The sequence below is a fragment of the Talpa europaea genome (genome assembly GCF_964194135.1).
Source record: "Talpa europaea genome assembly, chromosome: 10".
Taxonomy (NCBI): Eukaryota; Metazoa; Chordata; class Mammalia; order Eulipotyphla; family Talpidae; genus Talpa; species Talpa europaea.
The window spans coordinates 41,998,888-42,069,403 of NC_140077.1; the positions used below are offsets into that span (position 1 = coordinate 41,998,888).

At 48.2% G+C, this 70,516-nt stretch overlaps 2 protein-coding genes across 3 annotated transcripts; one reads left to right on the forward strand and one right to left on the reverse strand.

Annotated features, from left to right (window-relative positions):
* Positions 1–6,373: 6,373 nt before the first annotated feature.
* Positions 6,374–34,922, forward strand: PSAP (prosaposin; the record flags this gene model as incomplete). Its single annotated transcript, XM_084245013.1, has 15 exons — positions 6,374–6,413; positions 22,886–23,019; positions 23,305–23,379; positions 24,204–24,329; positions 24,991–25,191; positions 25,601–25,744; positions 26,947–27,003; positions 28,949–28,957; positions 30,724–30,855; positions 32,322–32,417; positions 32,748–32,928; positions 33,008–33,174; positions 33,473–33,553; positions 33,789–33,896; positions 34,887–34,922. 15 exons carry the CDS (start codon positions 6,374–6,376, stop codon positions 34,920–34,922), a joined length of 1,587 nt encoding a protein of 528 aa, XP_084101139.1.
* Positions 34,923–37,055: 2,133 nt separating this feature from the next.
* On the reverse strand, positions 37,056–52,075 carry LOC311178371 (cadherin-23; the record flags this gene model as incomplete). 2 transcript variants are annotated; one of them, XM_084244906.1, is made up of 22 exons in its annotated part: positions 37,056–37,382; positions 38,099–38,203; positions 38,656–38,778; positions 38,948–39,077; positions 39,519–39,579; positions 39,745–39,785; positions 39,927–40,006; positions 40,089–40,209; positions 40,596–40,693; positions 41,063–41,319; positions 41,948–42,109; positions 42,188–42,439; positions 42,546–42,675; positions 43,359–43,472; positions 43,625–43,816; positions 46,350–46,561; positions 46,665–46,842; positions 48,947–49,066; positions 50,054–50,191; positions 50,408–50,577; positions 51,121–51,345; positions 51,967–52,075. In XM_084244906.1, the coding sequence occupies 22 exons, from the start codon at positions 52,073–52,075 to the stop codon at positions 37,056–37,058; spliced, it is 3,345 nt and encodes a 1,114-aa protein (XP_084101032.1). The 2 variants fall into 2 exon arrangements, with proteins under 2 accessions (XP_084101032.1, XP_084101033.1); XM_084244907.1 differs by lacking the exon at positions 38,099–38,203.
* Between the last annotated feature and the right edge of the window lie 18,441 nt (positions 52,076–70,516).

Sequence of the window (70,516 nt, forward strand, 5' to 3'; positions counted from 1 at the left end):
TTTAGGCAGTCAGAGAGGATGCGAGGCAGAGTGGCTGGAGCCAGGGGATGAAGGCAAGGTTGGGAGTTTGGGGGATCAGATTGCAGGGATGGAGCAAGGTTTTAAATTCTAGAAAGAAATGTCAAGAGGAGAAAGACAACTGAGAGCAGGGATGGAGCAGTGGTGGAGTAGACAACCAAAACTTTCAGGCCCAAAGAACTCATTTCCCTGCTACCTGGAGGGGGACCTGCTGCCACTCACAAGCAGGTACTTGTCTTCGTCAGCTCAGGCGGCCTTCACAAAACAGCAGACTAGGGACTTGGACAGTGGGCATTTCTTTTCTTCTAGTTCTGGAGGCTAGAAGTCTAAGATCAAGGTTTCTGCTGATGTTTCTGCTGAGGACTTTTCCTGGCCAGCAGATGCTGCCTTCTCTGTATATTCTCACGTAGCCTTTCTTTAATGTCTGTATGGACTCTCTGGTGTCTCTTCTTATAAGGACCCTTATAGGAACACTAATCCTACAGGATTAGGATCCCACCCTTGTGACCTTATTTAAGCCTTATTTAACCTAAATTACTTCCTTAGAGGCTCCATCTCCAAATACCACCACACTGGGGGTGAAGATTCAATATATGAATGAGACTGGGGATGCCACAGGAGCATTTGTCTATAATAGCCCCTCTTCAGGAATTTCCCTCACCCGAAGGGAGCCCCTGGTTAAGGTTACACCCTTCCCTTGGGGCAGCATCATGTAGAGGAATAAAGACCATTCCTCTAGCCTCAGTTGAGGACAGTTTTGCAGGGTCATCCCTGCAGCCTGCGGTGGGTTGAAGCCTCTGTTGTAAACTCACTGGAGTTCAGTCTCCCCCTCTGCCATATCTTGTGCCCTCACTGTCTCATAGGTATGATCGGATGCCCTGAAGGATGCCCTATTATACTTCTCCTACACATGTGGTTAGTGCATACCACCAAGGGGGTACCCAGGGACCCCACATTTAAGGGGTGTATGCTCTAAAATGGGATCTCTTAGTGTGAAGGATCTTTAATAGACTAGTGTGCATAGAGAGGGAGAGAGAATATTCCTCACAATAGTTGCCCATTAAAACTCCAAAATTGGCCATCCCCTCGTGGGCAAATGCCCAAAGAGCAAAGTAAGGCTGGTGGGGCCCCAACACTTGCCACACGTCTTAGGCTCCTTCTGGCAGGGAACCACAGAAAAGGGGTTCTGAAGGAAGTCCCAGAGAGCTGGGATAGGAGATACAAATCAAGATAATGGCTGCTGCTATCAGCCTCCCCACCTGTCTCTCAGCCACAGGTCTCTTCTGCATGCATGCGGTGTCGCCATGCATCTCCTTCCAAGTCCCCCTAAATCCCTGGATGCAAGTAAAAGCTGGGGAAACAAGGGCCCTTCTTGGAACCCTTCCATGCCTTCCATGTTATATAGCTTGACCTGGCCACTCAGCTCCACCCCTTGTTCCTAGTAGCAAGTCCAAGGTGGCTGCATGTAAGTGGGGGAGAGTAAAATGGTACCTCCCCTAACAATGTCAACTATACAATGTATTTCCCAGGGAATGCCACCTAAGACAAACAATAGATAGATGTCAATTCAAGAGCCACATTGATCAGCTGGTAAAAGCAGTGGGAGTCTGGAGCTGAGAAAGCTTTGGAAGTCAGCTTCTGTTAGTGATGCCTGCTGTGAGTAAAGAAGTGGCCAGTGGGACTGGTGATAATTAGCATTCCTGAAGAGGCACGCAGTGTCACTGATGCCAAGTGGGAAGATTGTAGGAAGGAGGAGCAGATCAACAGTGTCAAAAGCTTAAAGGGAATGAGAAAGTGCTGGTGGACTTTCCAAGTAAGAATTCATTATCAATTTTCAAAAAGACACTCAGTGAGCTGGTAGGCTGGTTAGTGTTAGTGTGGAGGGCCACGAATAGATATGCTGAGTGTAGGTGACTGTTTCAAGGAGTATGGCTGTGAAGGGCAGGTGGGAGATGGCACAGTAGCTGCAGTGAAAGGAGCAGGAAGATATCTCATTCAGGATGAGACGGCACTGGATATATTTATAACCTGAAGGAGAAGAGTGCCAAGCGGGGTGAGACTGAAGTAGTTTGTAGTCAGGGCTGCCATTTAGCTGGTATAAATCAATAGACTTGTATCAGTAATAAAGTTATTGAAATACTGACCTCCTGATGCCCATCTTCTTGCTGGCTCATCCCCTGGGATAACCTAGTCCTCCAAATCAACAACCTGGTTCGTTTGGAGCCTTCCAGGGCACTTCTCCAGCTGGTTAGTACCAGTTGTCAAATATTTGCGGTGAATGTGTCCTTTCCTTCTAAGAATAGTACATAGAAATCACAAAATGAGCACTTATTTTTTCATTTCATTGATGAAAGAGTGAAGACCTGTGGCAATGGAGACTGGAGATGTAGCCTTTATTAGGAATATATTGCTAGAGGTGTTGTTTACTAACCAGGACTAGCCAGGACTAGAGGTGTTGTTTACTATCAAGATCAAGGAAAGGTGAAGGAAAGGTGAAGGATATTAGGAAACAATAGTAGACTGCCACATGGGAGGGTTCAGCCGGTGATGAATGCACAGGATTCGGTGGGTTGGGACTGGACATTTCTCCAGCAGTCCAGAGGAGGTTGGTAGAAGAGAAATCAGAGACCAGGAATTGGATGATGAACAAAGCATGATGGGAGAGGGCTCTTTGGGAGGGGCTGAAGCTTACTGAGGGGTCCAGACTAGGCAGAAAGGCAATTGCAGGCAGAAGAGACTGAAGGTTGGGGGTCTGGATAAGGGAGATTCTGGATGGTGAGGAGTCTGAGTGTAGTTATTTGAGCCACAGCTAGGGTGGGAGTGGGGCTGGAGCTTACAGAGCTGAATAAGGTTCCTGGGCTGCTGTTTAGGGAAACTGAGTAGAGATTGGGGTGAAGCAGGTGGGCTAGGTCTTCAAGATGGATGCCTGTTACATGTTACTTCAGCAGTCTTGGTTTAAGGACACTCTCAGTTGTGGAAACAGCAATAGATGAAAGTCCTTGGGGACAAAAGGGGGAAATTATCAAAAGGATGTGGTGCGCGCGCGTGCACGCATGTGTGTGTGTATGTGTGTGTGTGTGTGTGTGTGTGTGTGTGAGAGAGAGAGAGAGAGAGAGATCTCAGGCATCAGAAGTAGGACCTTATGAAGAACTGGGACTCAGAACTGGAAATCCATCAGGAACATCACCCCCACCCTCTGCCCCCCCGCCCCCACCTCCCACCTCTGGTGTACCTCACATTTCTGAGGAAAAACATGTTTTCAGTTCCATGAAAATGAATTCATAGTAGGGAAAAAAGTAAAGGCGATTTTCTTTTCTCATAAAATTTCTTAGACTTTTTCTTTTACAAACATGAAGTAACATTGTAGACATTGTAATAAGTGAAATAATGTAGACATTGTAGTCATTGTAATAAGTGAAATAATGCAAAAATGAATTAACCAAAGTCAGCAGAACCTCTGTTCCTCTTCTCACTGAAAATTTCATTGCTTTTGAAAGAGACTAAGCAAAAAGGCCATGGCCTCCTTAGTGTATGCCTAGACTGGAGGATCTTAAATTTCCCTTGCCAGCCTGTAATGCCTTCTGGGAAGTGAATAGCACGGTAGGCACTAGAAGATGGGGCTTTTGGCCTTGAGACTCACTTCCCTCAAAGGACCCCTGCACACCAGCACTTGCTGTTTCTACCTCATGCTTCAAAGCTGCATGGTTTTGTCCAGGCCTGCGATTTCCTTAGTTATTGCATCATCACTCTGCATTTGGAATCTCTCCAATTTCCACTTTTATAAAGGGCCCTCTGTGAACACTTTGGATAAAATGTTTCTTAGCTTCTGGATTGTCTCCCTGGTGGTATATAGCTAGGAATGGTAGTAGAGGGTCAAAAGGTCCACATACCTTTGAAGTTCTTGCAGCCTATGGCATAGATGTTTAGGAAGGTATTTTAAGAGGATTTAAGCATCAGCTGACCTGGTAAAAATTATTATAATCTACTTACTGTTTTTCCTTATTAAAATTCCATCCTTACAGGGAGGAAGGTGATGAAGGAATATATTACTTTTGTGTTAACCGGTGTAGAAATGAAAGACAGCAATAGTTCATCTAAAAAAAATAAAACAACCATTGACATATGCTTCTAATTACAAGGGAGAGGATATTAAAAAAGGCTTGTTTGGTTCTGACTCTGTCATTAAGTAGCTCTGAGATCTCAGTAAGGCCACCACAATGAAAGCTGATGGTCTGAAGAGCTCTAGGTTTCCTTTTGGCTTGGAATCTTACAACCTCTGCCTGGAACACAGGGATGTTTTGTTTCCTCCGTCAGCAAGGAAGTGAGGGACAGGTTTTATCCCATCTCTCTGTGTTCATCTGACCATAGCGCAGTCTGCTTCATCCTTGTGCCTGAACTTAGGAATATGAAGCCCACAGATGAGGTAGCCATAGGCTCCATTTGGCCACTAATGCCAACTAGTGAACCGTTCATTTTTGGAAAAGCTTGTCCTAACTTCTCAGCCCTTTCACATTATCCACTGTGGTACACACTTCCCCATCTCAATCCCCAGTGGGAAGTGAGAGCCGCAGTGTGGGGTTGGTGGTGCAGGAGGAGAACCAAAGGCTCTGAGACCTCTGTCTGTGGGCTATTCCTAGGACTGTCAGAATCTAGAGGATTCAAGATTGTCAGAAGCTAGGGGAACTTTGGGTTTGCCCCTCCCGGATCAAGTGTGACCCTGGACAAATGTCTTTCCTTCTCCAGGCCTGTTTCCCATTTTGTACAGTGATGGAATGGGGCTGAATGACCTCTAATAGCTTGAGATCCCCTTTTTTCTTCCCTTAGGGGACTGGTAGTTACTTGTCCCTTGGGGGGAGGGGGTTAAGTCATCCCTCAGCTCAGAACCAGATGGGGTCAACACAGGCAGAGGGCAAGGGCTTTGTGTGGGCCACCTATGCCTTTCTGGAATAAGGGGAGGAATGGGGACTGGCTATCTTGGGGACACTTGTTTCTCTAGCAAGATTACCAGCCTATTTTTAGCCGGGTTCTCAACTTGGGCTACATTTCTTGATCCCTTATCCAATGGCTTATTCCATTTCTTATTCTCCCCCATATTACTCCTGTAGTGGAAGAAAAATAATTTTCCCTCTACCCTTCTAGGTTCTTGACTAACACTGTCCTTGTAATAGTCTATTAGGAAAAAAATTACATAGATACAGGAATTTTAAAGCTATGAAAGCTAAGGGCTTGCAAGTGAAGCCTATCTGTCAAAATGAAGCCTATCTGTCAACCCCATCTAAGGAATGAGATAGGAACCTGGGGCTCCAAGGGGAGGATAATTCAAAGGAAACAAGGCATTTCTCCTGTTACCTCCAGCAGTTGCTAAGCAATGAATGACTGTAATGTACAAAGGGATATGGCTCATTTGGGGGCTTGTTCTGAACCCCTTCACTCCCTCCAACTCCAGTGACAGACCGTGGCAGAATCTTGTGTATATAGAATAGAGAAACCTGCTGGTAGGTCAGGTGGTAAGTGACCTCTGATAAGAAATGTTAAGAGGGAAAACCAGGGTCCAGAATGAGGCAACACGCAGACCCAGCAGGTGAAGCCTATAAACATCACTTAGGAGCCTGTGGGGGAGGAGGGGTGAGTTTGAATTTTGACTGTGAGAACTTAAAGTCATTAACTTTTTAAGTAGGTGTTCTCTGTAAAATGGCACCAATAATAGAAAATGGCACCTCATAGAAAAAAAGTGATTTAAAAGATATTTTATAGATATAGGGCCTCCCTGGTGGTGCAAGGGGTTAAGATGCAACTATGAAACTCTCCGCAGTCACTACAGCACGAGTTCCATCCTCCGCCAGGGAGCAACCCACATGGCGCAGCAGACCTCTCCTGTCTCGCCTGCTGTGCCCCTCAGCAGTGTAACTTCAGTCAATCTGCCTGTTCTGCTCACCACTGTCTCTGGTGGATCCTCCCACCCCCCACGCCCCTGGCCTGTACCCCAGTTATTGTATGAATAAATAAATCTTTTAAAATAGATATTTTATAGATATAATCTCTAACGTTGACTGGTTTAATTCTTAAATCCTTAGTTTTATTATTTTTAATAAATTCCCCCCGCTCTTCCCCTACAGAGTCCTCCTCTCCACTGCTGGGGGGCCGAAGGGGGCCCCCCTCGCGGGGCGCCCGCCCCGCCGTCCCTCCGCGCAGGCGCCCTGTGCGGCGCTGAGTCAGGCTGCGCGCGGAGCTCGGGCCGGCCCGCTCGGGGCGGGGCTTGCGCTTGCGCGGTGGGTGGCTTCGGGGTGGGGCGGGTTTATATTCGCGGAGGGTCAGCTGACGCTCTGCATTGCAGACTGCGGAGTCAAGCGGCGTCATGTCCACCCTCTTCCTTCTGGCCAGCCTGCTGGCCGCGGGTAAGCCCTGCGACCCCCCAGCTGCGGGACGGGCCCTCCTCAGGCCCGGCCACCCGTCGCGGAGCCTGGAGCGGACTGTTCCGGGCCTGGTCCCCGCGTTCCCTGCTGGACTGGGCAGGGGCGCGCACTGCGCAGGCGCGCGCGCCGCCTGTACCTGCCGGGCGGCGGCCGCCGGGGACGGCCGCGGGGAGCGGGCCGCGCTGCGGGCTCTGGGTCGGGGCGAGCGGCTGGGCTGGCGCGGCAGAAGCGGGGGCGTCACCGAGGGGTCAAGTTAGTGCGGGTTGGGGCCTCCCCTCAAGCTGCCGTTCCGCGGCAAGGCGGTGGGCCTGGAGGCTGACCCCTCCGGCGACTGGCATGTTTGTGCTGAGCGCACGTGATCGCCTGGACGGGCGCCCTGTCCCGCAGGGGACATTAGTCCTTGGGCTCAGTTGCCCCAGTTTCCAAGCAGATTGGAGGTGCAGAAGCAGAGTATATGATTTGTTGATAGTTGTCTTTGCATGCACATGTGTTTTTGAGTCTACATCTTGACACTGATAGGGATTTTTTGTGGTCCCGATGACTTTGCAATGGAGCTGTCTTTACACCTGCTGTGAAATGCCTTGCCCAGCCCTTGGCCGGCTTTAGCGGTGGCTTTTATTTTGGGGAGAATGTAAGTAGGTGAGAATGGTGTTATTCTCATACCTGTTTATTTCCCGAAATAGTTCCTGTGCTCAAAATCCGTGCAGATTCTGAAGACAAGGCTTGGAAACCAGCCATACTGCCTTCCTGGAATTGATTATCCCCCCTCAACTTTTGCCTTCACATCTTTTAAAGATTTATTTATTGATGCATACGGGAACTGGGGTACAGGCCAGGGGTGTGGAGAGTGAGAGGATTCACCAGAGACAGAGTGAGGAACAGAACAGGCAGATTGAAGTACACTGCTGAGGGGAGCAGTGGGCGAGTCAGGAGAGGTCTGCTGTGCCATGTGGGTCACCTCCCTGGCCAGGGATCAAACTTGTGCTGCAGTGGCTGTGGGGAGCTTCATAGGTTGCGTCTTAATCGCTTCCACCACCAGGGAGGCCCTTACCTTCACATCTTTACCTCTTTTAAATCATCTGTTTTTTTTTTTTTTTTAAAGATTTATTTTATTTATTTATACAAGCACTGGGTATAGTCAGAAGCGCGGGAGGGTGAGAGAATTTACCAGAGCCAGAGTGGGAAGCAGAGCAGGCAGAAAGACCGAAGTACACTGCTGAGGGAAGCAGCCGGCTGCAGGAGAGGTCTGCGCGCCATGTGGGACCCTCGCTGGTGGCCAGGGATCGAACCGGTGCTGCAGAAGCTGCGGGCAGCTTCGCAACCCAGCGCTTAACCCAGCACTCAATAGCTGCGCCACTGGGAAGGCCCCTCTTTTAAATCATCTTGGGAAAGGAAAAAGCAATGACATTTAGTACTTATCCTGTGGTTAGTCAGAGACAGATTTTAATTTGTATAGCGAGGATCCCAAGTCAGGTTGTTTTCAGATAATAGTACATGAAGGGAAATAAACGTGATCTTTAGAGCCAGCCTCAATTTCTGTTTTTAGTTAACAGTATGTAATAGAGGGGTTAACTTCCACTTTAAATAATCATGCCACCCAGCAAACAATAACAAAATGGATGACAGAGTTGGTGGAAAACTGGAGATTCTTTTTTTTTTTTTTTTTTTTTTTAGATTTATTTATTTATACAAGCACTGGGTACAGTCAGAAGCACGGGAGGGTGAGAGAATTCTCCAGAGTGGAGAGCAGAACAGGCAGACTGACGAAGTACACTGCTGAAGGGAGCAGCAGGCGTAGCAGGAGAGGTCTGCATGCCATGTGGGACCCTCGTTGGAGGCCGGGGATCAAACTGGCGAGCAGAGGCTGTGGGCAGCTTTGCAGCCCAGCGCTCAACCACTGAGCTACCGGGGAGGCCCTGGAGATTCTTTTTTTTTAATATATTTTAAAAAAGATTTATTTATGCATACAAGAGCTTGGGTGCAGGCCAGAGGCGTAGGGGGCATGAGGGGAGTGTGAGCGATTCATCAGAGATAGAGTGGGGAGCAGAACAGGTAGATTGAGTAAAATACACTGCTGAGGGGAGCAGCGGGGGAGGCAGGAGAGGTCTGCTGTACCAGGTGGGTCACCTCTCTGGCCAGGGATCGAACTCTGCTGATCGAACTCTGCCCCACAGTGCTGACTGCTTAACCCCTTGTGCTACCAGGGAGGCCCTGGGAGAATGATTCTTATAGATGAAATAGATTCTCAGCAACTCCCAAGAATGTGTCTTAACTTAACTCAAACTCTTGAACTTGTAGACTGGAAGACCACCAGCTTATCAAAGACTTTTAGGTTTTATAATAACCGAAGAAAACAGTTCTCTCGGGTTGAAATTGCTTATTAGTACATGGTCTGTATTATAAACTAATGCTACTTTCTAAATTTTCTGTGTTGATCGAAAATAGGTTTTTTCTTTCGGTGTGAAACAGTTGGTGTTATTGGCAGTACATAACTCCTCACAATACCCTTAAGAATTTTGAATCACTGAGATCACCTAAAAGTTTACTTGGAAATGTGAAATCCTCCTCTGTTATATATGGGCATTTGTTTCAGCAGAATATTTAATTAAGGTACCCTTTTTCCAGAACACTTGGGTAAATGGAAGTGTGTTATAAGTGTTATAAGTGTGTTGCTACTTGGCCTTTAGGATTATACCAAGTTCATGCTGGTAACAGTGCTAGGAATGTCCACTTGCCTTGACACCATTGTGAATTTTTGAAAGTGTTATTTCTAAAATTTCTAATGATATTGACAAGTTTGTTAATGAAAAGTGCTTAGAGATTGTGTCCATCTTCTCCCCTAGAGGGGCTTAGAAAGAACTTGCCTTTCCAAAACAGCACTTCTGTAGTCCTGAGTGTCTCCCTAAATCTGGATCAGCTTCGTTTTGTGTTTTAATGATGTCCTAGTGGTAGAAACACTTGCTATTACTTTTCTACTCAATCCAATCGTCCCTCTCTTTTCCTGCCTGAGAAAGAAAAGGAAGTCATGGTATTCTGAGAAAATTGGAGAACATGTAACTTCCTTGTGAGGAATAAAGACACAGGTCCCCAGAAGTGACTCTCCTAAATCATAGGCCATTTATTGGGGAAGCCAGTGTAAGAGAGTAGGACTCCTGACAGTGCTTACTCTTTGCACATCCTTCCATCAACAAGTACCTCTTAACCTTTTACAAATTTCCTGGGCTCTAATTTACATTCAGAAAACAACTTGGACACAAGTTAAGTGTACAATTTGATAAATTACCACTGGGTGAACATGCCCACTGTAGGTAACTCTCTAGAAATCCCAGAGATGTCTTACCCCCCTCCCCTACCCCGACTCCCTACCTTGTCTCACTTGCCCCAGAGGAAACCGTTTCGTCAGTCTAGCACAGAAGAGGTAAAAACCTAACTGCTGTTTTTGAAATTTTTTTTTAAAGATTTTATTTTTATATATACAAGAACTGGGGTACAGGCCAGGGGCATGGGAGGGTGAGAGGATTCACCAGAGAGCAGGGAGCAGAACAGGCAAACACTGAAAGCACTGCTGAGGGGAGCAGTGGGCGAGACAGAAGAGGTCTGGTGCATCATGTGGTTATCTCCCTGGCTGGCTGGGAATTGAACCCGCTCTGCAGAGGTTGCGGACAGCTTCACAGAGTGGCGCTCAACCCGCTGCGCCACTGGGGAGGCCCTGTTTTTGAAATTTTTATCATTGAAATCATAGAGTAAAAACATACTGTTGGGTCATTCCTCTAGTGGAAAAAGGCAGGTCCATTGTTAATGAGGTGATATGCATAAAGCTTGAGGCTTAGTGCTGGGATGTAGGAGATGCTCACTGAAGCTTAGCTGCCTCTGCTGTTTCTGTGGGTTTTATGGTGGCTAACCAATTGAATCGTGTTTGCTCCGTTCTGAGGCAGGTAAACTCTCCAGGGACACTAGAATGTATTATGTGCATCCTATTTTTATTGTGATCTAAGACATGATTTTATGGCACAAACTGTTGAATTTCAACAGAACTCAAGTTCTCACTGGCCAGAAATTTGTCGATGAATAATCAGTTTTATTCTGTGAAAATATTACAGTAAGTCATGAAGGGTTTTTTTTTGCATTAATGAATCAAGGATTTGGTAAGTGCTTTAATTGCATTTGAGGAGTGTATCTAATACTTCCTCTGAGTGTTGAATTGTACTTGGATTGAGTGGTCTGGATTTTGCAGAATCAGAAGACGCTGTTCCTACATTTTCTTGATATTTAAGACTGAAATGGCCAGACTGGAACTTGACTGAATAGGGAAGAAGACGTGTGGACAGGCGCTGCTGGCTGGGGAAAGTACCTAATAAGCCTTGAGAAGCTCTCAAAGCCAAGACCAAGCCTTTGGGGCACATATCAGTTACATCTTCTAGCATGGACAGTCTAGATTATTTGATGCCAGGCTGTCAGGCCTTTCTCTCTGAATCCTTTTTTGGTTCTGCCACCAGGAGGGAAGGTCTGGATATTCTTTTTAAAAAAATATTTATGTCTATAAGAACTGGGGTACAGGTCAGAGGTCCGGTGGTGGGTGGAGTGAGAGAACTCACCAGAGACAGAGCGGGGAACAGAACAGATTGACTGAAATGCACGGCTGAGGGGAGGTCTGCTGCGCCATGAGGGTAGCTCCCTGGCCAGGGATTGAACTCGCTGCGGATAGCTTCATGGTGCTGCGACTTAACCCCTTGAATCACCAGGGAGGCCCAGCCTGGATATTTTTTAAAATCAAAAGAATGCTAATTATATTGCCTGTCTTTTTAAAAATCACTTGAAAGCAATAGTTAAATATAGTGATTGGGATGAAGAATTTGGCTCTTACAAAAGTACCGATTGCATTTTGTTTCTTGAAGTTCTAGAAAACCACCTGGATTACGGCCTTAGTTGCCACCTGTGTGCTGAAAAGTAATCTATCCAAATTCCATATTTTCTTGTGGAATTTGGAATTCTTTATGAATGGACTGAGATGATATTATGGAATAGAAGTTTAACTTGATCACATGCTGACAGTAGCTATGCGACCTTGGGCAAGTTGCTTAAATTGTACTTCATCTGTTATATGGGCTTAGTAATCATTCCTATCTAATCAGGTTGCTGTGAGTTTTTATTAAATTACATTATGACATGACTTAGGTCGTAAATATTCTAAGGTTTGCTGCTATACCACAAGTGAAAGTAAGTTTGACCATGCCCTTGACCCACCAGCACAGCCATCTTCTCTGTCTTTGTTTTTGTAATGTCCCATTTTTGAATTTCAAGGGATCTTTTTAAATTGAACAAACCAGAACAAAGTTAAATTGATTTATTTAGCTGGACATGATTAGTGGGTCAGGAAGACAGAGCAGGGTAACCCAGTATTCAGCAATTTGGATGGACGTGGTAGTCTGTACTCTAGGAAGCTGAACTTTGTATGGAATGGATCAGAGCAGCCCAGTAGATCAGGGCTAATTCCTGGTAACCTGTCCACTCAGATTCTAGGCCCATTGTCACTAACTGGTACCTGGGATAAGTCTTTTAAAGCTGTTCCCCCCTCACTGGTTTTCTTATCTGTAAAATCTAAGTGAACAATTTAGATTGGATAGTTGCAGCATGTAATAGGTAAGTTCAATCAGTGTAATAGTGTGTAGAGTGAAAAGTATGATCTTTCCAGAACATACTGTGTATGTAAGTGGCTATGTATGTGATTTCCTCCCCATCCCAAACCCTTTTTTTTTTTAACACAAACGGTGGCAAATTATACTGACTCTTTTGCTCCCTGTTCTTTTTTAAATTGCAGAACAATCTGCATATCCAGGAAAGTGGGAGAGTAATTGTGCTGAGCACCTACACATACAATACCCTCATTAAGAAATAGAGTGAAAGAACTTAATTCTCCCTTCATGGATAACACCTTCTTGGACTTGGTGTTTATCATTCCCTTGCAAGTCTTTATATTTGGGTACATATAAATGTAGCCTTCAAGTATGTAAAGCATTGTTTTGTTCTTTAGACATTTTACAAGCATTTATATACTATTTTGTTTTGTTTTGCTTACTTAAGGTTCATTCATGTTGATAATATATAGATTTGTTTAATTCATTCTTACTACAGTATAGTATTCTTGTATCATACTTAATTCTCTATTCTGTTGTAGACATTTAGATTATTTCCATTTGTTTTTTGTTACAGCTGCGTCTGTAAATATTCTTGTGCAGATATTTCTCTGGAGGATATATTTAGGAACAGAATTGCTGAGTTGTGTAGTATACATATTTTCACCTTAACTAGAAATTGCCAAATTACACTGTAAAATGATTTTGGCCATTAAAATTTTCATGATACACAATTTTTAGTTGCAGCATAAACATTTGATGTTGTCAAATTTTAAATATTGCCAATTTGAGAAAAGGGTAAAAGGTTTTTATTTGCATTTCTCCTTTTATTTGTACCTTAGACATCATTTCATGCTGGTACAGATATATCTTTACTACATTAAAAAACAAACAACAAAAACCCTTTAAGTTTTGGAGAAATTCTAGATTTATAGAAATGTTAACAAAGATTAAAAAAAAACCCCAAAAGATATATAGTGAGTTCTTATATATGTTCCACCCTAATTCCTCTGTTGTTACCATCTTCTATAACCAATGTACATTTGTGAAAAGTAAAAAGTTAATGACAAAAATACTGTTAACTAGACCACAAGCTTTATTATTTTTTAAAAGATTTACTTATGCATACAAGAGCTGGAGTGGGGGGTGGGGGGGGGCGGTGAGAGGATTCACCAGAGAGAGGGGAGCAGAACAGGTGGATTGACTGAAATACATTGCTGAGGGGAGCAGTAGGTGAGACAGGAGAGAGGGCTGCTGTGCCATATGTGTTAGCTCCCTGGTCAGGATCAAACTCATTCTGCAGTGGCTGTTGATGGCTTCATTGTTCTGAGACTTAATCCCTTGTGCCACCAGGGAGGCCCTATACCACAAGCTTTATTTGGATTTTACCAATTTTCCCACTAATCTTAAGTTTCTGTTCCAGGATCAAATTGAGAGTGCCGCATTGCATTTAGTTTGTCATGGCTTCTTAAGCTCCTCTTATTTCCCAGCTTTGTAGTAAATACCTGTATGGTATTTCATTGTATGCTTGTGTTATTTTGTTAACACGGTTGGTGTATAGCTGTGTTTTGGAAAAAAGTGAGATGAATTCTAATGGTTCTTCTAAGTTTTAAAATTGAATTCTGACTACATTTGGAGAGATACTGCTTTTGAAAGAGATGACTTACTTTTAGTCATTTAAAGGAAAATGTAAATTAAGATATTTAGAGGAAAATATAAATAAGATAGAGGAGCTAATACAGAATGTTCTTTTGGCCCAGCTGAACGATGTCACTTACTACAGTAAAATAGTCCTTTAGCAGCTGTGATTATTTCTAATCATTTAGAAGTAACGGGTGCTGTCTGTTCTGCATATGTAGGTAGTGCTATCAAGATCATGTACTTCTTTGCTCATGAGAATTAAAACCTAACATTTGTCTACAAGGGCACATGTCATCTGGCCCTTGGCTACTACTCAGACCTCTTCTCCCTCCTGTCTGGTTAGGCCTCTGTCCAGCACCCTGGGCGCTTGTTGTTCAGAATCTTTGCATTTTGTGTTCCATCTGTCTGGGACATCTTCCTACCCGGACTGTCCTTGGGGTTTACTCCCTCTGTTCAGATCTCTGCTCAGGTTGCCTTAGCAGAATTCCCCACTGCTGTGTTTGAAATGGCAATGTCATTTGTCCTGGTCTTGCTCCTCCCTTGACTTTGTATTATCTTCCATCATAGCACTCAGCCACTTATGGCATTATACATCATTTTATTTATTTGTTGTCTTGATCACTTGCTGTGTCTGCAGCACATATGTGTTTGGCACATAATAGGCACTCAGCATTGATGAATGGTGGTGTGAGGTGTAGCCAGGTGAACTTTGACTCAGAAAGTGCTGGTAGGTTGGTGTGCATGAAAGGCAAATGTTAATAGTTGCAAGTCTTTATCACGATTAAATAAAGCATTTTATGTGCTGAAATTAATTTTAATAAGTTGTGTTTAGGAGTTGCCAATCAAGAGTGACTGGATTCACGTGAAGTGTTGACCTTTATAATAGTCTGTGTAATGGTTAGAGGGAGCCTCAAACCTGACTTAGATAACTTGGAATCTAACTTTGATAACTTAGGTAGCTCTGATTGAGGAAATTCTGAAATAGGAACAAGGATAATTTGAGGAAGTTGCTTTTCCCACTTCTGGTTCCAGAAAATGTTTTTCTAAATGTTTAATCCAGTAGTCCTCAAAACTTTGGTCTCAGGATCCCTGTATATTCGTAAGTTACTGAAGTACCCCAAAGAGCTTTTGTTTATATGGGTTGTATTGCTATTTATCATTTTACAAATTGACCTGGCAAAATTTAAAATTAATCATTTAGAAATAAGAACAAATCCATTACATGTTGTAATTTTAATGAGAAAAATTCTTAAAGACAAATATATTTTGTAAGGAGAATGGCTTGTTTTACTTTTTTAATGTCTTTTACCACCTGGCTAGATTCTGCATTCAGTCTGTTGTATCCTATGGCATGCCTCTGGAAAAACTCTACTGCACATTTTTGAGTAAATGGATGAAAAAGGCAACTCATATCTTGCCATTGTGGTAAGAATTTTGACTTCACGGACCACCTGAGTCACTGGAACTCGTAATAGTTGGCACTTAACTGAGAGTTTGTCTACCCAGACCTGTTCTAAGCACTTTCTGCTCACTGATTTAATCTTCACAGCAACCCTCTGGGATGAGGACAATTAAATCAGAATGCTGAGGGCATTCTAATACTCTCCCCTAATTCATGCTGTGCTCTGAATTTCAGATTTTAGTATTTCAAATAAAGGCAATATATTCCTATTAAGTATTAACCAAAGTAAGTTAAAAGTGACATTTGTAATAGTATCTAAAACATTATATTAATAACAGTCATGTGGAACAAGTCCAGGCATTATGGGATTTGCATCTCATCCTTATTTTAGCATATTGTTGTCTTCTGTGAGTGTACAGAGACCACCCCCTGGATAGCAGGGAAGGATGGACCCTGTACTTACTTCTGACTGATGAATTGACTCTTGTCCATCACCCTGTGTTGGTGACTCAGCTAAACTGACTGTGGTTCTAGAACTGTACAGGTGCGCCTCTGACCCAGACTCCCCTTGTTTAACTGATGGGACTGGCAGTCTTGCCATGCCTCACTTCTTCGTGGTCCAGTTGTGGTATAGTCTTTTTAAGGTGATCGAAGTTCATCTCTGATCATCACCTAAAAGGCTGACACTTTAGATGAAGAGCTTTGCTAGCAGCAGTTTATATTGGACTGGCATGCTCTTGAGGGAACTAGTTAGGAATGTCTTTTCTCAAAATTGATTATGGCATGTTACCTCACCCTTGTACAATCTATGAAGGTGGCATCCTGGCCCTACGTGTCTCAGTCATCATTGCACAAGATAATCTACCCGAGGACTTGATCATCTCCTCCTTGTAGATCAGTATTTTGTCCTAGATTGATCTGGTTTGCGAGGAAAATTAAAAAGCAAGACAGTAGTGGGAGAGGACAGCAGGAAAGAAAGAACATTTGTTTTAAATAACAGAGATTACATTTTCTCTGGGCTAGAGGTGACTCCTGGCTTAAAAGTTTCATTGACACAGATTCCAGAGGAATATAGGGACATTTTGTCTTCCAGATCAGGGTGTATTCTATTCCAAATGATTAAATACAGTGTTTTTATTCTGCTCTGCAGAATGTTTTCCCAAAGCATCTCCTGCTCTTAGGGGATCTAAGATAGTGGAGAAATGTCTCAGTGCTGGGGACCTGAGGTAGATGCTGTCCCTCCTGGGGTTATCCTTTCTTGGTTTCCTAGCAACCTGTCCGTTGTCATGACGATGCATTATCCAGACAGCAGATGCACTGGAATGTATGCTGGCGGAGGCTGATTGCATTTCCTGTTCCTCCCTTTTCTTATTTTTTTCTATTTTTTTGGGGGGGGAGGGGTAACAATCCTCAAATAGTATTTGGTGTATGATACCTAAAATTTTTATTTTTCAAAAAGTCTTTATTTTTGGGGGCATCCCTTGTGGTGCAAGGGGTTAACATGTAACCTATGAGGCTGTCTGTAGCCACTGCAGCACCATTTCAATCCCCACCAGGGAGGTGAACCACATGGCGCAGCAGACCTCTCCTGCCTCGCCCGCTGCTCCCCTTAGGAGTATATTTCAGTGGATCTGCCTATTCTGTTCCCCACTCTGTCTCTGGTGAATCCTCTCACTCCCCACACCTCTTGCCTGTATCCCAGTTCTTATATGCATAAATAAATCTTTATAAGAACTGGGGTACAGGCCAGGGGTGTGGAGGGTAGGTCATTTTGGGGAGTATTCTGGTGAGTGAGGTAGGTGATGAAGCTGGTATTAAGATTGACTACAAACTACAGAGAATGAGAGTAATAGTAACTTCACTGCGCTAGAACTGTTCCTATCACAGGAAGTTCAGGAGCCAGGCAGTTGAGGGCAGGTGCTTGTTCTACTTCCAGAAGAACTCAGACCCAGGCTCCTAGCTCTTATGTTCTGCATCCTCGAGATTTAGCCTCTTTCTCCATGATCCTTTATAGCTGCTAAAATTCTTACCGTAATGCTTGTCTTTATAGGTGTGATGACCTCTACTCATATCCTGTCAGTCAGAATATAGTCTCATGACCAGACTTGGCTATGAGAGAGACTGGGAAATGTAGTCTTTAGTTGTGGCCACTGCTTATATAGCTAAAGAGTTGTAGTTGTGAAAGAAGGGGAGCGTGGATATTGGGAGCAACTTGTGGTCCCTTCCACTTTGGGCTACAATTGTTCCCTGAAATGGGTTGTGAGGCTTATTTTTTCTGATTTAAAGGAAACTTGAGAAAATTAAATTATACCAAGATATAAAGTTAGAATATGAATGCCTCTTTCTGATTGTCCTCCCCAAGTGCACCGCTAACAATTACATGTACAATTAACTGAGCTTTGTAGGTGCCACTTTGTGCTTTCTCTACCTTCTCTTTACCTTCACAGAATTTCCAAGAAAAGAGACACTCATTTTCTAGATTACTGTGACATACATATATTGTTAAAGTGTTGGCTGTAGTAAATATCAGAGCAGGAGTTCCTGTAGGTTTGTCTATCCCTAAAACAGTCATTGTGTTGTCGTATTCCTTGCTTGCCCTCCCAGAAAAGGAGAGGTTTTGAGGAGACTCTAGAAGGTGGGTTCCAAAATATTTTGAACAGTGACAGCTATTAGAGGAAAACCAGCCTTTAGCTCCAATTTGATGAATCACTGAAAGCATTTTACCCTGTAATATTATTAGTGCCTTAGTGGGCAACTCTGATTCTTACTCGGGCAGAACTTCTGGGTTAGCACCTAGAGACAGTGTGGATGGACCTCTGGGCTCATTACAGTATGGCCTGTGCTTCACTCTCCTTGTGACTCCTGGGTCTTGCATATAGTAACCAACAACTGGAGATGTGGTGACATAGCTTCTCAAGGTCTTTGAGTTTCCAGTTAATTACTTGATTAAATGTAGAGTAAACAAATAGTATAGACTTGCTTCAGCTCTTTGTGGCATGACTATGATCAGAGAAAGGTCCTAGTGTTGTTGCAGATGATGATGATGATCACAGCACATTCCTGTAGCGTGCTGGCACTGTGCTGTATTCTATAAATATTGGTTTATTTGTATGGACTCCTAGGAGTGAGCACTAGTCTTGGGGTCATCTTGCATACTGGAAGATTGAAGTCTCAGGGTTACATGACTGGAAGTGTTGGCTCTATGATCTGAACCCCTGTCTCATTTCAAAGCCAGCCTGTAGGGGAGATATGGGAATAAATGAAAATTCCAGAAATGGTGATAAGGGCTCAATGGCTGAGAGGTGTAGTACTCTGGTAGTTGAAAGTTGGTTTTCACAATAATTCAGTGAAACAATGACTTTCTCTTCATTTTACACATAAAAAAACAAGCTCAGGACAGTGATTTGCTTGAAGTCTTTTGGACCAGACCTAGAAATTGTTTTTTTTCTCAGTACAGTCATGTGTCTTTTAATGATGGGGCTATGTTCTAAGAAATGTGTCATTAGGTGATCTTGTTGTTTGCGAATATCATAGAGTGTAATTACACAAACCTATTAATAGATGGGCTAGCCTGATGCTCACCTAGAGGCTCTGTGCTACAGCCTCTTGGGCCTGCTGTTATATATGCTGTCCACCTTAGACTGCCTTTAGCATCTGAAAGGTTGTTAAGCAATGCATGACAATATACCATGTTTGAAAAACATTTAAGATAAATGGCAGGTAAATTGCCTTAGAAGTCTTACTCTAAGGTCTAGGTTTAGTTCTGAAGTCATCATAAGAGCATTGAAAATACACATAGAAGGCCTCCTCCCTAGTGGCGCAAGGGGTTAAGCACCACACTGTGAAGCAATCCGCAGCCTCTGCAGCCCGAGCTCAATCCCAGGCCGGCCAGAGAGCAGCCCACACGGTGAAGCCGGCCTCTCCTGTCTCACCCGCTGCTCCCCTCAGCAGTGTATTTCAGCCATTCTGCCTGTTATGCTCTGTCTCTGGTGAATCCTCTCACCTCTTGCATCTCTGGCCTGTACCCCAGCTCTTGTATGCATAGATAAATAATTCTTTTTTTTTTTTTTTAAAAGAAAATATACCTTGAGACTCCCTGCGTACCAGGATCACTGAAGTTTTTGGTCAAGAGTCTAGTGCTGCCAAAAGGCCATGTCTGGTTCTGCTCGAGGCAGCTGTTCTCAGTGCAGTAAAATCCCATTACAATTTGTTTTTGAAAAGTGATGTGTGTGTGTGGACCTTTTTGTTGCTAGGACTGGAGAGTAGAAAGGGAATATATCATCTGTCCATTTCCTAAGGAAGTACCATTGAAGTCTGTCTTAAGAGGAAAAACCTGTCTTTCCTTAAAATGAAGCTTGCCCATGGGGTTTTAGTTGATAGTACAAGTGATAGTTTCTCTGATTTCAGCCTTAGTAGCATTTTACCTTTACGGGCTCGAATGCCAGGCGCTTGAACTGAGAGGTGTAGTAGTTGAGTTGCCCTCACTAGTGTTCGTTTCTTAACATGACATATTTAATCATAGCTCTCCAGGTGGTTAGGCAAACATTCTAAGAACTTTCTTAGAGGTCAGTTTATTGCCTCAGAGAAGGAAGTTGGTATTTGGGGGCAATGTGTGGGAGGACGAGAATAGAGATGAAAGCTTTGCTGGGAACATGTTTTGAGAAATAACTCATCAGAAGAGTGGTTTAGGTAATTTTATATGTTGGTTATATATAAATACTGACAATGGTGTTTGCTGCTTCATGTTCAGAATGAAGTTGTATAAACTCCTTAAGAGGCCTTTCTAGCCCCACTTAGCTCTCAGGATCTTTCTTACACAGAATTCCTTTCAGGTTGGGCATTTTGTTTTCGCTTGGTTGCTTCTGCTATTGGAGAGGTCATTCTGTTTTTTCTATCTCTTGGATGTTAAATATATACTCCTTATTTGGGGCTGCAGTCAGCTTCCCTTCACCTCTTCCCAAAATTCTGGGTCTAGGACATGAAACCACACTGAGCAGATGTGCTCCCATGTGCCAGGTCGAGGTCTCCTTCATTTGTGAAAGGATTTGCTCTCCTAACTAAACACTCCTGTCTTCTACGGCACTCAGAAGTATAGTCCTGTGCTCACCTTTCTCACCCGCTTTGTTCTCCACTGTGCATTGTGCTGTCATGGGTAGTTACTTGCACAGTGTGTTCTGTGCTCCTGTGGCCTGTGCCCTGCAGTCCACACATGTCACACTGGCTCAGTTGGCTCTGACCATCAGGCTGGCTCTGCTGTTGCTTCTTCTTTTGTTTTCTTTTAGCCTAAAAGACTTCACCTTTATTTACTTATTTTTTTTAAAGATTTATTTATGCACACAAGAACTGGGGTGCAGGCCAGAGGTGTAGGGGGTGAGAGGATTCACCAGAGACAGAGTGGGGAACAGAACAGGCAGACTGACTGAAATACACTGCTGGGGGGAGCAGGGGGCAAGACAGGGGAGGTCTGCTACGCCATGTGGGCAGCTCCCTGGCAGGGGATTGAACTCATGCTTCAGTGGCTGCCAATAGCTTCATAGTGCTGAGACTTAACCCCTTGCACTACCAGGGAGGCCAAGATTTCACCTTCAGATATAACTTTGTGAGTTTCATTTTCCTAGCTATGTAGTTACTTGGACTCTTTCTTTTAACCCCTTTCTCATCCGGGGCTGCCGCCATTTCTTGTATGGACTTTTTTTGGAATGAACTTTCCAGTTAGGTGCCTGACGAATCTTCTGCTTCCTTTTCACTTTGGCACATCATGTTTGGGTTGTTGATATACTTAGTTATGCACACAGGCTGAACCCACAGAGCAGTGAGTGTGGCAGGTGGGGTTTCCAGTTCCCGGAGACTTGTCTTTGCAGACTATCTCTTCCCACTCCCTTTTGTGTTCTGCTGATGAAAAAACAAAGGAAGTTTTACCAAAAAACCCTTTGACAAAGAGAACTGCTCTCCTTTGAAATGTTCAGGAATTCTTCAAACCTCTGTATGTAGCCAGTCTTTTATAGCTGCCTCTTTCAAGTGCCAGTTCAAATTTCATTTTCAAGAATGCATGTCTAGCTCCACCAGGCGGTTAGTATTGTCTTTGCTCCATTTGGTCATGTGGTTTTCTCAGTTTCTGTGAACACATCCCCATTACTTTGTGTCCCTCCAGCTGTGTCTGCTTTCATGGGCGTCCTGCATGGACATCTGCTGACCTACACGTGTCACATACTGTTTTTTCTGTGTGTGTCATTATAGTCTGTATGCATTAGTTGTCTGTAGTGTTACACTGTGTGTTAGATGTCTGTAGCGTTGTATACTGTGTGTGTTACATGTCTGTAGGATTATTATTTTTTCTTTGATTTACATGTTTAAGTAATATGCAGCATGTCATTTCTTAGGTATCTATGGGGTTTTCATCTCAGACTTGGGCAAAACGTTTCCTCTTTACAGTAGAAATTGTCATATCCCCTGGAGTCATCTGTGTGTAATCTGGTATAATTTGTTGTTTCTTAATTGAATCTTGGGTTAGAGGTGAGGTGTGAAGCTGAGGGGTTTACCCTCATTTTCCAGTTCCCAAATCACGGAAACTATAGAAATGTTCAAGAAATGTAGGCACTCACAAGACAGTTTACAAAAGTACATACACACATAACATAATATTTGGTGTTAGAAAATACAATTTAGTGAACCATTGTACTTTAAAAAAAATTTATACTACCCCTGTACAATGTAGTAGTCATGAATTTTTATTTGATATACATCTTTTTAAGTAAATTTCAAAGCCACAGAATAGTTTTGTTAAAATATCATTGGTTTTTCTCTTTATTTTTTGATGGTTCAGATTATACCTACTTTTTAGTATTGAAAATTAAGTTATACATATTTCACATATCATATTTTCCCTTTTGAATTGCTGTGTTTCCATAGAATGGATTTCTAGAAGTGGATTTACTTTCTGAAGGGGGATTTTTTTATATACACCATTTGTTTTAGGTGGTATTCTCAGTCATGTTGCTATCAGCCTTGTAAGAATGTGTCTCACACTATTGATACAAACCTGTCAAGGTTCATGTTTTTGTTGTTGTTCTTGGTTAACTTAAATTTTCAAAGTAAGGCAACTCCTTGTGTTTCTTTTGTCCCAGGTGACACTCAGCCTTTCTCTAGCTTTTCCTAAACCTGTTTCTGTGCCTGTGGCATTTATTCAGATCCTTTCTTCATTCGCACAGTAGATGAAATGCCACCCAGCTGGTTCTGAGCACACACACACTGCCTTCAGAGTGAATTGTGTGATCTTGTGCTTTTGTTGGTAACCTAGTTTATGTGCAAAAACTCAATAGATTTTTTTTATAAAAGGGCTTTCCACTGGAACACTGAGAATCGTTATTCTATGTAATAAGAGGATGAATGTTGTTATGTAACTCTCAGATTAAAGAAAAAGCTGTCTTTCATTCTAAATATGTTAAAATTTCCTGTATTTAAATCTGTCAATCTTATTTCCTCTGATTTATTTCATCACTCTGTAGAAGTTTTTTCAGGTTGTAAAGATTAAAAAATGTATATACCTGCTACTGTTTAAAAATAACGAGCTGAAAAAAGGTGATCTCGATGTATTAGTCCCTTCTAGCATGAGTTAGATGTCAGTGCAGCTCTTGACGAGGTCCCGCTGTGGTTTGTGGGTGAGGGGCCAGGTAGGCTGTCCATTGAACATGCCAAGACTGGCCTTTAGCTCTGGGTACTAAGTGAGGGGGGTCCTGGTGTGCTGGGAAAGGGTCTCCTTACACTGGTTTTCTTCTTAGCTGTAGGCAGCCCTGTCCATAGCCTGAAAAAATGCACGGGAGGCTCAGCAGTGTGGTGCCAGGATGTGCAGGCAGCGGCTGACTGTGGGGCCGTGAAGCACTGCCTGCAGACTGTCTGGAGCAAGCCTGTGGTGGTGAGTGCCCTTGGTGCTGTCCTGAGCCTTTGTATTTCCACTCACTGCCAGTTACAAAGCACTTTCTCTTGACTCGTTTTGTTTGCTCCTCATGGTTGCCCTGTGAGGAGGTGGAACCTTCTGGTTCTGCACACTTACTCCTTCCCTGTGCTGCTTATATAGGTTAGGGGCCACAGTCACATCTCTGGTTAGATAAAGTAGTGAAAGGCCAGCATGGTTTTCTGTTGCGTGGTGAGTTATGCCATGCAAATACGGATCTCTCTCCCTTGTGTTCTTTCCTCTTAGAAATCTCTTCCCTGTGACATATGCAAACGAGTCATCACTGAAGCAGCAGACTTGCTGAAGAACAATGATACTGAGGTGAGCTGTCACTGTGTGTGTGTGGCCATGCCCTTCCTTAAAAGAGCTGTCACTTGGGAGGAGGAGGTCCATGGGGAATGGTCTGAACCCACATCAGGAACCCACATCAGGATTAATTTAGGCCCTCTGGTTAGCATGCTGTTCTCGCTCAGTCTTCCCCCTCCTACCTCCATCCTTTAACAATGTAAAAGCCATTCTTAGGACCTCCATGGTTGGCCTAGGGGTTGGGTCTCAGCACTACCACCAGGAAGGCCCACTGCCAAGGCCTGAGTTTGACCCCCAGCCAGGGAGCTACCCATGGCCAGCTGCTTCCCTCAGCAGTGTATTTCAGTAGATCTGCCTGCTCTGCTCCCCATTCTGTCTCTGGTGACTCTTCCCATCCCCTCTGCCTCTGGCTTGCACCCCAGTCTACACAAAAATTAACAAAATCTTTTTAAAAAATGTAAAGTCTATTCTTAGCCATAGGCTGTGGGTCCTGGCTTACAGACCTGGGGACTATGTGTTACATGCTCAGGATTGACTGGGATTTTCTTTTGTATGCTGTGAACTCTAGGCTTGTTTTGCCCATCTCAGCTTGAAATTCTCTGGTCCTGTGGCACTGCATGTGAAAGGCTCTTCATTTTGAATAAAACCTGTGCCTGCTTTTTGCCTCCTGGATCTGGCATCTGTGGCTCCCCACTAGCCCACTGGCTGTCTTCTTTCCCGAGGACTGCTGTTTTCCAGCCTTCACTTTTCTGTGCAGTGTAGGGGGGAGTCTCTTCCTTTCAGCCCTTACGGGAAGAATTTGTTCATCTTGATCTGACCCTTGCCTTTGTCCTCTCTAGCAAGAGATCCTCACGAACTTGGAGAAGACCTGTGACTGGCTTCCTAAGCCAGAGCTGTCTGCCAAGTGCAAGGAGATTGTGGATGCCTACCTCCCGGTCATCATGGACATGATTAAAGGAGAAATGGTATATGATGGAAAGCAGGCTCTTCCTTCAGGGCACTCCTGGGGCCCAGGGGAGGGAATTCAGGGGACCAGGTTTGTGGAATTTGGGAAGAAGAGGTACTTAAAAAACTGAGAGGACCACTGGGGCAGCAGTTCCAAGACCAGGACCAAATTTCTGGTGAGGAAGGCAGGGGTGGCTTCATGCAGCGCCTTTTAGGCCTCTCGGAATTGCCGATGCAGCAGGAAGTCATTGGAGGGTTTCAGACTGAGGAGTGACATGATCATAGGTGCCTTCCTATGGGCACTTGTAAGAGGGAAAGCTGCCAGAGTAGCCCGATGTGATGGGGACAGTGGGGATGGACAGATGCACATTTTGTATTCAAGGATGAATGGGCTAGACTTGCTAATACAGAGGACATACAGGAGGCAGAGGAATTAGGGCTTTCTTCTGGGTTTCTGGTCTGACCTCGTAGAAGGATAGATGGTGCTGGAGCCATCTGATGAAATGGAGATGGAGGGGAGACCAAGTTGGGTGGTTTAGTTTGAAATGTCTGAGGTGGGCATGCATCTGTGCCTTAAGGTAAGAGTCAAGGAAAGGACTACCTCAGAGGCACCTCGTGGCCTGTTTTGCTTTCCTTGGGGGAGAGGGCTTCCCGTTTCCAGCTGGATATGTTTTCCACCAGAGCCGTCCAGACGAGGTTTGCTGCGCCCTCAATCTCTGCGAGTCTCTTCAGAAGCACCTGGCAGAGCTGAATCACCAGAAACAGCTCGAGTCCAATAAGATCCAGGAAATGAACATGCCTGAAATGATACCTCCCTTCATTGCCAACATCCCCCTCCTCCTCTACCCTCAGAATGGACCCCACAGCAAGCCCCAGCACAAGGTAAGGCAGTGGGCCTGGCCACCGAGGGCCCCATTTGGATTAGAGATGATATGAAGGGGCAGTGTGTATGAGAGGTTCTGAAACAGGCTGTATACATCTTCAGCTGACTCTGCAGTCACACGAGCCAGCCAACCTTCAAGTTGTGGTCCCGTGGAGGATCTGAAGAATGTGGAATATTTAAAATCAAGATCTTACTCCCCCCACCCACCTACTTCCTATTAATTTTTACTAAAATGAATGCCCAGTTGATTTAAAATCTGTTAATATAAGTGCCCATAAAAATTCATTAGGAACTGTTCAGTAAATTATGACAGCTGTAGCTGTGAGTGTGGAAGGTAATTTTGCAAAGAATTGCTCAGTTACTCTAGGAATATGCAGTGTTTACAGCCCCATTGTTCTCTCGCTGTAGGTTGGTGCGGATGTTTGCCAGGACTGCATTCAGATGGTGACCGATGTCCAGACTGCCGTAAAGACCAACTCTACCTTTGTTGAGGCCTTTGTGGAGCATGTCAGGGAGGAGTGTGACCGCTTGGGGCCTGGCATAGCTGACATGGTAAGCCTTACCTTATATACTCGAGGATGTTCTGGGCCAGGGGACTGCACTAGGGAGACAGGAGTTGGGGAACCAAGAAAACTATACTTTCTTTGGTACCATTTTAAGTTCCAACCTAAGTGCTTTGAGGAAGGTATTATTTAACTCTTTCCCAGAAGGCAGCTGGGATTAGGTGTTGGGTACTTAAATATTTTGTTGGTTAATTGAATTCAAATATGCTACAAAACTCTTTGGGTGAGGGCCTCCCTAGTGGTGCATGGGTTAAAGTCTCAGCGCTATCAAGCTATTGCCAGCCACAGCGGCCTCAGTTTGATCCCCGGCCAGGGAGCCAACCCACATGGCGCAGCAGACCTCTCCTCTCTCTCCTGCTGTTCCTCTCAAAAGTGTATTTCAGTAGATCTGCCCGTTCTGATCCCCACTCTGTCTCTGGTGAATTCTCACATCCCTGCACCTCTGGCCTACACCCAGTTCTTGTATGCACAAATAAATAAATAAATCTTTAAAAAACCAACTCTTTGGATGAGGTAGTGAAAGGAGACTACTTTCGTGAAGATATTTTTCCCCCTCCCTGTTACCATGTTTAAAAGAAACACCTCTGGAACCACTTACCACCCTGTTTTGAAAGCCTGGCTGTTGTGTATACGTAATTTTAAGCCAGCAGTCATCCACGGGAAGCCACTCAAACTGACTTCCAGGAAATTCACCTGGAAAGTTTTTTGTACCTTGGTGAATCTTAGTCCTGCAGGTTCAAAAACTCATTTTGTTAACACCCTTAGGAGTTTGATTTCTTGGCTCTATTCACATTAGCCACATTCATGAGATTGTTGTGTAAAACCAAGTGCCAGTTTGTTATTTCACATAAGTAATGTTGGTTTTCTGAGGAGTGTGTCTTGTAAGTCACTTTAAATTGCTGATGAGTAGTTGCTGACCTTGGGGCAAGTTTGGGCCAACAAAGGAGATAGAAGGATGTCATCTTTTAGGACCTTTGGGAAATATTATAAAGTACTTTCTGCATATATGTTTTCCTGTATGGTAAAAAATAACCTAATTGCCATTTTTTTCTTATTAAAACTTGCCTCAGAGAAGACACTTAGAAGACTCGACTCTTGGAAACTTACTAGATAGTCACTGTTGGCATTTTTGGAAATGCTGGCATTTCTGCAGCAATTAGTGTCACTAACAGTCTGTTTCTCTCTCCCCAGTGCAAGAACTATATCAACCAGTATTCTCAAATTGCAGTCCAGATGATGATGCATATGGTAGGTGGCAGGGGACAGTCCTTGTTAGCATTTTTCTTTGGGTCAAACTTCGTGGGTTCCAGGAATTTTGAGAATTACATAGTTTGTGGTGCCCTCCCCCTCCTCCTTTACCTTCCAGTATTGAATTGCCTGGATTGGGCCAGAATGAGCCCTCTTGGGCTAGCAGACTCTGCTACGAACTCAGTGGCTCCTCCTGCCATCCCCAGGCAGGGGAAAGGCTGAAGCAGTTTGACCCCTGGACTGCCTTGGTGGCTTTTTGGCAGTTTGTTTGCCTGTGCATATGTGAATGGGACATTAGATTTCTAGTAACTGGCTTTCTTTCACCTGTGAAATTCACCCTGCTCTCTAGCTGGGCCAGGCCTGAGAATTGCTGTGTTGTAGCCTGTGTTCTGAGAGGGGAAGAATGTCGCCTCCCAGAATTGGGCCTGAGTTCTGCAGTGGTGTTAGCTGTAGCTGCTACTTGAGCCCTTAGTTGCTCCTGCATTTGCTTCTGATGCATTCAGATGTTAGGAACATTCCTTCATTATTAAAAGTAGAAAATAGGGAGCATGGGAAGGGAGCCAGTTCCATGTGGAAAACTGCTGGATGGAGCAGAGTGGTCTGCAGGAATCCCTACACTGGGGACACACACTGACCTTCTGAGATCTGATCTGTAGGGCTTGAGGGATGGGTTGCACCATTTTTCTCTGTCATATGACTTTCTGATTACACTGAGATTGACTTAGAGTCCTCGGGAGTTCTCTAACCCAGGGGCCAACAACTATGGCTCACCACCTGTTTAGGTCTGCAGAGTCGACTGAGACCGTATGATCTCAGAACCTAAAAGCTCTAACCACTCAAGGACCCCCTTCAGGCCCAAGAGAGCTTTCTGTTTGGGATCACAACCTACCTTGTCCTAAAAACAGTTTAAAGGCAGCTTCTAAAAACATACAGCTAGAGTAGGGAAAAACAAACCGACAAACCTTTGTTGTTACTTGATTTAGTTAAGTGCTTGCTCATCACTAACTAAATACTCCTCTCATGTTAGCAATCACATTGCATGGACATTTAAAAAATTAAGGATATTTATCAAAACTCACAAGGGTTTTAAAAATATCAGTGGGATCATATTTCATATAGTACTTTAAACTTTGTCGTTTGTACTTTTTGTCTGAAAATTTATTAGTCACCTAAATATTCTTGTACAAATGATTTTTAAGTGGTCCCTTAATATTCACTATGTGGCTAGAACATAATTAATGTAACCAGTCTCCTCTGGCTGGATGTTTAGTTTGTTTTCTATTTGGGCTTGGGATAATCATGGTGAATATCCCTACAGCCAAATAGATAGACACACACATCCCTGTATTTTTCCTAAGTACAGAGGACTAAAGCTGGGCTTGCTGAATCAGAGGGCAAGGCTTTTGACATGTTGTCAAATTGGCCTTCAGGGTGGGATTTGGCCACCTGGGGGAGATTGCCATCAGGCCTGGTTTGGGATCCCTCACCCCTCTGGGTGTATTATGAATTATAACACACATCCCAAATTTGGGTACCTGTGTCATCTGTTTTGCTGCTTATTACTAAGCTGAGGGGGAGGCCTTGCAGGCATGTTGGGGATAGGTTCTGAGGATGGGCTTCTCTTCATAGTGTGGTGGTCTCTGGGGACCTGCTGCCCAATGTTGAGCATGATTTGGTATGTCAGGGACATGGGGATGGCACACACAAAGCTTGACAGTAGTTCTGTTCTTCGAGGGCCAGAATAGCTTCCAGGGCTCCCTTATGCTTCAGTTGCAGGAACAAGGTAGGTTGTTGGTATGTGACTGAAAGGTGTTTCCTCAACTTTTTTGTGACGTCCTTATACCTGGTTAACTGCTGCATTGTTATTATTTTATTTTTTCTTAACTGTTGTGTCCTTTCCTTTCTCTTATTTTTATCTCCGATTTCCTGTTTTTTTGTTCAACAGCAGGATCAGGTATGTGATGGGGAATTTGCTTGTGGTAGTGGTCTGCTGCTTCTCATAGTTATTTTGCTCATCTGTTTTTATGGCATGGTCAGCTCTGCTAACTATGAGGGATGGCTGAGAAAGGCATGATCTCTCTGTTAATGGGCTGGCATGGGTGCTTCTGCATCTTTACCCAGTGATTCAGCAGTAGAGGGTTTGGAGGCCCCAACCCCTTCCAGGGGGCCCAGGAAATGACACCAGCAGACCTTGCACGTTGGTCAGAATCAGCACACGGCTGGCCACATGCAGGTCACCAGTGTGATGATGGGAAACCATGGTGACTCTGGTGATGCCTCAGCTTCCTTCATTGTAGGCCTTACTGCCAGTGGGAGCCCTTGTTTCTGTCATGACCCAAGAGAACATTGTTTTTCATAATCCCAGAAATGCTTTTGCTGCATGAACAAACCATTTGCAAACAGTGAGCAGACTGTTCAATCCAGAGAGTTGGAAACAATCTCTTGATTGTGGCTTTTGCCCTTCTGGGTGATGGGGATCTGCAGCCACATCGGATGGCTTGAGAGCCAAGCTAATAGAGTCATGCTAATGGCAGAAGAGGGGAATCAAACACCCAGACCATACTGGCAGAGCCAGTGCCCCTTTGGGACTGTACCTTAACCCTCCTGAGCAATGGCATCTATTTTTAGAAATAGAGTTAAGGATTTTTTCAAATGTATTTTGAAGTCTAATGGGACAGAACTGTGGCTGAGATTTGAATTTTTATCTAGGCCTCCTCCAGAAGTTATTAGAAGGAAGTTGATCTGAGACTATAAACAGCCACATACCTCTTCAATCTTTGTCTTTTTCTAAAAAGCGTGTTGTGGATCTTCAGCCCCATTCTGATATTTCCCCCTGTTCTTACATTGTGCCAAAGACAGAATTTTTGGGATAGACTTCATTTAAACTCCCCAACCTTGTTTAATTCTAGCGCCTTCTTGATCTTAAAACAAAATGAGCCCCCACCATGGTCTAGCCTCATTCTCTTCCTTTAACAGGTCTCATTTTTAGTAGTCCTGTTCCCGCTGCTTGGTGGTGGGAGGCAAGTGCCACCAGGCCAGAGCTAGTTGTATCTGGTTTACAAAGTATATGAAATAGGTATACTTTCCTGCTCCTGTTTCCAAACTCTCTAGTTCTCAGTGGTTTGGTGTCTGGATGGGAAGGGGGGGTCAGTCTGACTTGAAATGATTCATCGGGGCATTGGGTTTTCATGTGTACTGTGCTTGTGTAATTGTGAACGCAGAATGTGGTTTTTTAAAGCTCACATTTCTCCTTAGTGCATCATTTTAAGATGCCACTAAAAAATCCTGTGTCATTCTGTTTCCAGTACATTTAGCTTTCTGTTTATAATTCCTCCTTTAGAAAGAACATATGGTTTACTTCTACAGAGAGTGAACCAGTTCAATGGAAAAACAGGTTCTAGAGCAGACCAGGTGTCCTTGGAGATGTTTTGGTGCCTGTTAAGGTGCCAGGAGTGTCACTTCCCTGTGGTGCCCCCTGGTGGGAACAGAGAGCCTTCCCCTGCTTCCCCCGCCAGAGCTGTGTAATGGTGTATCTGCTCTGCTGTTGGACACAGACCCTTTAGATTTCATGTGGAGCCTTTGCCTATCTGGGGGGTAGTCAGTTTTGACACTAGGATCAAGGTGCCCCCTGCCCCAGCACCCTAGCCTGTGTGTACAGAGTGGGACCAAGCAGAGGAGGCACAGGCCTGCATCTGACTGCTTTTTCTCTGCTCTCCTCAGCAACCCAAGGAGATTTGTGCGTTGGTTGGGTTCTGTGATGAGGTGAAGAAGATGCCCATGCAGACTCTGATCCCTGCCAAAACAGCCTCGGAGAATGTCATCCCTGCCCTGGAACTGGTGGAGCCAATTAAGGTACCTGATGTCATTGTTGTGAATAGTCAGGGCTGTGTGTTGCCTCTCACTCCCTGCTGTGTCATATCTTGTGAGGCACACACTTCTCGTTCCCCACTCAGCTCCTAAAGGTATTTGAGTTTGAGACCATTATTTGATGGTGGTATCCCATTTACTAATGCAGCAGCTTTCTTCTCCCATCACCTTCTATTACCTTGGTTAGAAATTCCAGTGCTCACTGGACCAAGCTTGCACTTTTAGTGCATTCAGAATCTTTTTTTACGTGCCTGGCTCAAACCTAATCTTTTGCACTGTGATTTCTGTGGCCTTCCCTGCCATAGCATAAACTTGAAGCCTCTGTGGGGGTGCAGCCTCCATACACACTGATGTCTGTTTTGTATCCCAGCTGACTTGATTTGGCCAAGATGCTCCCTCCAGTGTATAGTTAACACTTCTTATGGGTCAAGCAGTGTTTCAGAGATTTAGGCCTAAGTCAGTTCACCTACAGTGGTGGACAAAATTGTCCTTGTGTTCATGGGGCTTGCAGGCTTGTTCTTAAGGGTGATAGGTGATGTTTTATCACATGACACATATGCATGTACTTGTTCCAGAATTTCCCATGTCCCTTGACCACTAGCCATCTCTTTGCTGACTTTACATGGCACATGCACGGTATGACCCATAGGAAGGTTTGACATTGCTCTCTGCTTCCCTTCCATCTCCAGTGGAAATGCTAGTCGGCCCACTTAACATCTGGTGCAGTCAAAGGCAGATGTTAAGTGTGATGCTACCTTGCTGACTGAATGAATGGGCAGTACAAATGAAGGAGAGTGTAGCTTGCATTCTAGCTACATAATGACCATTAAATTTAATAAAACTAAGCAAAAATTCAGTTCCTTGGTCACACTAGCCACATCTGAAGTGCTCAATAAGACACATGTGGCTATATGGTCATTATAGTAGACACCAGACATTCACTACATTTTTACAGAAAGTTCTTTTCAGTGGTATCACTTTATTAGAGGTAGGCTCTAGAAAAGCAGTCTGAGGTACTAATTAATGAGGCTTGAAACTGCAGAGCAGACATGAAATGTGTTTAAACTCTGTAGTAGACAGGTAGTGAATTTCCTGTTCATTCCTCCATCCACCTCCCTAAAATGAACACTGAATGGTGATATAAACATCATCTGGACAGTGTTCTTATTTGAGGCAGGGGGACTCTTTCACTGCTTCTATCTCCTGAAGTATGAATTTCTGATTTTTGGAGGGAGCGTGGTAGTAAAAATTTGGGGAAACGAAAGGGTCTCCCACTGTAAAAAACAAATAATGGACTCAGCGTTGGCCTTGCTTGGAGAGGAAGCCACATGTCATTTTGGATTTAGTAGGAAGTGGCCCTTTGTGTGACACTGACCTGTCTGGCCTCCGTAGAGGAGCTGGACAGGGCTCAAGGGCTCCATATTAAAATGTTCTTTCCACCTTTTTAACAGAAGGATCTTGTGCAGTCAAAGGCAGATGTTAAGTGTGAGATGTGTGTGTACTTGGTGAAGGAGGTGGTCAAGCAGATTGACAACAATAAGACTGAGGTATGTGGATTTCGGGGAATGCTTCCCCCCCCCCAAGGGAGGGGCTCTCCTGTCCCATGAACCCAAACCCAGCCCAAGTGGGCTTGGCCCTTACTGTGTTGGACACGAGCCTGGAACTTGTATAACCATGTTTTTACAAGGCTTTTCGTGCCAGTGGAACCCTCTGGTTGGGGTTTGTGGAAGTCACTGCACTTTGCTTTGTAGTCCCTGTCTCTTGTGGGAGAAACAGCATCTTGCTGTTGACCGATTCCTGGTCATGGTGATATTTTCAGAATCTCTCTTACCCCTGCCCAGCCTCCCATCTTCTCACAGGATTCTCTTGTGTTTCAGGAAGAACTCCTTAGCATTTTGGATAAAATGTGCTCCAAATTGCCCATATCGGTAGCTGAGGAGTGCCAGGAGGTGGTGGACACTTACGGCACTTCCATCCTGAAGATGCTGGAGGCAGAGGCCTCGATGGTGTGTAGCCTTCTCCATGTCTGCCCCTCCCGGGAGCTGCCTGCACTGACTGGTGAGCCAAGGGCCAGGGCTGGCTGACCCTCTTTGGATTTGGAAGGGTGCTAAGCCTGTGTGCTTGCTCTCTTGTGTAGTACGAGTGGTGCAGAAGAAGAATGGTGGCAATGGTGGCTTCTGTGAGGTGTGTAAGAAGCTGGTTGGCTATTTGGAGCATAACCTAGAAAAAAACAGCACAAAGCAGCAGATCCTGGATGCGCTGGAGAAAGGCTGCAGCTTCCTTCCTGACCCATACCAGAAGCAGGTATGCCTCTGGTTGCTCTTGGACACGTAAAGGCTGCTTTTGTTGTGCCTTCAGTTGACATTTCAAGGGAAGACCAACTATTTTTGCCTCCAGGTCTGGAGCCCAGTGAGATTTTCTTAGAATTGGTCTGTTGGCTCAAGTGGAGTCACTGAGGGAAATAACCTGAGTGGGTATGCGTGTGTTGGGGAGAGGGGTCCCCCTCTCACTGCGTGAGGAACATGTCCAGTGTCCCTCCAGTCCTTTTCGATCCCCACTTTGCTTGGACACCCCCTAGACCTAGACCCTTGTTTCTTAACAGTGTGATCAGTTTGTGACTGAGTACGAGCCTGTGCTGATAGAAGTTCTGGTGGAGGTGATGGACCCATCCTACGTGTGCCTGGTAAGCTCTTCCGGGTAGTAGATTCTCGGGTGGTGGATCCTGAAAGGGTCTGAGACTTTTGGCCATAGGGAAAGTTTCTGGGGCTGGAGTATGGGAGAGCCAAGAAGATAGCACATAAGCAATACTGTGGTTTTTTAAAATACACATTAGAGCTCTGCTTGCAGAAGCTAATAATATTTTAAACAGGATCGAGCCCATCTAACACCTCCCCCTCACCTCTGTTTTCACCATACAGAAAATTGGAGCCTGCCCCTCAACTCAAAGGCCTCTCTTGGGAACTGAGAAGTGTGTCTGGGGCCCAAGCTACTGGTGCCAGAACATGGAGTCAGCAACCCAGTGCAATGTGAGTAGCTCAAGTGAGACTCCTGCTTTAATAGAAGCCTCAGTGATTTGCTCGCTCCACTATGTCAGGGGAAGACCTGAGGTGCAGAGAGGCCATTAGCCCTGCCTGTGCTGGGTGGCCACAAGTAAACCTAATTGCCTCCTTGTCGTTGAGGAGTGAAGGCTGGGGGGGCAGATGTTTTGTAGTGTTGTTCTGCTTCCGTCCTCATTTGCCTTGTTATGGGGTCAGATTCGCATAAGGTCACCCCAGGGATTGCACAAGGCCCATTGGACTCATTATCCCAGTTCTTGCTCATGTTCTCTTCCCCTTCGGGTCACTTTTGCCCTGACTGGAGCTCAGCCAGAATCTTCACCCAAGGCCTAGCAGAGGTCTTGAGTGGCCCGCCCCCGGGGTAACATGGTACTAATCTGACTGGGTACTTACTGGTTGGGTAACCCTTACTGCTTTCCTGGGACGGGATATTTGGACTAACCTCTGTTACTTAATGTTCCTTTGTGCAACTTTTTCTTCCTCATGGGCTCTCCTTGAGGCCAGCGGGGCCTGTTGGTATTGGGGAGGTTGCGTCATCTTGGGTTGCTGAGGAGAGGAATAGTAAGGCACTGTGCCATTACCCCACTATTGGCTGCTAAAATTGGTTCCTCCCACCCATCTGGGTAAATTCTCAAGCCCAAGCTAGTGTGTACCTGACTGCTGGGTGAAGGAATTTTTTGCCTTCTGGGCGGCTTAATTGCTGAACGCTGGGGCTCTGGGCCCTACATGCATGGGTGCCTACCTGTAAACCACTAAAAAAGGTTTTGCCTCTACTGCTCTGAACTCTTGCCTAATGCCACATGCTGCCCAGTTTTAAGTCAGATAGGATTGCTAGGTCTGCAGCTTCCAGTACCATCAAGATAATGTGTTCCATTTTGGGGTGATGTCTGATATACTTAATGGGTTTGAAATGGCATTTGTCATGTGAAAGTCTAAGCCTGGTTTTCTTTCTCCTGCCAGGCTGTCGAGCATTGCAAACGCCATGTGTGGAACTAGAAGGAATGTTCCATCTTGGAGAACCTGCAGCATCTTTTCCTACTTGTGTGTCTAAGGGAACAGTCACACAGATCTATTGACTTTGTTATAAAATAGGACCCCTTTACCTTCATTTCTCATCTCCCTTATGGTAGCATTGCTGTCAGTGTGGGAGGCGCCTGGCCTGCCATTGACATAGCTGCTTCAGTGTCCCCTTTTCTCTCTGCTAGATGGATGGTGACCTATTGTGCACTGAGGTCTTTCAGCCTGCTCTAGCGTGGTGTCTACCTGGAGAGTGGGCTCTAGTTGCTGGCACCAGCCAGAGCTTCTTAACAGAAAGTGTCCATCATCTTTGCTGGGGCCTGCTCTGAGTCCTGACACGGGCGTGGGCTTCTGAGACCTCTGCTAAGGAGGGCCCCTCCCCTTCCTGGGCGTGTTGGTTGCTATACAAAGAAGCAAAACAAAGGTGGTTTTATATGAAAGACCAGAAACTTAAAATAATTAGACTTTTAAACAATATAGTTCCTACTATAATAGAAATTTTGGAAGTGGCTGCTCAGCAGACCTGGGTAGGGTTAGCGTTTGCTGTCCTAGGCCAACCCTTTCAGCTTTCCTGGGTCTTTCCTTGGTGATGCCTTGTTTGGGCTTCTGTGGGTTTGGATGGGAGGGGAAAATCTACCTGAATGTAACCTGCTCACTCTTTGTGGAGGTCCTGGCTTTTGTGTGTGAGTATGTAGACAGTGGTGACCACCTATTGCTTGCTCTAGTGGCTGCCTCTGCCCTGCCACCCAGGGCCCACCGTTGCTCCGGGCAGTCGTGACCACCTAACTCCTCCCCCTTTCGTGGATGCTCTTTTTGACTTTGCCTTTCAAATAAATGTGGATGAAAGCTCCTAAGCCTCTGGCTAACTGGTAGAGGGTCTGCTGTCTGGGGGCCATCGCCGTTGCCCTGCCTCCTCTCCTGTTGCACCTTCTGTTTCACTTCTGGTTGCTGGGGGACAGCAAGCAAAGCCAGTAAGATGTGCAGTTGCTATTAAATGGACTTAATTTTGTTTTGCACTAAAGTTTGTGATTTAACAATAAAGTTGTGTCAACGAGACCTGTGCCTTTGTGGTACCTCAGCCGGAAGGATTTGGTTTTTGACTAGCTTCAAGGCCATGGATCCTTAAGTGCCCAGTAAGTGCCGAGTAGTTCCATGGCGACAAGAAAGTGAGTAAAATAACCCACCTGGTTCTGCCTAAGGGAGCCAGGACCAGTAGTGGGTCAACAGAGTGGCTGAAAGCGGGGTCCAGATCTGCCCTGCCCTTCAGTGCCATTCCCGTCCCCCCCACCCCCAACCACACGAGTAGTTTACCAGAGCCAGAGTGCATGCCGGTTCCTTGTGAATTGCTTTTCTTTTTAAAATTCAGACCATTCCAGAAACGTTCAGTGAGTACCGGTTAAACAAAACCAAGGGGAAAACATTGCGGGAACAGCTTAATTTAAAAAAAAAGAAAAGGGGGGAAACATACACCAACACTCTACATTCCAAACCCAAGGGAATACCAGTCATTTCTCTTTAGGAGCCGGGCACATTTGGGAAGCCAGTGAAATGGAGAAAATGCTGTTTGCTGACATTGACCATGTCCATGTGGGGAGGTGGGGATCACTCACTGCCCCTACCTGGATGTCCAGCCAGGGTTGCGGCAGAAATGCAGTGGGACTTGAACTGAAGTCAGGTGTCAAGGCCAGGCAGGGGACGCCAGCTCTAGGCCTCTCTCCCCGATGTTGAGTTGGACTCCTGCGCTGTTTAAGGGAAGGGGAGGGGTAGGGAGGGGAAGAGGTCCTGCTTGGCCTCTTTCACCTCAGCCTGGGCTGAGCTGGTCCTCAGATTCTGGTCCCAGGTGACCCTTCTTACCTTGTCCTTAGACACTTAACATTTTTGTTTGCTTTTTTAAAAAAATAACAAATTTTATGAAGATAGAGATCAGATGCTGAATGAGCGTCTGGCGAAGTGGATCTGTGCAGCTGATGTGGGCCTCAGGCCAGGCTAAGGCGGTGCAACCAAAGCTGTCCTGAGGCGGGGACCATACCCCGAGGCCCTGCCCCTGCCCCTGTTCTTGCCCTGGGAGGGGGCGGGGGACAGGCTCTCACTCTTATTGAGGCTCCCAACTGGTCATAGCTCCGTGATCTCCAGCGGGCTCTCCATGATCACGTCTCGAAGCTTGTGCAGGGGCGTGGATTTGGCGGACTCTGTGCGGGCATTGCGCTCGAAGGCACTGGCCTCTGCTGCAGTCAGTGTCTCCAGGGAGCGACCCAGGCCCTTCTGGTCATCCTCGGGTAAGCTGTTGAGGTCAGTGGCTAGCAGCGTGCCCGTGCTGCCGTGCACCATGTGGATCCCGTCGGGCCCCTTGAGCTCCGTCGGCAGCTTGTGGTGGAAGTGCAGGCTGCCCTGGCCTGGGCTGCGCTCCCCTGGCTCCTCCTCCAGCTCTGTCTGGATCAGCTGCAAGAGGCCAGGACCACCCCTTGGTCAGGGACCCCCATATGCTCAGGGCCATGCCCTAGGGCTTAACAGGTAAATGGCCCCAGCTTGGTTCTTCCTTACTTACTGCACAAGAAACTCTGGGCTCCTGCTGGGGCAGGCCTGTCCAGCCTCTGACATTGTTAGCGCATGACTACTTAGCTGTGTTCTTGGGAGAATGGGCTTCCTACAAGAATCTTTCTCATTTTGTATATTCCCTGTGAATACACAGGCTCAACTCTACGTCCGACCAGGTAGAGAGTGTCCGCAGGTAGGTAAAGCAGAGCCTCACGACTGGTGCTCATTCCTGTGTGAACAGTCTCTTCCAGTTGGAAATGGGGGCCCCGCTGGAAATCTGGGTTCTTAGGTAAAGTCTGACTTTGTAAAGGGTTGACAGAATCACTAGCAAATCTGTAGACATACTTGACCCTGGCGGCCATTCCTGCAAAGGTACCTTCTTTGGGCTTCTCGAATCTGAGAAATGCTGCCCTGCAGCCCACCCTTTCTCCAGGAAAACCCACTGCAGAGCCCAGAAAGCAGCATACCTTCTGACTTCCTGGAACCCTCCACCCAATTGCTGTCTGTGACCCTGGCTGCTGAGCTTCAGAGACACTGAGGGCAGGGGTGACAGGAAAGTGAGAAAGCGAACACCCCCAGGACTGGGGCACAGCACACAGCTCCCTGGCCCACCCAGCTACCTCAGAGATGGAGGAGTGGCAGGAGGAGGCTCTTTGCACCATCCGTTGTGCAAAGAGCTTTTTGAGCCGCAGGTAATCCTCTAAGACCACTTTCAGCAGCGAGCCCTGGTGGAGGGAGAGGGTCAACCCCTCACCTAAACCCTCCCCCACCAGCCCCACCCCTCTTTCCTTCCCTAACTGGGGTGGGCAGTGATGGAAGGTGACTAGGGATGCTCAGGCCTCTCATCCTGAAGGATCGGGAGCAGAGCCTGGTGACACTGGCCAGCCAGAATCTTTGAGGAGCCCTGGCCTGGAAGTCACTATAGGCTGATGCAACTCTTTATCAGTTCCTAAGCCCAGGCCCCTCTTTCTGCTCTGGTGGTGTTGCCACAGTGGAGGGCATGTCTAGCCGTCCTGGTGGAGAAAGCTGTTTTCCAGCACCCTCCCTCCTCCCTGTATCCTTTGGAGTGGGTGCAAGATCAGCTAGGGGCTTGGGTGCAGATGTGCACGTGTGTGTGTGTGTGTGTGTGTGTGTGTGTGTGTGTGTGTTGGGGTAGGATCCTTCAGGTAGGGCTCACCTTAATGGGCCCTTCCCGAATGATCTGGCCCAGCTTGGCAATGTTGTCGTATTCCTGGATGGCTGCCCGCAAGTAACGGTCATCATCAGGCTTGACTGCTGCTGGTTCGCGCCCAAAAGTTCCCTGGGGAGAGAGGGGACGTTCATTGGAGCAGCGGTAGACAACAGGTGCACACACAGGGTTGGGATCATTTCCTGGAGAATGCAGCTTCCTGGCTAGCAGTGGTGAAGACCTGACTTTCCCTCCCCTCCATCCATCCTGCATCATTGCCCGCCCCCTGCCCCAGGCTCACATGGGTTCGGGTGGGGCTGTTCCACAGGTCAGCGATCTCACTCAGGTTCTCTGGCAGGTCATCCTCATGCTCTGCCTGGGCCGCCAGCTCCAGGTTCCGGCAGAAAGGGTCCAGCCACACGGGGTTGGCCCTGTGGGTGAGGAGTGGGGTGGAGTAAGGAAGGATAGCTTGAATGGGTGGCTACCCTTCCTGCCTCACCCCAACCTCTGCTCATTTCTCTGGTAACCATATTGCTGGGGATTCAGGGCCATGAGAATTGGGTCCCTTATCCATGGCACCTCTGGGTGCTTCCTCCTACCCTGGAATCCTGCTAGGACATGTCAATCCAGGTCAGCCTGGTGTAGAAACCTTACTCTGCATAACTCTGTACCTCATGTCCAAAGTCTGTCCCAGTCGGGTGTGGACCCTGCAGGACAGTTTCTGAGGTTGGAGGAGGGGTGACCAGACCACCAGAGGGCGCACACACCCCAGGTTTCAGGCACTCTTTCCCTTCTGCACTGGTAAGGACTTCTCTTGGCAGCAAGGAATGCTCCACCCCACCCGGGCCCTTGGCAGGCTCCACTCCACTCACCCATCAAAGGAATACTTATTGGTGTTGGGCATGTCCATGATGTCGATGAAGCCTCGATTCCCTGCAGAGGGGAGGGTTGGCATGTGGAGGGCAGGGGTTTACTTGCTGCAGTTGGGGGAGCCAGCCCACAGCCTCAGCCAGACTTGCGAAGCCTGGGCAGGTCCTCTAGGCCCCCAGGATTCCCTCCTGCCCTCTCACCTCCAGAACCATCATAGTCCTTGCTCACCTGCTGAGCCAGCCACAATGGCTTTGAGCTTCCTCTTGTGTCTGGAGAGAGGAGGAGAGGGTCTGGTGAGAGAGGCTGGGACTGGGCTGGCATCTCAGGACCTACAGGCCCTGCTTGCCACTGTGTTACAGGAACGGGGGTGGTTGGCTTATATCAGGGCAGGGTGGGTAGAGGTCACTCACACAGTCCTGTAGTACCAGTTCATGAGGATGAAGAGCATGGCAGCCAGGAAGAGGAGAATGGCCAAGACAATGATCGCCATCTGAGGGAGCAGGGTCAGGCATGAGTAGGCACGGTGCCTGGGGCAGGAAGGGGGCTGTAGGAGGGGGTGCCACCAGAGGTACCTGCAGGGCAGACATGTCATCAGGCAGCCGGACAGAGATGGCAGGCTGCACGTCCAGGACATTGTAGTTCCGGAAAAGATTCCGCAGCTGTTCCTTGTTCTCGTCGATCATCTGGATCACCCTGGGTGAGGGGCAGGGCCAGAGCTGCTGTCCTCAGTCGTTCTAAGAGCTTATCCCACTCAGGAGGGTCTGCCCAGTTCCTGCCTCAACCCCAGATTTCACCCTCGCACCAAGCCTTGCAAGATTCAAGTCCACCCAGCGAGGGTAGCACTGTGGCTTAGAGGGCTCATCATCCCTTCATATAGGAATCCTATTTGACCCTCAAGGTGTAATACTGCCACATTCTAGATGGGGAGAGTAAGCCTCAGGTTGGAGCTCTGCTCCTGCCTCCATGTGTTCTCTCTGGAGGGGAGTGCCACACTGATGCTGTCTCTGCCTCCTTTGGTGGGTCCCCTCCCAGACGCCAGGACAGGGAGGCAGACCAGTCTCAATACAGGCCTCACCCACCGGTCCACGTCCAGGATGCGGTTGGTATCGCGGTTCACCACATGGATGAGCAGTTCCGTCTGTGCGAAGTTCACCCGACCTTTCTTGTCCACGTGGAACTGGGAGAGAAGAGGCATCATGAGGAGGGGACAGGAGCAAAGGGTTGGATGAGGCGGCCAGGCCTTCCCTAGGGGCCCTTCCTGCCCTACCCTACTAGTACAATGACTACTGAATGCTCACTGAGGATCGAGCACGATGCCCATTACTTCATCAGCCCTGGGCCAGAAACTTATTAATCCACTTCAGAGCTGAGGAAACCAAGGACAGAAGACCTAGAAGGTCTTAACCAAGTCCCTGGAGCTAGGAGATGGCTAGGGGCATATGCCCCTTTTATGCTCCTGTGCTCTCTGCACTGCCCTGCCCCGCTTTGGCCCAGTCTCCCTTCTCCCGCCATCATCCCTTGCCACAGAGTGGGTCGCGTGGGGCACCTGCACGTCATCGGTGTTGACGATGGCACCAGTGATGTTGGAGAGCAGGCGGATGAACTCCTCCTCGAAGCCACGCACACGGTCGGGAATCTCATTAATGACGATCTTGACGCGCTGGTCGTCCCTCAGGATGTAGATGCCGATGATGGCTGTGTCGTTGTGGCCTGCTAGGTCCCGGGCCACAATGTCCACCACAAAGTAGCCAGGGCTGTAGGCCATGAAGAGATCAAAGGTGCGCAGGATGCCATCCACACTTCCTGCAGGAAGAGCCCCCAGGCAGGGTGCTCAGGGGCCACCCAGTGCCTCAAATGCCCCAGGAAAGGGCAAGGGTCAGGGCAAGTGGATATAACAGGCTTGCAGCAACTCGGACACAAGTGCTTGCAGGGTGGAGGGCGAAGGTGACAGAGGGGTGGGCATAGTGAGCACACATGCCCAGCTGCACATGTGGTGTGTGGGCCTCGGCTTGGCTAATAAGTATTGTCAGGAGAGTGCAGCCTGTGCTGCCAGAACTTACAATTTTTCTAGAGATTTCTGGTGAAATCTGATTTTTAGTTGTGTGACTGGAGATGGATGGTTGGAGTGGCTGATGGGCTGGATGGACAGATGGGTCGATGGATGGATGAGGAAATGAGAAAGAAGAAAGGAGTAAGTAGGTGTAGAGGTGAATAATTAGAGACGAGATGATAGGTGATGGATAAAGGATTCACAACGGATGACTGATTGGCTGGCTGATGGACGGAAGGGCAGATGCATGGAAGGCCTGACGTGGCTGGCTGGCTCCCCATACCTTGTGGTGCTCCTACAGACCCCATCTCCTTAACACTACAGTCCATACAGTGACAGAAGTGTTGGCTGGAAGCCACCCATGTGTACCCAGGTTCCTACCCATGGTGAAGACCTGACCCACATCCTCAGAGTCGTTGGCAAGGGCACGGAAGTAGTGGATGGCCAGGATGCTGTAGAAGACGAGACTGTTGTTCCCAATGTCTGCATCCAAGGCCAGCACCTGGATCAACTCCGAGCCCATCTTGGCATCGGTGGCCACTCCTGTGGGAACAGGCAGGCAGGTATGAGTGGCACGTCAGAGGCCACAGACACCCTAGGCCCAGGCTCTGGCTCCTGCACCTGCAGTGTACTCAGCCTTGGTGAAGCGTGGTGGTTGGTCATTGATGTCCTCTAGCACCACGCGCACTTCCTGCAGGGTGAGGTCAGTGGCCAGGTCGAAGACAGAGGACGGCCCACGGGGAGGTGTCCAGCTACGATTGCTTGAGGCCTTTATGATGAAGGAGAAGATAGCCTCGCGCTCTCGGTCCAGGTCCCTCAGCACCAGCAGACGCCCGTCGGGCTGCAGACGGAAGTTTTTCTCTTCGTTGCCAGCTGCGGGTGGGACCATGGCACAGAGTGAGGGGGCAGTGCTAGGGCAAGCAAGCTGGCTCACCTCCAGCCCCAGAGTAGGTAGAGCAGTAGCCCCATCAGGACCCACCTGCAATGAAGTAGTACACGATGGCATTGGGGCCCTCATCAGCATCCACAGCACCTGTCACATTACCCACAAGGGTGCCTCGCGGGGAGTGCTCAGGCACTGTCAGCAACTGGTACTGGGGGCTGCCTTTCTGTAGGGGAGAGGGGATGTCACAACAGGCAGCCGAAGGAAGGTCCCATCTTCCAGTCCCATGAGCACCCCAGGTGCTACCTTGGCTCCTGGGCTGAGGGGGTTTATTGCCCAGGCCTTATGGGGGGAGCAGAACTGCTCTAACTTCAAGGGAGCAAGGGCTACGCCTGGGACACCCCAGCTTTGCCATCAGGGAGTGTTGTTCAGTGACATCCTCCATGAGGGTAGAGCTGGGCTTGGTATGTTGTCTGAAGTATCCCTGCACCTGAATGGATGTTTGCATGCATGTGTATATGTGTGTGTGTGCACACACATGCGCACAGTCTCCAGTGAACATCATGTTCCATGTGAATGCTAGAAAATACATCAGAATCTGACAGATGAGGAGCTCAGCCCAAGCTCCAAAAGGCGGAACTCATTTTTAGTGTGTGTGTGTGTATATCCAATCTGATAATGTCAGCGCCATGAGTCAAGCATTGTTTGACTTCTGCATAGTGCCTTCGAATTGTAGCTGCTCAGGATGTAGCTATCCTGTGAGATATATGCAGAGTTTTCAGGAGCATCTGTGTGTGCATACAGCCTGGTGTGCACGGGAGTGCATGCACGGGAGTGCGTGCATGTGTGTGCTTGCAGGCGCTGAGTCCCTGTGTGGGCGTGCTGGGCCCAGGGAACGTGCAAACTCACTGGAGGCCTCACGAAGAAGGGTTCATTATCATCGATGTCCTCCAGCGCGACCTGCAGCGGCTGCATGGTCTCATATGGCACGGGCTGGCCCAGGTCGCTGGCCACCAGGATGAGCTGGGGGCAGAGGAATATAGTCAGTAGGGAGTATGGGGGTGCACCAGGTCATCACCCTCCCAGGCACTGCTTATGCAGTTGTGGCCCCAAGAAAGCCCCTCCCTCAGCCCCGCTGCTGTGTCGCCCGTCCTTGTGTCGGCCCCACCCCTTACGCTGTACACCGCTTGCGTCTCGCGATCCAGGCGCTGTACAGTCTGGATGAGGCCGCTGATAGCGTCGATGGTGAAATACTCCCAGTCTCGGTTGCCTGCCGTCCTCAGGAAGCTGTAGCGCACAGCCCCGTTGAGGCCCTCGTCCTTGTCCGTGGCGTAGACCTCGTACACGTTGGAGCGCAGTGGGATCTCCTAGAGGCGTGACGGGAGGGTGGCTCCTGGGACATCTGAGAGAATCCCCATGGAACTCTTGTTCCTTCGGCCTGCCTGCAATGCCTTGCTACCATGGCCACCTTCCAGCACTGTTAGGAACTCCTGTCGGCTTGGTTGGACTTTCCTGTAGTCAGTATCTGCCAGAACACCCCTCCCCACTCTCCCACCCCCAGCCAAAGCTGCTGCCCACTGACAGCACAGCGAGGGACCTGCCGCTCAGGGTGCCCATCCTTCAGGAGCTGCTCCCATCCATCCATCTGGTTCCACTGGGTGCTGCGATTTAGAAGACTGACTAGAATCTAAAAGATAAGGCCAGAGCCAGCCTTTGTTCTCTGGTCTGTCTTGCGCTCTGCCACCCCAATCAGAGCTCTAGTATCTCCAAACAACAGCAACCACCCAGTGGGGTGCCTGAAATTGGGAGACAAGCAGGTAAAATGACACGGTGGATGGAGACTAGATACGTGGGTTCCAGTCTGTTACTAACTTATCAGGTGGCCTGGCCATGCTACTACACCTGCACGACAGGCTCTTGAATTCTAGTTTAAGATATTTAAAAAGTGAACTGACACCTGTAAACTGAAAGCGATAACCCAAAATACCCCACTGCCTGGTCTCAACTAAGGCATGCAAATCAAAGAGCCAAGACCCAGCTGGACTGGCCTTGCCGAAAAGCTGTGTCAACAACAACAAAAAGCCAGCTCCTGGCCCAGAAGAGAAGGCTCTAAATGGAGAGGGTAGATTTGAACCACCCTCCCTGCTTTCCTCAGTGCAGAGACAGCAGCAAGCAGATACATTAACTGACACCTGCTTGAGTCCTTGAAATGTTTCCCTGGCAAACTATAACATTCTCAGCGAAGAGCTCAATCCGGGCAGCTTTCCCAGAGCTGTCTGGAGGCTGTTCCTGGGCTTGAGTCACGCACCTTAACTCTTTAATAAACTCACTTACTTTTGCTTGACTCAGTTTATTTAAGTCAACACATCACATGCTGACCCGTGATAAGCTGCCCAGGACACAAGAGAAAGAGCAAGTTTCTTGACGTTTAGTTGAGAAGTGGTTGGCTCAGCATGGTCTGCCAGTCTCTGATCATGATAATGGCAGTTACATCTAATTAATAGCAAGGGGCCAACAGGCATATGAAAAAATGTTCAACATCACTTGTCATCAGGGAAATGCAAATCAAAACTACCATGAGATACCATCTTACACCAGTGAGAATGGAACATATTAAAAAAGCTAGCAACAACAAATGTTGGCGAGGGTGTGGAGAAAAAGGAACTCTCCTGCACTGTTGGTGGGAGTGCAAACTGGTCCAACCACTGTGGAGAGCTGTGTGGAGATTTCTGGACCTACTAAACATAGAGCTTCCATATGATCCAGCAATTCCACTCCTAGGTATTTACCCAAAGGACACAGAAACATCCATTCCAAAGAGCACCTGCACCCCTATGTTTATAGCAGCACTGTTTACAATAGCTAAGCTTTGGAAACAACCCAAATGCCCAAAAATAGATGACTGGATCAAGAAGATGTGGTACATATATACCATGGAATATTACTCAGCATTCAAAAAAGATAAACATATGCAATTTGCAGCAACATGGATGGCGCTGGAAGGGATCATGCTCAGCGAAATAAGCCAGAAAGAAAAAGAAAAATACCGGATGGTCTCACTCATAGCAGGAATCTAGAAAACTTAAATAAGGGACCAGGAAAATGAATAACTATAAGAAAGTGAAAATCAAAATCAACAAAAAACTATGAACCAGAGACACTTTTAGGGGGGCGGGGGCGGGAGGGGAGGGATTGGGGTCAAAATGGGGGGGCTGCAATTGTATGGGGAATATAAAAATAAAATTTATTATTTTAAAAAAAAAGAATTAAAGGCATAGCCATAAAAAAAATAGCAAGGGGGAGCGCCAGGCTGCCTGAACCCCCCAGGCAGCATTTTGGTGCTGAGAGGAAGGGTAGGAGACCAAGGAGATGTCCCTATCTCTACATGGCAATTTAGAGCAATTGGCGACTTCAGAATATCAGTCATTTGCCCTTGGCTCTTATTTTGATGCCCATCCTCAACCCTAGGCTGTCTTCACATGGGTATCAGCAGGACAACAGACAGACGGAAGGGGCATGTGCATTTATTTTGAGACGAGTATAGGGGAAGTGGGTGGCTGGGGAAACTGTCCTTGGCAGATATTGTGGAGCAAGAGATGGGGCATCTACTATTAATAAGCCCCATTGTGCAGGTGAAAAAATGAACTCAGAGAAGTCACTCACTCAAGGTCATTTGGCTGGTGAGTGGCAGAGCTGCACATGAGTCTTCTGTGAACACAGCCCACGCTAACTATCACTGTTCAGAGTACTGAACACTGACACCCGTCGAGTCTGCTCCTTCTCTGGCCTCAGTTTCCCCACCTTCCCAATGGGAGACCTTTGGCCATTCCACACTGTGACTGCAGCCATGGACATCTGGGAGGGGATGTTGGTGAGTGGAGCCCCAGGGGACAGTGGTACCTCTCTGATGTGGAGGATGGTGCCGTTGGGTGGGCGCACAAATATGGGCCGGTTGTCATTGACGTCGATGACCTCCACCAGGATCATGGTGGTGCCCCAGAGTGCAGGCTGTCCTCCATCCGTGGCCACCACAGTCAGGTTGAATCTCTCATAGGACTGCAGAGGCCGCGTTGTGGTCACTAGGCCTGAGTCCATATCCACGTGGAAGGCATCTGGCAGGTGGGGCAGGAGAGCAAGGCATGGCTTGGGCCACAGGCATAGCAGCCTGTCCCTCCCACCCCTTAAGGTATCAGGACCGAGAAGCAGGCTACATACCGACACCAGGGCCCTCAAGTGAGTAGACCAGCTCCCCATTGGAGCCCTCATCCTGGTCAGTGGCCATCATGGTGATGACCGAGGTACCGGCTGGCTCATTCTCATACACGCTCGTGCTGAACTGGGACCTGGAGAACTGTGGTCGGCAGTCGTTGACATCCAACACCTGGATCATCACCTGCGGGGGAGGTTGAGGTCAGAGGTCAGAAGCATATGGGGGGCTGCTTTACGCAAGCTTCTCACACAGGAGGGAGGGGTAGGGAGAGGGACAGGTGTGCCCTGGCATGGCCTCCAATGGGATGGAGTCTGACCTCCAGCTTATTTAACTCTCTGAGGCTGTTTCCTTGCCTGTCTGTTGGGACACTATCTTAGAGCAGGTCCTTGACTATCAATTACTGTTATTTCCTTCAATGTCATTTTGTTATAACATCAGTAAGAAAAAACACTTCTCTCTCAGGACCCCTGTGTGTGCAGTCTGCACCTTCTCCCATGTCTGTGTGGGTTGTCTCCTGGTACTCTGTGAGTGGAGGTTCACGGCGTGTGTGTGTGTGTGTGTGTGTGTGTGTGTGTGTGTGTGTGTGGTGTGTGGGTGGACAGGGGTCAGTGGTGGGGGTGTGGGGTATGTGAGTGGGGTTGGGGGGTGGATGTCCTGCAACGGAAGGGCATCATCCTGTCCAGGGTTGGTTCCCGCCCCTGCACCCAGAGCTGCTGGGATAGACTCTGGCCACTCTGGAATAAGCAGGCTGGAAAATGAATGAATACAAATGACTCTTTGATATTAGAAATGTTTTGGGTCTTTGTTTAGAAGTTTGGTGAAGCTTTTGTGATCATGAATATACACAGGAACATAATTACCTACGCTGAAATTGGTTTCGTTTTTCACGACAAGTTGTTTCTGCTTAAAGGTGCAGTTTCCAAGAACCTATTGATGATGCTAAGTGAGGACTCACTGTGCCTCTCAAAGTGCTGGTGAGGCTCACCTGGGATGGTGGGTGCTAGATGCTCAGTGCAGTGCCCGGCCTGTACTCTTGTACTGTGGTTAACAGGTAAGCTGTGTCTGGGCCCTGCAGCAAGCCCCTCCTCACCCTCCTCCTAGGCAGCCCTTGGCTCCTTGCTCCAGGGCCCTATGCATGTGACTCTAATCTCTGAAGCATAATGCTGGACTGTGACTCTGCCACACATATCCCTCTCCCCTGCCCCCAAGGCCCATTCTTAACTTGGATTTGTGTCTGGCCTGGAACTTGGCTCCTTCTGCTGACTCCATAGCCCAGGGCAGATCCTGTGGACACAGCAGGCCACGAGGCCTTTCCTTCCTTGGCCACTGCCTGCCAGCATCCTACTCAGAGCACTTCACAGCAGCGATTTTAAAAATCTCTCTCTGCACAAACATTTTTCAACCCCCATCTCCCTGACTGACCAGATGCACTGCGCAGGAAGTGGGGCATCATCACTGCTTCCCTCTCATTATGCCCCCCACTTCAGTTTTGACAACTGGAGGCTAGGGAGGTTACGTGACAAGTGCAGTGTGCTTGGCAAGTGGAGCTTCTGACTCCACAGAAGCTTCTGACTCCACAGCACACGCCCGTGTGCCAGGGACAGGAGGCAGATGTGCAAGTGTGCCTGGCCCCTTCCCTCATCTGAGAAAGAGAATTTCTCTTTGTCCATTCAGCTTCTCACCTCCTGGCCTTCAGGAGAGTTTTCTTCAGATGGTTAAGTTATTAAGAGGGAGGACTGAGAGAAGTGAATACAGAAAGACAGAACTGGAGAAGGCAGAAAAAAGGGGGAAGAAAGAGGAAAAGCAAAGAGCCAGGGCTTGGGACCTGAATAGAAGTGGGGCTGGAGAGCTTAGAAGGTGGGACACTGGACTCGAACAACTGTGGACACTAGAACTGGAATAGGAATGGGCTCTGAACCTGACCCCTCACTGATGTTCTTTGAGAGACAAAAATAAAGACAATAGCTTTATGTTTGTTGTTAGACTCTTTCAGTAGGACCTGGTGGACACAGGACCACGTGGAGCCTCTGGTCTATTTGGTTGAGACCCAGGGATGTTTGGCACGAGATAGTTCTCCTACAGAGTCCCCACATCCCTGAGTCACAGCCACGGCAACCCACCCAGCTAAGTCTTGCCTTCTCTTCCTGTCTTCACGTCTCTAAGGGGGGCAGAGGGGGTATTGGGTGGCTCTGCTCCTGCTCCTCGATGGTTATTCTCTAAAAGGCTTTGCTTGCTGTCTTTACAACCCCTGTCCCTGGTGTTCCTGGTCCAGGTTGGTACTCCTCACCTGCACTGAATTTTCTCGATGGTTGCTGGCTATATCCCCAGGGTTATCTTTGGCCAAGGCAGTCAGGATATAGTGGTCCTTCTTCTCCCGGTCCAGAGAGGACAGCACATAGATATCACCCTAGTAGGAGAGGGTGGAGTCAGGTCCTTCATCGATTCAACAGATATTTACTGAGCATCTACTATGTGCCACACACCGTTCTGGGCTCTGGAGATACAGGGCTGGACAGAAGAGTCAGCAATTGCTACCTCATGCAATGTGCGGTCCACGGCTCTCCTTGCCCTTTCTACCTCAGTCTATCTGGAGATGGGATGAACAGTCCTGGCTGGAGTTTACTACATGCCCAGGTATATAGTTGGCACTCCATAAATATCTGTTGTACACAGCAGCATGCGAGGAGCATGTCTGGTTATTCACTCTCAACTGGAGAGAGACAGACCTTTGCTGAGAGGTCAGAGTGCAGAAGGAAGTGGGCAGGGTGAGCCAATGGGAGGGAAAATCCAGTTTCAGCAACTGAGGAAGGCCTTGCCTGACCACTATCCCCAGGTCACAGGTTCCTCTTGTACCATAAACAGCAGCTTTGAACCCATTTGCAGATATTTGGAATCATCATCCATCTTTTCTCTTGCGTTTCTGCTTCCCCACAAGCTTGAGATTCATGGGAGCAAGGCAGATGCACCTGTGCAGGCTTCTCACTACCCCGCCCCCACCCCACCCAGCACTGAGTGCTGGGCCGTGTAAGCAGTAGGTGTTCACATGCTGTGCCCACTCTCTGCAGAGCTTCCTATACCTCTTTTGACAGTCTCTAAAAGCAGTCATACAATATTTAAATCAAGTTTTGTAGCCTCAGAAGTTTGCATCCCACAAAGGGCTGGTTTCCAGTTATGTTGGCCACTTCCTTCCATGTCTGCTGGCACAAAAGGGCCACTGTCTACAGGATGTCTGGGACTCTGAGCACAGGGTTTGCTGACACAGACAAAATACGTCTAAGGCTACAGATGTCCTGTGGGCAGGAGTCAGACATGGGGGAATGACGGCAACACTTTTGGTGGCTTCTCAGCCTATGACCCTGGCTCCTTCCCCCTTCCCACAGTCAGGCCTGCTTACCGTACTGGGGTTGATGGCAAACTTGCCCTCTCCATCCCCGAGGCTGTATTCAACGAGGGCAAAGTTGCCCGAGTCGGCATCAGTAGCAGTAACCGTTAGGATGACCGTGCCCACGGGCACGTCTTCAAAGACAGCTTCCTGGAGCCCCGTGGACAGAAAGAGCAGCTCAAGTCAGTGCTAGAGTCTGTGGTCCTGACCTAGGAACTCACTGATGCTGAGAACCCAGGGCATCAAGCTGCTCATGGGCTGCTTGCTCCTCGGGGGTGGAGGATAGCAGGGTGGGCATGGAGGGCACCTGAATACCTCATGGAGTGGGCATGGGTCCTGGACCTAACCTGTGGCCTCATCACCCACCTGGTAGAAGGGCTGGTCAAAGATGGGGTTGTTGTCATTGATGTCCACGATCTCCAGGTAGACGGGGATTTCAGCTGCTCGGGGTGGGGACCCGTTGTCTGAGGCCCTCACAGTGAAGTTGAGCCAGTGGACCTCCTCGTAGTCCACCGTCCGGTTAGCAATGACCTTCCCTAAGACACAGAGGCACCCACTGCCATTTTGGCCACTTCCCACTCATGAAAATCCACCAAAGTATGAAGAGAAGGATCTGGAGCTTTGAGGAGAGGTGGTCCCTCGAAGAAGGAGGGTGGCCAGGCAGCAGTGCCCAGTGGCAGCCCAGAGGCATGAGAGGAACCAGTGCCCAATTCTTCTTTAGTAGAGGGATGAAACCGATTTTCACAAGACAAAGGAAAGAAAACCAAGCCAAGGACCTCCACTGAGACATTTTCCTCTGGCCTTCTTGTTCCCTAAGTGATACCAATGGCAGAGGCTTGGGTGATAGATCATCCCAGGTTTCCAGAGACCCTCAAAGGGAGTTTCCACCCCAATGTGGGGCTGGGTTTTCCTTCCTGCTCTCTAGTTTGGGCATCTAGAGTGACTGGAAGTTTGGCTAGATGTGATCTGGCCCAGTCCACTGAGGGGCCATGGAGGGTGAGAAGTGGCCATGGTCCCTCTCGGAGGATAAGCAGGCACAGATACATGTTTCCCAACATGTCAGTACATTTCTGACCTACCCGCTGAGAAGTCTTCCAGCTGGACGTAGCCTGGGGGCATCAGGTCCAGCAGGGTATAGGTGATCAGCCCATTGAGGCCCTTGTCGGGATCCACAGCTGCCACGGCAATGAGTGTGGTACCTGGGGTGGCCCCTTCTAGGATCCGCTCTGTGTAGTAGGTGATCCCGAAAGGCTTGAATTGGGGTGTGTTGTCATTGACATCCAGAATGTTGACTGTCAGCTTGGCTGCAGTGGAGACAGGGTGGGTGGTGAGAGTGACGTGAAGGGCACCAATATTGGCTGGGCCAGGCCTTCCTAAGTCTTAGCCAAATTTGGGGAGGATGGCAGCACCTCACAGCCCTCCTAGAACTCCCTAAAACTTGACCCACTCCTCAGGCTCTTTCCCTGGTCTGACGCTTACTCTTCAGAGAAAGGAGCTTATGTTCTACCAGGTAACCTGGCCCTCCTGTGCCTCAGTTTCCCAATCTGTTCAATGTGATAGGATTAAGAGGATCTTTAAGGCCCTACTCCTGATTTGGTCTTCTATCTCCTGTTTGAGCTGTTTCCTCTCTATCACCAGCCTGGGCCCTCTGAGAGTGGGACATGTGAGAGATGACCAGGATTGCCCTTCCTTCCTGAAAACTCTGGGCTGTAAGATAAGGAGCCAGTATTTGCCAGGAGTCTCTCCTCACTCCAGCAGTTATCGTGGCCCCATGGCCACTTGAGGCCATCTGGCCCTATGTCCCCATCCTTCCTACCCTGCAAAATCCAACCCTGCTGCTCTCTCCCTGGGTCCAGGCCCCTGCCTGTTCCTGCCCACCCTCCTGCCCAGAGTAACCAATGGGATATGCCTACAGGGAGACTTACCATTTGGCACGCTGACAGAGCGCTCTGGTAGGTCACTGGCATTGTCAATCACGGAAAGCGTGACCTCATAGCTGGCGACCAGTTCCCTATTCAGGGGAGACTTCACCATTACAGACCCTGTAGACCAGATCAAGTCAGGTTCAGCTTGAGGGGAACTTCCTAAAATTTGGGTCTCCGAGGGGGCACTCCTGGCCAATCCCCCTAATCCCCACAAGGCAATGATCCCCAATGGACCTGGGACTTGCTGGTCTTGCCTTTGGCTGGGATGAGACCACAGCCACCTGAAAGCTGGGCACACATCACTCTGCTCCTCACTCACTGCTTAAAATCCAGGGGGCCTTGGGAAAAATATTTAACTTCTCTGTACCCGTTTCCTTATTTGTATAGGACTATTTTAAGGATTATAACAATTTCATGAATTTACATTTGTTAAGGGCTTAGAACAATGCTTAGCATATAGAAAGCACAAGTATGTAACTGCTTCTTTAAAACATGCTTGAATTCTACAATAATATGACTATACAGAACATTACTGAATTATACACTTAAAATGGTTAAATGGTAAACTTTATAATTAAAAAGTACTTATATTCTATGGAAAGCAAGTATAAAGGAAGGCCAAGGGGCAGCTAAAAAGTCCGGAGGGGATTCCCTGGAGGGGACAGTGGTGGTACAGGCTGAGAGTCAGGCCCACCCCTTGACCCTGACTATGTGGGGTATGGCCAGCTGGTCGTAGGAAAGAAGCACCATCCTACTACCTTAGTACCAGTGCAAGGAATTGTCTCCTCTCATACCCTCTGCCTCCCAGGGCCCCTGTCTGTCCCTGAATCATGGTAGAACCCTCTAGAGGCTTGGACTTGGGCTAGACAGACCTATTTTGGCCAATCTCAGGCCTGCCTCGGTTGGTACCTCTCTTTCTGCCTGGCGGCTCCTCCTCCTCCTGGCTTCCTTCTAGGATAAAATCCCCTTTCTTTCCAATTCCCTCTCAGGCACTGGGGTCTCTGGGATGCCCTTCCCCTTGGCAGATCCCCTGCTGGGCTTCTGTCCTCCTCGGTCCCCCATCCTGGGGCGGTCACTTACCCTAGCTGCTGCCTTCTCCTCCTCTTCCTACTCTCGCTCCCCCGTCCCCAGGCTGGGGAGCGAGGATGGGGAGAGGTGGCTGCATTCAGTCTGCAAAGGCTGGGCCACAGCCTTGGCCTGGGCCCCACAGGATGGGAAGGGTGGTGGGGGTGCAGTGGATGTGGAGGAGGGCAATGGAATGAAGCAGAGAAGAGATGAGGTGGGAAGTGACAAAGAAACAGAGCTCAAACCTGCAGATCTGCCAGCCATGAGGAAGAGAGAAGAGGGTTAACATCAGTTAGTCCAGGGTGCAGAGGAGAAGGGGCAGAGCAGGACATGGGGACGAGGGGCTCAGAGGTCATCAGGGAAGGAGCTCTGGGAGGAAGGGGTAGGACAGGAGGGGGTAGAGGGGAAGAGGCAGAGGGAGAGGAAACCAGGGGATATAGTGGGGACCCCATGGGGCAGGATCACTCAGGGGCTACAATTCTGGCAAGAAGAGAAGGGAGGAGAAGAAACAGGAGGGAGGGTGAGCAAGGTAGGTAGGGAAAATGTGAAGAAAAGGGGGCAAAGACGACACTGGGAAGAAAAAGAAGAAAGTCAGTTGGAGGGAGAGAGAACAGAAAAGAGGTAGAGACCTCGGTGTATCATCAAGTTGGGTAGGGGCAGAGCAGCGCTGGGGCCGCTCTCCATGGTGCTGACCAACCAACCGTGGGACTTCGCTAACCTGGGTCATGGCTAACGTGTAACTTCTAGTGCTAATGGTTTTCCCTTCTTTTTTTTTTTTTCCTTTGGGTTTCAGAAGCAGATTGAGTTAATTTTACTCCTTGGTTCACTGCATACTGTGGTCATTGGCACTGCTCTTGTTTTATGTATGTAACTATCCCTTCTTATTCCCATACTCCTCTCCCCATGCCCAATCATTATAATGTATTGAAGTGTATTTTTTACTTGCAAGTGTTCCTAAAAACCACGCTATTAATTGTGTGTGTGTGTGTGTATATATATATATATATATATATATATATTACATGTATACAAATGGGGTTGTGGTGTGTGTGTGTATCTCATGCTATTTCTTACTCTTTTCAGGGTGTACTTATTTCTAAGGTTCACCTATAGTGCCCTGCATGAATCTGATTCCCTTTAACAGCTACCTGGTATTCCATGGTGTGAACCCACCACATTTTACTCTCCAGTCTCCCAGGGTTGGGTGTCCAGGTGGCCTCCAACTCCTACCACCAATAACATTGCAGTGAACACCCTCCGAAAGCCCCCTTATCAACCTGAGTATTACTTGGGACATGTATCCAGGAACAGAATTTCTGGGTGATGTGATGCCTGTGAGTGTACTTTGTGCTAGATTGCTGTCCAGCTGGTGGAATCAGTCTCATAGAGTAGTATATGAGGCTCCTGACATCTCTACATTGTCACCAGTACTCAATATTGTCCAGCATCCTGTTAACCACATGTGGAAAATTGGTATCTCCTTGCTGTTTCTCTAAATAGCAATGATTTTTGGTATTCTGTCATAGCCATGTTAGTTTTTTTGTTATTCCTCTAAGATTTCCAAGAAGTACACCTATAAAATCCCATGTCTCCAGAGGAGCAAAACCACCAAGCTTTTCAAATAATGGTAAAACTATCGAAAGTATAATAAAATGCATAAATCATGAAAGATGAGCCACAGCTGTTTTGTGGTAGCATAACTAACAGGTGAGACAGCCAGGATTCATGTGAAGGAGTGTTCAGCCAACTAGTTATTAAAGAAATACATATTAAAAGAAGGTACCATTTTTCTAAAAAGTTAGACATGAAAACTTTATAACATGTAATGCTGGCAGGAGTATGGTAAGCTGGGCACACCTATGCAACACTGGTGGAGTGTGAAAAACAGAAAGGAGAGAGGGAGTTGGTTAAGGGAGGAGGAGGAAAGGAAAGGAGAGAGGGAAGGAGCAGAGGGGAGTGAATAAGGGAAGGTGAGGAAGAAGGCAGAGAGTAAGGAGATTAGGGCAGGAGACAGGAGCAGGGGTGCAAGTGGACCAGGCCCTGTACCTGTGTTGATATTCACGGCAAAGGCATATTCTTGGTCAGGTACGAGGCGGTCAGTGTCGTCCTTGGCCACGATGCCAATGATGTGGTACTCCAGTTTTGGGTTGAGGTCCCGGTCAATGGCAGTGACACTGGCAATGACAGTGCCTGGCTCAGCTGACTCTGGCACGCTCACTGTTTGGATGGGGTTGAGGAACTCAGGCCGAGAGTCATTGATATCACTGATAAGGACCGTGATAATAGCCGTGCCCGAGAGAGGGACAGTGCCCCGGTCGGTGGCCACTACTGTCAACCTGTAGGAGTCCTGCTCCTCCCTGTCGATGGTGGCATTGCCGACACGGATGATCCCTGTGACTGGGTGGATGAGGAAGCGGTCCTGAGCCCCGGCCTCTATTCGGTAGATGAGCTCTCCGTTGAGGCCACTGTCCTCATCTGTGGCTGTGACCTGCAGGACTGAGAATCCTGTGGGACGGGGAGGAATAGGGAGCAGCTGAGCACAGTGGCCTCTCCTAAAAGCATCATACTCAGATGCATTTGTTGGTGGTTTTTGCCAGCATTTATTTATTTATATGCATTTTTCATGTTTGTAACTTTGTAAGAAAATGATATATTATTTACTTATGCGATTGAACAATCTTTAATAATTTGCTGTATCTTCTGCAAATTGTCAGCTTTTTTCCTTGGTCTATTTTTTTTTTTAAAGATTTATTTATTTATTTATACAAGCACTGGGTACAGTCAGAAGCGCGGGAGGGTGAGAGAATTCACCAGAGCGGGGAATAGAACAGGCAGACTGACGAAGTACACTACTGAGGGGAGCAGCGGGTGGCAGGAGAAGTCTGCCCGCCATATGGGACCCTTGCCCGGCGGCTGGGGAGGCCAGGGATTGAACTGGCGCTACAGAGGCTGCAGGCAGCTTCAAAGCCCAGCGCTCAACCACAGCGCCACCAGGGGAGGCCCTCCTTGGTCTATTTTTTGACAACTTGTACTTAATTATAGTTACTTGTGACAAATATTTTTCTCAGGTTGTTTTTGCCTTTCAATATTATCATTATTTGATGTATAGAAGTTTAAAACTTAGTATTTTCCTCTTTCGAGTTTCTGCTTCTTAACTGCTTTCTTATCCATAAATCAGATTAATAGTTACCCAATGTTGCTTTTAATTTTCTTTAGAATATCTTTAAGTTTCATTTTGGTGTCTGATATGGGGTGAGAATCTACATTAAATATTAATAGATGTTTTGCACAGTAAAAAATTAGTTTTCACTATTGGTTTGTTTTGTTTATCATGTAATATCACATTCCTTAATTTAATTCCTTATATTACCAAATAGAAATTTATCTATTTCTGGGCTACTTTGTTCCAGATTCTTGCGCTAATAGCATGCAATTTTAAATATCACAGTTTTGTAATATGTTACATTATCTGGTAAAGCAAATTTGGTTTATTATACTTATTTTTCAAAATGTTCTTATACTTCTAGATGACTTTTAATCAAATTTACCCCCAAATGCTGATTTTTTTGTGGGAATCATATTAATCCAATTTTTACTTAAAAACATTCTTTCTACCTAAGAATACCATGGAACATTTCTTAATAATCTCCTTTTGCAGACAAGACACTGAGGATCAGAGAAGCGAAGCGAGGCGACCTGAGTCTTCTGACTCCCTCTTCAGGGCTCTCCCCACCCTATTGCCCAAACTTCTCCCCACCAGAGGTGAACCTGCATTCAACCTGTGAGGGTCCAATCCTCACTGACCACTAAAGCACTCGGGCCTGGGGGTTGGGGCCTGGGCTTGTCCTCTGCTCACCTGGAGGGCAGTTCTCCAGCAGGTAGACAGTGAGTACGGCAGGGCTAAAAGCTGGCTGATTGTCATTGTCATCCAGGATGGTGACCAGCAGGTCGGCTGTGCCGTTGAGCAGCCCAATGTCCTCGGCCAGCAGCAGCAGCTCCAGGATGGGGGGTGAGAAGGCCTCCCGGTCAATGATAACACCTGACCTCACTGTCACCACACCTGGCACCGAGGGCCACCAGCCAGAGACACACAAAGAAAAGAGGGTCCAGTGTGGAGGCCGGGTGAGAGGCAAGAGTGGAGGGACAGAGAGAGACGGGGGCATCATGGGGAAAGAGATGAAAAAGGAGCTGAGAAAGCAACACAGTGACTTTTTTCCCCAGATTCTGATCACCCGTTTAGGGAGGGCCCTCAGGTGCTGGGCGCCCGTGGCCTCCCCCTCCCCAGGTTCCCTCTGCAGTTCTCAGAGTCTGCCTAGGAAGGGAGATGCAGGTGGGGATCGGAGCTGTGCCATCGAGAGGGGTACAGACCTCTCTCTTGTCACCTGTCACCATACTGGCCTCCTGTCCAGGACAGTGGGGAGCAGGGTCATATCCACCCCAGCAGGAAGCCCCGGAGCTAGGGTCCTGTGCGGGTGCAGAGGCCTCACCAGTGCTGTTGTTGATGTCAAACAGGTCACTCGGTGTGCCTAGCAGCTGGTAGGTCACCACGGCATAGATGTCCAGGTCTGCATCCAGGGCCAAGATAGGCCCATTGAGCACAGTGAGGGGAGTCCCTGGGCCAGAGGGAGAGGGGTCACTGCAGTGCTGTCCAGAACTGCCCCCCTCCCTCCCCCACCCTGGTGAGCCATGGCTGACGATGGATGAGAGGGAGGGAGGTGAGGTGGACAGGGTGGAGGGGCCCTGGGCCGGGCTGCGGCAGCCTTGGCAGACTGACGCAGGTGCCTGGGGAGCGGCCTCAAAGCCCTGCTGGGGAGAAAACACAACAGTGGTGAGCAAGACCCTCTGGCCCGCCCGGAGCACGCCTGCCTTCCCAGCAGCCTTTGAGACTGGCCACTCCATGGGAGGGTCTGGGGGCTCCCTGATGTCCCCTCCCTGAGTGTGGTCCTGTCTAGGTGTGTGCATCCAGCCCAGTCTGTGGGTCACAGTGCACTGTACCGGTTCCTAGGAATCTGCACAGGCAGGTTTAAGAATGAAATTCATGTAGCAGAGAAGAGGAGGCTCTCAAGTCATCGCCTTCTGACTCAGAACCCAAGCTTCGGGGACAGGGAAGGCTGGAGGTCTAGGAGTGAGGGCTGCCCCGCTTCTTCCACCCCACTCCTGGGGAGGACATTAAAGAGGAAATTCTGTCCCTCTAAAGAGATGGATGAGGCTGGCTAGTCCATGTGTAGAGGGAAAGGGCTACACTGCTCTACCCAGGGCATCGTGGCCCCCCACTTCTGATGACAGATATTCCCTGAGCTTTCAGCAGCCTCCAGATGCCCTGAGGTGCTCCTGAGGTAGAGGGGGCAGGGAGAGGTGGGCTTACTCCCTTCCTGGGTAATCCTCACACCTTAAATGTAACCTCTTTGGGGAAGGTGGGACTGTTTTCAGGTGACCCTAGGGACCAATGACAGCTGTCTCTTCCAACCAGACCTGTGGCCTCTTTGTTGGCCCCTGAGAGGCTGGGAGTCCTGGCCCACTAGCCCCTCTGAGCTGTGCCCCTCACCCTTGAACACCCTTCTGTACCCTCCAGGTTTGTATTTAGCCATGTAAGGCTGCCTCCCCTCCAGGCCTTAGCCTGGTCCTCACCAGGCACAGGGATGTTCTCAGGTATCTGAGACCCAGGTGGTACCTGGTAGCAGCAGGAGACCCCACGCAGGCCCAGCACTTACCTGCAGGAGAGTTCTCCATCACCTCCGCCTGGTAGGTGCTCTCCGTAAATAGGGGGTGGTTGTCATTCTCATCCACAAGAAAGACCAGCAGCAGGTCAAAATCCTGTGTGAGGCAGGATGGGGGAGCAGGTTGTGAGCTGTGTTCTAGAAAAGCACTCCAGGGGAAGGAGGGCTGAAAGGTGGGGGTTCAGGGCACAGAGATAGATGATTTTAAAGCCTGCACCAAGAGTCCAGAGACCTGGTCTCAGTCCCTGTTCTGCTAACAGCTCACCGGATGGCCTTGGGCAAGGCATTTCCCCTGTCTGGCCTCATTTTTCCAACCTGGCAAATGGGGATCTTAGCTCTTCCATAGGGGGGCTGGCCGTTCATAGGAGACAATGGTATGGAGGATATTGAATCATTTCTATTTTGGGATCAGGAAGGACTTCAGGCAGGATGATGAGCCTAGGTTTTCAGACCCCTCCAGGCTGCCTGAAGGCCTGGTCAGAGTTCATCCACACTCATGCAGAGCTACACTCCACACCTTTCAAACCCCAGTCACAGCCCTTAGCTCTCAGAATCTTCTAGGACCTCTGGATAGTACCTCCAATGCACAGGTGAGAAAACCAAGGCCCACAGAGAGGTGGTGACTATTCAAAGCCACACAGTAAGGTAGTGGCAGAAGGGGGACCAGCTTCCAAGCCTCCTGATCGCACCACTCAATGCTGCTGCTTTCCAGGGTGACCCAGGCCTCCGAAACCACAGACAGAGGAAGGTTAAATCAAGGTCAGAAAATCAAGAGAAAAACAGGAGGTGGAAGGGAGGGAGAGAGGAAGGTGGGCATTGAGGGAGGGAGGGGCAGGTGGGCATGGGATGAGAGAGTTCAGTGACTTCTGAGTACTTCCAGCTGGAAGTCTCCTCAGGTTATACAGGTGGGGAAACTGAGGCCCAGACAGGGCACTGTCTTGGCTGAGCCATACAGCTAGTCAGAAGCAAGGTCCTGATGCTTGGTCAGGCTTCTCCCCCAGATATCCTAGACTGTGAAGAGAGGGATGACCCCCACCCCCACACCCAAAGGAACTGTCTACTTTGTAATACCCAACTTGTCTTATTAAAGAAAGCTAACTTCTTTGCTTTTGAGGGAAAAGTCATCTGGGAAATGCAACCCTCTCAGAAGCCCCCAGTATGTGTGTGAGGAAATAAGCCAGCCCACAACTCCTGTGGTGTGTGCCCAAATGTTAGTAATTCGGGAAGAGAGTTGGCAGCCGATGTGCCCGGAGTGTTTGCTGTTGGGCATTGTGCCAGGCACTGTGCTGAGGGCTTCCTAGGCATTGGCTCCTTCAGAGCTCTCCATGGCTTTGGGGTAGGTGTGGTTATTTTGCAGAAGAGAAAATGGAGAGAGAAAAACTGACTTGCCAAAGACACATGCTTACTGATGGATGCATCTGGGGCTTGAACCCAGTACTCATTCACTCCAAAGCCTGTGGCTCTAGCCCACAGGTCATTTGGCCTCTGACCTCCAGCACCCAGAGCTCTCCACCTGCCTCCAGACTCACCCTCCGGGCTATGCGTGGGTTCTCTGGGTTGTCCTTCACGGAAATGGTCAGCTTGTACTCTGGGATTCGTTCACGATCCAGGGGCCGGTTCACAGTGACAATCCCTGTCTGGGAAGTGGAGGGCTGGTGAGCCAAGTAGTGACCTGTGCCCACTCTGGGCTCTGGCCCACAGATGCCAAGTGCTCCTCTATGAATGACTGTGTGTCCCCTTCCTAAATCTCCAAAGATATAGTCTAGAAGGCCAAGATGGGCTGAAGGGGCCTTGTCAGGGCAAGAGTAACCCACCCAGGCCCAGGTCTTGCTGCCTCAAAGATTTGAGCCCTCTGAGGATCCCGTGACCCTAGCAGTCAGTAATACCCCAAAAGGCCAAATGAGACTTCCTGGTGCATCGTGGTAGAAACCAAGTGGTAGCAAGGCTCAAGGCTCTGGCCCCATTACTGCACATCACAAGCCTTGAGGATGACAGGACCCCCAGAGATGGTTCAGCTGGGTAACCCAAGATTCCCAGCTTCCCATAGAAACTTCCAGATCCCAGTGGAGGCAGGAGGCTTGAGAAGGAAATGGAATCAGAAGGGGTCCAATAGTGGCTATAGGAAAACCTTGGGGGGCAGGGTCCTATATTTAAGGGAAATCCTCAGGGGCCTCCCTAGTCAGCCCCCGCCTACCGTGGCATTGATGGAGAAGGCCTGCTCTCGGTTGCCTGCAGTGATGTTGAAGGTGAGCAGTGCGTTGCAGCCGCTGTCAGCGTCACTGGCCAGGACGTGGGCGACGAAGCTGGAGACAGGGCTGTTCTCACTGATGGTGATGTTCAGGGGCAGGTTCAGCAGCACGGGGTCGTTGTCGTTGATGTCCAGCACCCGAATCCCCACCAGCATCTGGGCATCAGGGGAGGAGGAGAAGGAGCAAGGCAAAAGGAGAAAAAGGGGGGCAGAAGAAGATGCAGGAGAGAGAGAAGGGATGATAGATGTGATGGGGAGGAGATAGGAGAGGACAGCAAAGGAGTGGTCATGCGAGAAAGGCAGGTTGTGGAGGAGAGGAAAGGAAGTAAAGAAAATGATAATAAGAAAAGCAAGAGCATAGAAATGAGGATAGGAGGCAGAGAAGGGGCGCACAGAAGATTGGAAATGGATGTGTAAGAGGTGTCAAGGCAGCTGAAAAGGCAGCCGCCCCAAGCACTGCTAAGGGGGGAGGGCTTTGAGTGGCCACGGCTGCCAGGCCCACCGGTGAACCCCAAGAGGCACTTGCAGTTCTGCTAAGATCCCAGGGGTCTGAAGTGGTCCTAGAGCAACCTGTGGCCTCTCTGGGCACAAAGGCAGCAGCGTTTACGGGATCCCTACAAAGAATTCAGGGGCAGTGAGATGAAGCCAGACTCACCGTGGAGCTGAGCGGGGGTCTCCCCCTGTCCCGGGCACAGATGGTCAGGTTATAGAAGGCGATGGTCTCCCGGTCCAGTTCTACATCCTTTCGGACCCGCAGCACCCCTTCCACGGGAGAGATCACAAACTCCCCTGGGTGCCGCCCAGGAGAGGCCAGAGTTAGCAGGGAATGGCCAAGAGCTGTGGACAGCCCAGGTCACCCTCCACTTCTTGCAAGTCTTTCTTGCCAGGGGTGGGGGCCAGCCTGGCCATGGGCCCTACAGCATCAGATCCTTGGGAGATGCCGAGGGCTGGGAATTGCAGGAGGGCGGGGAACAGATAATTGCTAGGGGTACAGGTAGGCACAGGCCAGAGGTGGCAGGCTGGTTTCCTACCCTGGGTCCTGGGCAGGCCAGGACTGACCCTGTAGAAATGGGGGCTCCTTTCCTTGCACAAGCACCCTCATTCTGACTACTATTGATCAGAAACTGATGACTGAAGGTCTCACGGACTTTGTAACATGTGAACCCTCACACATGCCATGTCTATGCAACAGGATACTGGGGAGGCAAACCTTACCTCAAAGGAATTCCTCACTAGTGGTAAGGCCCCTGGGCAGGGATGAGGTAGGAGGGACTGAAGGCAGAGCCCTCACCCAGCCCTGGAAATGAGCCACAGTTGGGCGCAAAGTTCTCTGGGTCTGTGACCCGCACCCCGGGCTCCTCATTGGCCCTGATTTTTTCTTTGATGTTTTTGAGACCCCTCAGCTAGTCGTTTGGTTTCTGCCCTTAGCATGTTAAGAGCAAAATAAAATAAATTAATATAAAATAATAATAATAATAAAAATAAACAACAACAACAAAAAGAGCAAGAACCTCATTTTCTCACACTCTGCATTGGAAAGGACCTCCATTCAGAGACCAGCCAGGCCCTGGTGTCCTCTAGAAAATGAAATGAAAGTCCACCAAGGGTGATGACCTGTCCAAACTCCCTTAGCAAGTTAGCAGAGGCAGGACTGGACCCAGGGGATTGAGTCTGCATCCCAGGGAACTTGTGGTCTTTCCAGACACCACTTTGAACTGGGGTGGGGAGAGGGGAGATGAGAACAGGGAAGGGCGGAGCAGGAAGCCAGGGGAGGGGGCAGGCTGGATAGTAGCGAGTTAGGGGGAGGGAAAGTGAGCAAGAGAGGTGGAAAGTGAGGGCGAGGTGGGGGGTGACCTCCTTGCCCTTCCCCAGACTGGAAACAGAAAGCATTACTCCCTTAACTTTCCCCTTTGACACCGGAGAAAAGGTCCAGAGAGGGCTTTGACTTGCTCCTGGACACCTAGCACACAGGGGCAAGGACGGAGGCCCAAGCCACCCAACCATCCTCGCTGCCCGCCCCTTATGCCCTACCTCGCCCTTCCAGGCCTCCAGCTCCTATTGCTCTGATTCACCAAAACAGCCCCTCCGCAGCTCACCTGCAGCTGGAATTTCCCATCAGCCCTTCCACTCCCAGTGGCCCCAAAGGCTGCACCCTGCCTGGGGAGTGGGGAGAAGCCCCTTGAGACAGGATTTCCTGAGCTTCAGATTCCAAGGTCTCCAAAGACCTGGGGATTCCCTTTAAGGGTTTTCCCAGCCCTGTCTCAGCCCCTGGCCATGTGCCAGCAGATGGTGTCTTGTCTCTGTCCAAAGCCAGCCACCCCCTTGAAGGAAGCGAGGGAGGGAGGGAGTTGGTTCTGAAGCTCAGGTGAGCCCACCTGGGCTCAGGTTAGACCCTGACCAGATCTGCTTGAAGTGAGGGGAAGTGGGAAAGCCAGCGACCCCCACGCTGCACATTGTCCTCCTCAGCAGCTTGCCCCAGGGCCCGAACTCCCCGTGACCCTGCAACCTCTGGAGATGTTAGCAGCCGGGGCTTTCTGTCTGGTCATCCCCACATCTGCATGCTGCCTCCACTCCTGTGTGCCCGTGGGCATGTTGCTGAGCCTTGCCTTGATGTTCTCATCTGAGAAATGGGCTAATAAAAATGGGCCCCACAGGCTTGTGCAGGTGGACACAGCCTGGTTTACCCATGTGTATTAGATTCACATCAGCTCTTGGGATCACTGGGGGGATCCTGAAGGAGAGCCCAGGCGGCCCTTGGAAGAAACGGGGGGCTTACAGGGAGGATGAGAGTGTAAGAAAGAGGTCCAAGGAGTGGGTCTGAGCAGAAGTGGCCACTGGGTTTGGTGGGAGAGTCTCAAGTGGCCATGGCATGTTTTGTCACTGTTCTGTGACCACCGGGAGACCACTGTCTCCTCAGCTCAGTGCGGCCTGCAGCTTTGTCAGACCCCAGTCATCTGACTGATGGGTACCCCTGAGGCTCAGGCTGTAGTGGTGGGAAGGTGACCTGGAGGCTGCGTGGCCTTGAGAGGTCCCTTCACCTGTGGTGTGTCGCTAAACCTGCTTGCCACACAAAGCAGCCCTGATTGGGCTGAACCCAGGGGTGGGAAGAGATGTGGGGAGTAGATGTGGAGACATCTGTGAGCCACTAGGTCACACCTCCCTGGGCCTTCACTTATCCTGAAATGGGGCAGTGTGAGTCCCAAGTAATCTTTGGGTTCTGAATGTCTACACTCTTCCTTCCTAGCAGGAGGGAGCCCCAGGCTGGGTCAGCCTTCTTTCTCTCCCTTAGATTCTGGGGGTCTGCCTCGCTATCTCCTGGACATCACTCAAGACTCCAAATTCCTAAGGCTCCCCCCAGTTGTGTGTGGCTCCAAAGTCCCACAGCATGGATGTGTCACTGGAGCACAAAGAGGGCCCCTTACTGGGAGAGGCTCAACTGCGCACGCAGCACCCACCGCCTAGCCAGGCTTTGCAACCTTCCGTACAGGAGCAGGGGTGCCTGCGAATTTACAAAAGTGTCTTTGGTGGGGAAGTGGGGAGGAAGGCCTTGCTCTGCTTGTTTTGGAAGAGGAAGGCATAGTGCTTGGGCTGGGAGGGATGGCAGGTCAAAGCAGAGCTGTCTACCACAAGCTCTGGATGACAGGGACTCCAGGTCTGGCCCTGCCGACATGGGTTCATTTGTTTTTCTAGCCCCTTAATTATGGATTCACCCAGGTTCTAAGTTCTGTCCTTCGACCTTGTTCCAGAATTCTAGGCTCATACAGCCAACCCCTCCTTGACATGGCAAACCTAACCTCACCTTGTCCTCCATCTCTGCTCCTGCCACAGTCTGCCCACCTGCTAAAGGCAATGTGTCCTCTCTAGCTGCACAGGCCAAACCTGTGTCATCCTAGACTTTTTCTCATATCCCACATCAATCAGTCAGCACATCCTGTTGGCTCTCCTGAAATATACCAAAACTGACCGTTTCTCACACTTCTGGCCCCAGCTACACCCTCACTAATCTGAGTTATTATAACAGGTTCTTACCTGGTCACCCGGTGCCCATTCCTTAGCCCCTGTGGTCTGTTCTGAGCTCAGGAACCAGAGTGGTGCTGTTAAATCTTAGTCAAGTCTTGTTCCTCCTTTGCTCAAAGCCCTCCTGTGTGCTCTGTGGTTCGCATGTCATTCGGAGTAAAAGCCAAGTGCTCACAGCTTTCAAGTCCAAATGACATCTTGTCCTACCCTCTCTCTGATCTCATCTCTTCCTACTCTTCCCCTTGCTTAACTTTGTACCAGCCACAGGTCTTTCTCCACCTCCAGAAACACGCCAGGCGCAGTCTGACCTCAAGGCCTTTGCACTTGCTGCTCCCTCTATCTGGGATGCTTTTCCCCAAATGGCCACATGACTCGCTTCTTACCTCCTTCAAGTTTTTGTTCATCTGTCACCTCTCTGGACAGATCTTCCTTCAGCTGAACTTCCTATCTAAAATTGTCATATTTTCCACTTGTTGGCTTTATTTTTCTCCATAGCATTTAGCACCACCCAATATACTAATTCCTCTACATAATCAGTTATATTCATTGCCTGTGTCTTTCAACCAGAATATATGTTCTTAAAGACTGGGATTTTGTCTGCTTTATACTGTTCTCTATTCTCAACACCTGGAATACGGTTGCCATATAGTAGATGGCTTCGTATTTATTGAAAATCAATTTAAAAATTAGGATGTTTCACACATATTTGGATTTCCAATTTTTCTTTTAAAATGGTAAGGCCTGATCCTCCTGGCCTGTGTTTCAACATGACCACAATTGGCAGGAGCTGAATTGTGGCTGCCACAGCCCCAACTATGCCCTATTGTCTTGCCTAGCTCCCCTCTCCCAAGTCTGGTCCCTGCACAGCCCCTATAGGCTTTGAGTTTGGGATTTCAACTTCACAGCAATGAGTAAAAACTGATGGGAACTTGCTCTGACCAAGGCAAACCCTGCTCTGTAACTGAAACTCTGTTCTTCAGGCAAAGTACTTCGAAGGCTATAAATAGTGACGATTGTATGTGCACAGAATCTGGGTGGTCCCTGATAGCATGCATTTGGGAGGTCCCTACAGTCTGTGGCAGGAAAAGAGTGGCATGTCAGAGTGCCTATGATAAAGGTGATTTGGAGCCTCCCTAGTGCTGCAAGGGGTTAAGTCTAAGCACTGTGAAGCTATCCACAGCCACTGCAGCACGAGTTTGATCCCCAGCCAGGGAACTGACCCACATGGCTCAGCAGACCTCTCCTGTCTTGCCCACTGCTCCCCTCAGCAGTGTATTTCAGTGGATCTGCCTGTTCTGTTCCCCACTCTGTCTCTGGTGAATCCTGTCACCCCCCACATCTATGGCCTGCACCCCAGCTCTTGTATGCATAAATAAATAAATCTTAAAACAATTTTAAAAAAAGAAAAAGGTGATTTGGAAGAAGAATGAAATTGTCTATAACCTCCTTCAATTTGATTTTTGAGATTTCCTCCAGCCCATTAAAAAGCTAAATCAAGATGTAAGGGGAAAAAAAATGTCTGTGGCAAGAATGCTGACATTCCTCTGGAGACTCTTCTCTGGGTAGGACATGGGGGAATTTTCTATCAGATTTCCAAAGGGGTCTGTCCCCACCCCCTCAAGACTGTAGCCCTTGCTCCAGATTTTAGAGGGTTCTCACCATCTCTCTGTGGACAAACGGTGGAGAGATTATTTCCATCATCTTATGAATGGGGGACCCGAGGCCCAGAGACAGCAAGGTCACATAACAGTGGGGCTAACTGCTGGAGACCTCATTTTTAAGCTTGTCCTGGGTGGGGTTGGGGAGAGGCCCTCCAAGTCATGCTCCCTCCACCACCCAGCTTGGGCCCCACTCACCTAGAGGGTCTCCATCTACGATGCTGTACTCCACCTGTCCATTGGGGCCTGAGTCCCGGTCGTGGGCTAGGAAGGTCCACACTCTGGGGCCTGGCTGGCCCTCAGTGACCTCAAATGGTCCCTCATAGTCTCGGGGAAAGGTGGGCACATTGTCGTTGATGTCATTCACGTTAACAAGCACCTGAGATGGTGGACAAACTTAGCTGGGGGTGCATGCCAGCAGCTCGGGCTGGCTCATCTGTAAACTGGACCTGATAGTCCTGTCTCATGGGGCTGATGCAAGAATGGGTAATGGATGTGGGAAGGCCTTTGAAGATCTGCATGTTGATAAGTTATTTTTGAGGCCATCTTATGGGCATAATATTTATATTATTAATGATGTTATAAAATTCTCTGTATGGCTGTATAAGGAGATTTAATGTGGTATCATTTGCTTCTTACATACCCTGAAACAGTTTTTATTAACCTTCTTTCACAGAGCAGAAGTGTGAGGTTCAAGGAAGTTAAGTGACTGGCCCAGGGTCACACATCTAGTAAGTGGAAAAGCAGGGAGTAAATCCTTCCCTGTTCGTTTGATCAGTTTGTGTTCTTTCCATGAAGGGGAGGAAGGCAGGTACATTGTCTGAAAGATGCAGCTTCACAGAGAGGTTCAGTGATCTGCTCAAAGTCACATAGCAAGTTTGGGTGAGTTGCTGACTAAGAGAGTGCTTTTGGATTTAGGCATTTCCCCTGGAAAATTTTTCTCTACCCATCCCAACTATTCCCCACTGGTGCTTTCTGGGCCCCAGTTGGGGCTGTGTCCCATATACTCACCGTGGTGGTGGATGTGAGGCGATGGGACAAGATGGGACACTGGTCTGTGGCAGTGACGAGCAGGGTGTAGCGGCCATGGCTGATCTCGTAATCCAGCTCCTTGGCAGCAATGATGATGCCCTGGAAGGTATGTAAAAGGGACAAAGGTGGATTGATGGGAGGTGGGACTTACATACCTGGGACCAGCTTTTTCATGGGGCACCCTCTGACCTCTCCAGGAGGTAGGTCCTGACATCCTGGCCTTGATGGGGGAACACATGTTGCCCACTTGACCAGGCCCACCCTAAGTTTTTATCTTCCTTATTAACTACTCCATAGTTTCCTCCGGGACCCCATCTTTGCTCTGTCCCCACCCCCCTGTTGTCTCTGAGCTCTCTTCCTGGACCTGTCATCAGCTGCTGACCGTGTGTCTGTTGATACGGAAGGTGTTGATGATGTTGCCAGCAACAATGGCGTAGGTAACTGTGCCATTGGGCCCCTCGTCCAGGTCTAGAGCTTGGATGGTGATGAGGCTGGTGTTGATTGTGGCTGGACCCTCATCCAGTAAAATCTCATAGTGGGGTTGTTGGAACACGGGTGCATTATCATTCTCGTCCACGATGGTCACGTACACATGGGTGGTGGCCTGTGGAGAAGAGTGTGGTCAGGTTGCTTGGTCAGCTGGCTAAAGGGTGGAGCCAGCTGGATGTTCTAGGTTGAACTCACTCAGTGAGATCCACCATGGTGCAGGTAAGGAAGGATAAGAGCGAGGGAAGTCAGAGTGACCACCAAAGGCTGGTAGAGGAGGAAATCAGAGTGACCACCAAAAGCCAAGCTAGCTAAAATAAAACCAAGCTAGCTGAGGTCCAAGATGGCATGTGTACCACTACTCCTGTGTCTGTGCCATGGCAGACATCACTAATCAATCATGGCTACTGCTGAGGCCAAATGCAACCTCAGGATCCTTATTAGTTAATATTATAGTGGTTTAGAGATAAAAATTGGTATATGAAGTAAACCCCAATAACGACCTTCAGCCCACAGCTTCGTCTGGGACATGGTCTTACCAAATCCGGGCCTTCTGCCAGGTCTCAAGAAGCAAGAATATAGTGTTACCAGTCCAAATAGTAGTTAAAGCTTTACCCATTGTTCATGTAAGAGGAAGGAAATACCTATTTTCAGCAAGTTTAAGAAGGAGATCATTGGGTAGGGTCAATTTCATTGGCAGAATTTGTTGAGCTGTGAAAAATAAAGCTCACAAAACAGGGCTTCACTGCAAGAACAGTTTCTGCAACATGCTTTACTGGACATGGCAAATTTGGGCTGATACTTGGGCCATTTGGACCATAGGTAACATTCAGCCCATTGGAACTCAGAGATCAGCACTAAAGAACCAATAGGAAATGACCGAGATCCATGTTGCTGCGAATGGCTTGAGATTATCTTTTTTGATTGTTGAATAATATTCCACTGTGTATATATGCCACATCTTCTTGATCCAGTAGTCTATTTTTGGGCATTTGTGTTGTTTCCAAGTTTTACTTATAGTAAATAGTGCTGCAATAAACATAGGTGTGCAGGTGTTCTTTTGAATCAATGTTTTTGTGTCCTTTGGGTAGATCCCTAGGAATGGTATTGCCGGGCCGTATGGAACCTCCAGGCAGCTTTCCAGGACCAGTTTGCACATCCACCAGCAGTGCAGGAAAGTTCCTTTTGTCATCACATCCTTGCCAACATTTGTTGTTGCTTATTTTTTGATATGTGCCATTCTTACTGGTGTAAGGTGGTATCTCAGTGTGGTTTTGATTTGCATTTCCCTGATGATGAGGGATGTTGAACATTTTTTCATTTGCCCATTGGCTGTTTACATTTCCTCTTTGGAGAAATGTCTTTTAAGTTCTTCTGCCCATTTCTTGACTGGATTATTTATTTTGTTTTTGTTGAGCGGTGTGAGTTCTTTGTATATCTTTGTGATCAAAGTTGAATGGAGTGCAAAGATTTTTCCCCAATCAGTGGGGTGTCTCTCTGCTTTGGTTAATGTCTCTTTGGCTATACAGAAGCTTTTCAGTTTGATGTAATCCCAGGTGTTTATCTTTGCCTTCACTATCACTGCTTTGGGTGATGAGTCTTTAAAGATGTTATTGAGATGTATGTCTTGTAGTGTTCCCATTCACAGCAACATGGATGGAGCTAGAAGGAATTATGTTCAATGAAATAAGCCAGAAGGAAAAAGAAATATATTGGATGGTTTCACTTACAACAGGAATATAGGGGAACCAAATAAGATATCAGTGTAAAAAAAAATAACGCAACAAAGCAAAAACAGACAATTACAAATCAGAGACATCCTGCAAGGGAGGAGGAGAGAGAGGGATCAGAGGCAGGGAGGGAGGGAGGAGCACAGGGGACTGTGGTGATGGTGCATGGGTGCCTTGGGAAGGAAATTCTATGAGGACTCAATCTGAGGGGGTGGGGAGAAGCAAATATTGTTTAAAAAAATTAAAAATTAAAAAAAATGACCGAGATGGCACTTCCTAAGCAGAGAGGGAAGCAGATGATACCAGCTGCGTGCTGATATTCTCTGTTCCTCACCCTGTCCCCTCCATTCTCTGCTTCTCCACCTGGATGTCCCCGTGGACTGCCTCGCCAGGGCCCCCGGCCTTCTGCTTCCCATGTGAGGTTCTGGTGGAAGACAGGAGGGAGGAGGAGAAAAGGACAAGGAATTTCTCCCACATCCCTCCTTTCCTCCTTGCAGTCCTGCTGGTGGCCATTTCTCCTGCTGGTGGCCCATCTTTCGTGGCTCCAGCTCTCCCTGGGCTTCAGTCACCTTAGCTCCCCCTCTTGTCCAGTAGGAG